The 72089-nt window shown below is 35.5% G+C and overlaps 1 protein-coding gene across 3 annotated transcripts; it reads right to left on the bottom strand.

Moving 5' to 3' along the window:
- Nucleotides 1–19070: 19070 nt before the first annotated feature.
- On the bottom strand, nucleotides 19071–67374 carry Vgll3 (vestigial like family member 3). Of its 3 annotated transcripts, none has more exons than XM_005334175.5 (4): nucleotides 67232–67374; nucleotides 55706–55991; nucleotides 45938–46474; nucleotides 19071–24841 (listed from the first exon to the last, which is right to left on the bottom strand). In XM_005334175.5, exons 1-4 carry the CDS (start codon nucleotides 67355–67357, stop codon nucleotides 24798–24800), a joined length of 993 nt encoding a protein of 330 aa, XP_005334232.1. In that variant the 5' UTR covers nucleotides 67358–67374; the 3' UTR covers nucleotides 19071–24797. The 3 variants fall into 3 exon arrangements, with proteins under 3 accessions (XP_005334232.1, XP_040142872.1, XP_040142873.1); XM_040286938.2 differs by having other exon boundaries at nucleotides 55706–55988; XM_040286939.2 differs by having other exon boundaries at nucleotides 55706–55823.
- Between the last annotated feature and the right edge of the window lie 4715 nt (nucleotides 67375–72089).

Genomic DNA, 72089 nt, shown 5'->3' with positions numbered 1-72089 from the left:
GAACAAATATTTGTCTATCTTATCTGTTCTAATGGAGACCTAATGTTCCAAGAATCCATTTGATTTTATCAAGCTGAAAGATGTACCAAGCAAACACCAATGTTCATTTCTTCATACAAAACAAAGAAAAAAAAATACAAATAAATAAACCCGAAAATGATAGTCACCTGAAGAAGATAGACACCGAGAAGAGTCTGGGTGGTGTATCCAGCAGGAAATGGGTGCTGTCTCTCCAGAGGGCTTCTGCTTCCACCCAGATTTGTTGTGTATCATAAAACACTCAAGCCCTCTGGTGTGTTGGACTCAATTATTTTCTATTCCCTTTCAGAGGTTAAAACAAGCAGGAGAATCAGCACGTGATGAACACAACAGGAAGAATGTGGGTGTAGAGGGTGTGGGAAATCAGTGTCTGAAGCCTGACTTGGCTCTTTTATGAAATGACTGAAAATCACAAAGTGGCTTAATGACCAGGAAAAACCACAAAGATGGTGAGTAGAACCTGTGGTCCAGGTCCATGGGAACATTGTTCTGTAGTGAGGAACCCAGCCATCATTTAACCACAATTGCCAAAATGACCAGCCACAAGAAGGACACCCATCTCCTGCCAAGCCCCCACCCTGTCCCTGTTTCTTTCTCACAGGATGTAGTATTGCCTGTTGCTAATGAACCATTAGGACTGCCTCAAACACACCCTGACAGCTGCAGAGTTTTTGGTAACCGTCCTAATTCCACTTTCCCTTCCATCTGTCTACAGATGGTTTGAATTTGACCCTTCCAAAAACGAAAAGTATTCTACCAAGTTAATTATTGTGCTTAGAGATTTCTCAAGAATTGACAGGACTGTGATTTTACAGGAGAGTCTGGTCATTGTGGACTCTGTTGAGAGTTTTACACTTACTCTGGACATGGATGTTCTTACACTGTTTAAGGCTGGATTGCTAATATTCTATTTAGATTTATTCAAACTGTCAATTATAATGACATAGATAATGGAAATATCAACCTTAAATACTGAAGGGAGTCAGTTCTTTTAAAACTATTAGGTCTGCTTTTATTTTTATTTTTCAAAATATCTTTCAACTACAACAGGATGATACAACACCAGAATGTTTCTGTTTATTATGTGCCATCTGGGTTTCCTTTATTAATTAAATAATTTTTTTTCTGAAAGACCTTTCTTTGCAGAATTGCAAATCTTTTAAAGATATTACTTCAATGTTCATTGTACTTTGAAGAGATTATCTCAGTATAAATAACAGGATCAAGCTAATTTAGGAGAAATGAAGTGTGAAAAGGGTCCTAGAATATTTCAAAGAATTACAAATTTTAGTTCTTTGCAGTCTTAAAGTTCACTAGTTCTAATCTTCTCCTTGCTAGGTGCAGAGTGTTGGCATGCCCTGAGTCATTCATTTTGTTTGCCACAGAGGCAGAAGGAAATACCTGTTCTCCTGATACCAAAATCAAGAGTATGCACTTTTGACACCTAAGGCACACATAAATCACTCGTCTTACATAAATCATTTTTTGTAATGACTTCATTTCTAGTAAAAGTCTCTGAAGTATAAGAAATTCCATTTTCAATATATCAAGGTAATTCTGTAGAGCACTTGCTTTGTCCACTATTCTGTAGAGCCTACAAAGTCAAGACAATGCTCCTTATCTCAACATCATGCTCAGGGAAGCTTAACTTGAAGAATCAATTCCTTCACATGTAAAAAGGTAATTAATGTTGTAAGGCTGTGCATGAAGCAAAAGGAATGGCACAGCAGACTTGGGAGTGAGCAGGGCTTCTCCCAGGCTCTCAACAAGTGCTCAGCAAATGCTTATGGAGTTGCTCTGAGCTGCCTTCCCTTCAGAACTCATGTTGAAAACGCATGTTCATTTGGAGAACAGCAGGTTAAATAAACAACGTCAGCTATTGGTTTTCTGTATGAATTCTGTAGCTTTGGCTAAATAGTGGGTATTTGCTTAGACATATTTAATTGTAGAATGAGACTGGAAAGATATTTGGGTTTTTTTGTTTATTCTAAAAGACTTTTTATTAAAAATAAAGAACATATCAATATGCAGAAAAATCTTCCTTCAAATAATTTTCTAAGTATTTTACCAATAGCTTTCTGATCAGACTTTATCCTAAGTTCATAGGTACAAAACACACATGTATTTTATATGTCATCTTGACTAGGTTACTGTACCCAGATAGTTTCTCAAACTTCAGTCTGTGTGTTCTTTTAAGGTATTTTTTAGATGCAATGAACATTTAAATCAGTAGACTTTGAGGAAAGCAAATTGCTCTCATGATGCAGGAGTAGGAGATAAGACTGACATCTCCTAAGGAAAAGGGAATCCTGCCAGCTGTCTGCGTTTAGACTTGAATTGCAGTGTAACTCTTCCTGGGACTCCAGGTTTCCAATGGACTCTGTAGATATTGGACATAGCAGCTTCCACAATTATGTGAGCCAGTTGCATAAAATAAATCTCTTTTTTGTGTATATGTGTGTGTGTATATATACAATCTCTACTTATATATAGATGCTCTCTCTCTCTCTCTCTCTCTATATATATATATATATATATATAAATATATATATATACATTTACATATATAAACTCTATGTATGTATGTGTGTATATATATGTATATATATATATATATATATATATAATTTGTTTTTGTGTGTGTGTGTTTGTGTGTGTGTGGTTGTATATGTGTGTGCACCTGCACCATATACCTCTCTATATACACAAACATCCTCTCTGTTTATGGTTTGAATATTTCTTCCCTTCAAAACTCATGTTGAGGGCTGGGGATGTGGCTCAAGCGGTAGGCGCTCGCCTGGTATGTGGGCGGCCAGGGTTCGATCCTCAGCACCACATACAAATAAAAGATGTTGTGTCCGCCAAAAACTAAAACGAAAACTAAAAATAAATAAATAAATATTAAAATTCTCTCTCTCTCTCTCTCTCTCTCTCTCTCTCTCTCTCTCAAAAAAAAAAAAAAAAACTCATGTTGAAAATCAACTGCAATTATAACAGTATTAGAAATTGGTACTTTTAAGAAGTGATTTGGTCATTAGGATTCCAGCTTCATGACTGTAATTTGTGCCATTATAAAAGCATTAGTTTGACCACCTCTTCCTGGTCTCTTCCCCTCCCACCTTCTGCCATGCTATGGTGTAGCATGAGGCCAGCACCCTGATATTGGACTTTCCAGCCTACAGAACTGTGGACCAATACATTTCTATTCATTAGAAGTTATCCATTCTCAGGTAATCTGTTACGTAATCACAAAATAAAATAAAATATTTTTTATATATCATTATCTACCTCTTTATCACTATATACACACATATATGTGGAAAGTAATTGAATAGAGGGCTATATACTTTACATATAGTATACATATAATATATATCTATATGTTATTTATTACATATCATATATTACATATATGTGTAGTACATAAATATATGCTTATATATCATATATTACATGTATATGAAATTTTACATATTATATATGTAATGTTAGATATTATATAAAATTATACACATATATAAATAGAGTATGTTCTTGTCTTTTGTGCTGCTTTAATGGAATGTCTGAGACTGGGAGATATAATATAAATATTATATACGTTTCTTAATATATATATATATATATACACATATATCTACTATATAAAATGCCATTAAGATATTATATGTCATTTGTGTATGATATTTGGTGTTATAGTATGATATATATAAATATATATGACATTGTATAAAATGTAGGTGTATATGGTATCTAGTATATATGTATATTAAATATACATATTTAGAGAGGAGTGGGAAGTATATGTATAGAATATGTCATAATACCATATATATATATGAACATATAATATATACCATTTTATATACTCCCACACTCTACCTCATTATTTCCCTGGTGAAACCTGTCTAATGAACCATGTATTTACATATCTGATAAATTACCATCAAAATGGATTATTCTAAAGAAAATTTTCTCCATGCTTTATCAGGAAGCATGAGAGTGACATAGGTATCATAAGAGACTACCATTGTAGCACCTGAATTTTGCCTTGGCTCATAGTAATTGTCCAACCCCTTGGCAGAGCTGGAATAGAGTCTGAGGTTGAGGACTGCCAAGTACTGCTATAAGAGGTTAAAAAGTCTGGGTGCTAGACTCAGACCATTTTTCCATTCTCCACTATTCTGTGGCTGCATGATTTGAGTAAGTCTTTTAGACTGTCCAAATCATTGGCTTATCATTTTAAAACTATAACTGATTTAAATAATATATAATAACAATACTGTATATGTAAATACAGATATTCTGAGTATTTTTAAAAAGAAAAACCTGTAACTGTGTCTTTTATCAATAAGAAGAATATTCTAAAATAGTTTTAGTATTTTGGGTTTTTTTTCCAAATGTGAATAAATATTTGTGTTTTGGAATCCTTTGGAGTAATTGTACCATGCCATTAGATGATTGTAATATGCTTAAAGACCTCCTTCCTGGGAGCAAATGAGAATTAAATCTCACTTTGTGTATAGCCTTTTGCTCAGTGATATACACATGTAAAGGTACTCAAAAAATTTGTTATTGTTAGTGACTTTGGCAGCAAAACATTTCTTACTTCTTGCTCACATTTCCCCATCTTCTTGCAGCTGACTAAGGCCACGTGAATAGTTTGAGCTGATTAAATGTGAGCAGAAGGAACATTCACAATTGCCAAATGGAATCTTTTTTTTTTTTAAGTAGAAACTAAAGAAAAAGTATTCTAGATGTTGCAACTTCAAGAAGCAGAGTCTTTCTTATTCTGGATTCTGGAGGGTCTAAAAGGAAAAGGAGTCTCCTGTTGAGCTCTGTAGTATGAGTATGAAATAAAGGTGTATGTGTTGAACTCTGAGATGTGTTCATTGTTATCTCCGCCTAACTTTTTTTATCTGGTCTAAAACTGTGAAGAACCATGAATACCCTTCAATAAGAGTAATTAGTGATGTTTCCAAATAACTACATATAGCCTCCAACCACTATTATATCCTATTGTCCACTGAAATACACTGCATTGTCCAATGTTGGATTTACTGCCAAGAGAATGAGGAACTTGCTTTGAAATAGTGATTGACAATGTAGTTCCATTTTTTTCCTCATAGTCACAACACTGGTCTGGGAATTATGTCTGGAAAATGCTCTGGTTTGATATCCCCATCAAAAATCATTTTCAAATTTAATTCCTATTAAGAGGAATTAATAAGTGAGACCAGGTAGGAATTTAAAAGGTGATTGTATCATGAGAGCCCTACTACCCTCATAAATGGATTTATCCATAAATGGCTTAATGGGTATAGAAGGAGTGGCTTTGTCATATAAATAAGCTCTTTATGGCTTGTTTGCCCTGCCCAACTAAGTGAAGCCTTCCACCATGTTGTGATACAATAAAGAGATGCTTACCAGACGCTGAGCAGATGTTGTCCCTGTACTCTTCTTTTCCCCTGACTTCAGAATTCAAGAGTAAAATAAATCTGTTTTAGTCAGTTTTTTCATCTTTATGACTTAAGATCAACATAGAAGAGGAAAACTTTATTTTGGCTCACAGTTTCAGAAGTTTCAATCCATGAATGGCCAACTCCATTGCCCTGAACCCAAGGTGAGGCAGGGCAGCATGGCAGAAAGGCATGGTGGAGGAAAGCAGCTCAGAACATGGTCAGGGAAAAAAAGAGAGACCTCCATTCACTAGAAATGAATATATAAGCTACAAAGGCACACTCCCAGTGACCTACCTCATCTAGCCATACCCTACCTGCCCAGAGTTACCACATTGGTGGATTACTCCATTGATTAGGTAACAATTCTAAATTCTCATAATGTAATCACAATCATTACACTTGGGGCATTCTTGCATTGTCTCATGCAAGAGTTTTGGTGGGACACAATCTTTCTTCCTTATAAATTAGCCTGTCTATAGCAACAGAAAAAAAAGACTGACAGAAGTGACCCCTCTTGGTCTTGTACCTAGGAACTAAGGAGAAAGTCTGCATGGTGCTATAGGCTCATCTTCTTCTCCCTTTTAGAAGCTTCTTCCAAGAGGACAAAGCACCTACAGAGGGAAAGAAGACCTTCTATTGACGTCTACATTCCTAGCATCCAAAGTTTTTCAGACAGAAGTGATGTGATTTCTAAGCATTCTGTATAAATCACTCCTGGGCACAGCAATCTTTACATATTTTTTATTTCATCATGAAAATAGGTGTTTGATAACTCCCCTTAGGCTAATTTATAGATAACGTAATGTGTGTAGGCATGAGGCTCATTCACAGTCATAGTAGCTTCCCAGTCTCTCTTCCAGCATTCTGGTCCTGGTAGGTCCCTCTGGTAGATTTGCAACCAGGGTATATCAGGCCATATATATTCTGCCTGGGCTGTGGAATAATGAGTTTGGGGGACAGAATTTGCCTGTTCTGCTTTTCTAGTTGGAGTTTTAGCCAATAAATACTACATATTTTTTTCTTGGATACACTCTATGTATGCATACATGTTGATCTTAGTGCATGCATACTTAATGCTTTTGAATAAAAATTGCCATTTTGCTACAGGCCCTTAATTAGGAAGGAAGGAATGGTTTCACTAGGGAACATGAGAATTGTTTCATTGAATTGGGAGTGAAAACTAACATCTTTTCTTTTGAGCTCCCTAACCTGAACATCAGGGATGGAGAGAGATTACAAAAGCAAAAGGAAAAGAGATTGCTGCTAATGAGAACAAGAATAAATATGAATGGACTCCAAGGCATGCATTTTATTACATCCATATTTCACAGTAAAAATCAGTGGAAATCAATATAAAACCAATAAATGACCCATTTGCAAACATAATTTTGATTGATCCAGCAGATAATATACCTGGCCACCCAAGGTCCTATTGAAGGTTAAAGAAAATAATTTGAACACCAAAGTCATGGTAGCACTGGCTTATAATATGTATTCAGGCATGGTGTTACAGGTATTCCTGCTTTGTGTGGATCCTTGAGATTAGTTCTCGGGACAGAGAAATGATTTAGACCCAGTTCATCTCACAAGATCTGAGTACTTATAAAATAGGAAAGTATATTCAACTTTCTGCTCTTATCTTTCAGTCTTGCAGTAAGGATCATTCCAACATTCCTGAAGCAGCTGCTTTTATTCTACTCCATATAAAAGAAAGGCTCATGATCTTAGTACATTCATTAAGACCATCCATAATGAACTGTTCCCTCACCCAAAACTTATTATCATAGTGGCTTCTCAGTTGCTCCTCTAACATTCTGGTCCTGGAATTATAACAATTACAATTGTTTGAATAATTGGTGTCCCCAAAAACTCATGCATGAGACAATGCAAGAATGCCCATGTGTAATGATTGATTACATTATGAGAATTGAGAGTTGTTACCTAATCAATGGAGTAATCCACCAATGTGGTAACTCTGGGCAAGTAGGGTATGGCTAGATGAGGTAGGTCACTGGGAGTGTGCCTTTTTTTTTTCCTGACATTATTCTGAGCTGCTTTCCTCCACCATGCCCTTCTGCCATGATGCCCTGCCTCACCTTGGGCCCAGGGCAGTGGAGTTGACCATCCACGGACTGAAACCTCTAATAATGCTGGAAGCAATAATGTACCAGAGAAGGTAAATGCACTTCTAAAATATGTATTTCAGTAAAAACTAAACTTTGCTTCACAAAAGTTGTTTCTTCTTCTGGGAGGCACATCATTCAAGTTGTAGTAACTTGTGTTTCGCCTAAAAGAGAATATTCCTACATATTCTTAGAAATTTCACTGACATAATGAAATGACTTACAAAGCATTATAAGTAATTATTGGTACTCCCTGCTAAGGAGATTCAATTAGCATTAATGTCATGGACCAATGGGATATTCTATGGAATGTTGTAATCAAGATCTTGAGGACTGTAGTATGACCGAGAAGAAAGTTGAAATACCTCTAAAGTATGGCAGTACCCATACAATATATGATATATACATAATGCTCTGATGCTCCTACCAAGAGCAAATTAACTGTACTAAGCTCCAAAGACTGCTTTGATTTATCTTATTCAGGGTACATATCTGGAACTGGAACTACAATTGCAGTGAACTGTGAAATGAAGTTTAAGACAATTTGCCATCCATCTCCACAATCCTGTCTGCTTTTCTACAAGTTAATTCTGGGGGACCTTGAAATTGTTATTTCTACATCTTTGAATATTTTTGGAGGAAGATCCCTAGGGATTTGTGTTCAGCTGAGAGATATGGTCTGGTATTTCCCTGTGTTCAGTTCATAGTCACAAGCAAACTGGTCATCAACTCCTTCAGGCTACTGTTGGAGTAAGATTTCTTGTCTGGACACATGACAGTGTTGCAGGACCTTCCTCAAGAGGCTTGGTCTCTTCAAACCAGGAGTTCAGGTTTATGTACTAGCTTGGTGAGAGATATGGGGGAGAAGCCGTGATGTCTTATGCTAGTGATGCAAATAAAATTACCACTCTATAGTTTAAATGCATTTCTCATAATATAAATCAATTAGTCTTTTATGCCTATTTGTTTTATTCATAAGACCTAGTAATCAATTATCCATGGCCCAGAACTCTAAAAAGCAAAACATGAGGTATAACAAGACTCTGTCTACCTTCAGTTATGGTAATTGAGCCATCCTTGTCTCTGATGCTTCAGTAACATTGTCACCTAGGTTCTGTCATTCTAGGGTTCCAACAATTCCTGTTAGAGTACTGCAGATCACTTTAAGGGTGGCAATTGTCACCATCAACTCCAATCTACTAGAATCAAGGTTTTGAGGTTACTGTTATCTTCCTTAAAGCATTTCTCAATGCCCCAGGCATGAGATTATTTTCTGTAACTTACAGAAAACACTATCAGAGAGAGAAAACAAGATGTATGTAATTTTGTTCAAACATTCCCACCTTTGTAAATGTGCTAGTTTCCTTCCTCAGAACTACTTCAGGAAGTTCTATCATCTTGATGTCATTACACATAGCCTGCTATGGAATCCATGGTTTGGTCAGTCAACCAAGCAAGATATTAGGGCCATTTCTAGCTACTTGAAATTTCTATTTAAAATATAATATTTAGATACAGTATTTAGTACATTAAATACTGTATCTAAATATACCAACTGATTTATATATTCCATCTCCTTTTTTTTAGACCAACAAGCTTAGCATCCACTCCTGTATGTGATCCTCAGATTTCAAATGACAAACATAGGCAAGTTATTGTAATCCTATGTTATATGCTGTCTCCTTCCAAAATAACTTCAGACTCTCCCCTGGTGTTATTGAATTTTGACTCTAGTTTTGGGTGTAGTGACAATGAAAGATGGTATGCCTGAATCATGCAAAGACATGGTTCTCCCAGCTTTATCTGAGAACACCCCCATGTTTATCCCTGAGAATCACTGTTTTCTCAATAATCCTCTAATATCAACATAAGAACTTTAGTTATCTGACCAATTTGCTTCCAAAGTTTCCAAAGTTTAAGACTTAAGTCCTGATCTTCAGTCATGTTTTACCACTGTCTACAATGTATTTGTTTAAAAAAATTACTCAAAACTGTCAAGAAGTTCTCTGATTTTCTGTGTGATTTGAGCTGAGGGTTGAAATCCTTGAATTGATTTTTAAAATTTTTTTTCCTGAAGTCTTTTTGTGCTATCTCAAATACTTTCTCAACCTCAGTGAAACTTTTAATCACAGTGGTTCCTATAGTGGCAGAGTACAGCCATTCTTACCTTTCTGGAGCCTTAATGGTCCAGTTGTTTGTGATGCTACAGCATTACACAGATGACTAAAATCCCCCCTTCTATCTACAAATGGATCATTCTTATTGTCGTGCTCTAACATGTAAACAACTTTATGCCATAATTATTTCTTCAGGCTTTGCTTTTTGGGGAACACTCAATTTAGGCAAAATTCTATCTGCCATATTGGAACCAGGTAAACAAAAACTACCCTGAGTATTTAAAAGAGCCAAGTCAATGTGGAAAATGAGTTACACAGTAGCAGAAGAACTAAGGCGAACTAAGGCTATGGTGAAGTAAACTAGAGATTAGCAACACAAGGAGCCACTACCACCCTCAGGGGGAAAGGAGAGACAATATTAAGGGAACCCAAAATCCAGGGTACCTAGAGGTAGTTGAGAATGTGGCAGGAGCCGAAACCACAGAGAAATCATAGTCTGTGCAGGACACAGCTTCTGCCAGAGGTACTGTCCAAAGCAAAGCAGGAGGAGAAGAGAAACCCTTGCTTCCCCTCTGCCTTCTGCTCTCACCCCATGTTTTCATGTCAATGCCAGACGTCACTATTCCTTTGATTTAACCTGGAACACTTAGAAAGTCTAAAAAGGGATCAATCCTGATCATATAGGTCAAATAGTTCCTGGGCCTGAAAAGAAACAAATGTGTTTTGCAGAAGAGTAATTTATTCAAGAGGCAGAACAATTCCTTCCACCTCAGGGTAGATAGAGTGCTGTGGCCACACTGAGAAATCAATCACCCCTGTGTCCAGTGAGCAGGACGTTGGGCTATATGTGTTAGCTCTATAAAATAAAGTTATCAGAAGAATGAAGTTGGATTAAATATGCCTTAGGAGAATTTATGAGGAAGAAGTACTTAAGAAGAAATAGACATTTACTTATGAATAATGAAGGAAGTCAAATATGATTAACACAACCAGGTTATTGATAGAACCCAATAGAGATCCAAACACAATACAATCTGCATGGACGGCCAGACCATGCAGATTAAGGTTGTTTTTTAGAGCACAAGAGCCAGATGCATTTAACTTGTTTTGTTTAGCACTCCAGATAGCATCATAAGTAGGTGGTGAATAGTTTGGATTTTTTAATGATAAATTGTTCTTCCTGATGAAAGTGTGAATGACTGTGAATAACTACATGACATCTGGGCACAAGGGAGTTAAATAGTTAGTAAATGCAGAAAAACAATATTGAAATTTATCCAATTGTTAGTTTCCTAGTGGAAGCTATAGAAGCCAGAGTGCACTGTTAACATTAAGCTGGACACACCACAAGGATTCTGTAGTTTAAAACAAGGCAGAGCTAAGTGAGTAGGTGGCAGGGCTGGATAAAGTGTTGTGTCTTCAGTGATGTATCTGTAACTTTGTCTACTGTGCTGCACATAATTAGTAATAGGAATGCTGTGAATGGCTTTTCCCCCCCCTATGTTTCTATTTTCCATCATTGAGTAATTTGAACCAGCATGTGGGACACATGGGATGAGCAAAATCTAAATTACACACAGGTTTGAATATTGGCTCCTTGAAGGATAAACTGTGTTAAAAATACAAATTCCAGGATGTCAATTCCTTAAGGGAATTATGTCTTCCTTGCTTATTATTTTCTTCTTCTTCTTTGTATTACATAAATACCAATGGCATTTGTTGCAAAGAGATTCTTTGGAATTTTTCTTTGTTCCACTTTGCACAACATTGTCATTATTGAATTTTTATAACTTGGACTTCCATTAACATCTAAAGAAGTCATCAAATAATCTTTTCCAATTAGATTATTCTTTCCAAACTATTCTAGCTCCAGGAAAATATTAATTCTGATGTCTAAACAGTGTATGGTATTATAATTATAGACAATAGATATACAATGACATAAATTTTAGAATCATAAAAAAGCCCTAGAAATGATCTAGTTTTATTGTCCCTATTTTATTGATGAGGAAACACAACAAGGAAATTCAGTAATTTTTTTCCCCAGAACACACGTGTTGTTAATGACACAAGTAGGTCAGGAATACATTTTTTTAAGTGATCCGGTGTGCATTCCTTCAGTAATTCTTCATCACTCAGTAAGATTTCATTGCCTTAAGTATATGATAATAGTTCCAGGGCTGGGTTTTGGCTCAGTGGTAGAGTACTTGCCTAGCATGTGTGAGGCACTGGGTTTGATTCTCATACAAACACATACAAACAAATAAATAAAGATCCATCAATAGCTAGTAAAAATTTAAAAAAAAATAGTTCCAATTCACGGTCACATATAGTTGCGAATACCATATTATTTTATTCTTAAGTAAAACAAGATTGTTTTACCCGAGAGGCAACTCATTCCTCCCTGTACTTAGCTTCAGGTTATTTGCACATAAATTCTTCAGTTCAGAATCATCTTACTGTTTTTTCCTTGTTTGTCTGTGCAAAATTCCTTCCAAAACATTTTAGCTTTCCCTTCTGAGTCCTTCTTTTAACCCAAATTCTTTTTAAATCTTAGCTATTCAGTTTATAATTTTCTTATCATCTGTGAATTTGCAGTTTGATATACTCCAACAAATTGAAACCAGAAATTAAAAATGCAAAGCCACAATCCAAAGCTGTTGCTTGTAGAACTTCCTTTACAAACATGAGGAACATGTTTGTAGTAGCATGTGCATAAGCAGATTTTCTTTAAACCTAGTGAGACCAAAGCTTCAGGGGCCCTTGCCTTCACTGGACCTTCCCAGACAGGCCTTGGGAACAGATCTTAGAGATCATTTGGAAATTTACATATCTTTTTTGTACTGGGGATTGAACCCAGGGATGCTTAATCACTGAGCCACATTCCTAGCTCTTTTTTATAGTTTCATTTTGAGACAGAGTCTCACTAATTTGCTTAGGGTCTGGCTAAATTTCTGAGACTGGCTTTGAACTTGCAATCCTCCTGCCTCAGAATCCTGAAGTGCTGGAATTATATGTGTGTGCCACTGTGCCTGGTGAATTTTTTAACAAGCTTTTTAAATCCCTGTGGTTTATGAATACTGTTTCACTCAGTCGTCTCTTTTATCATGTATTCCTCTTGTGAGACAATAGGCTTAAACCTAAGGGAAAGCTGATTTTGGATTTATGCGTATACTCACGATGCTCAGGGAGGCACCCTTGTGTAATAAAGCAATCACTCTTCAGTGTTTGAATGGCTGCTAAGGATTCTTTAACACTTTTTAACACCTTCCTGCTGCTACAAGTGGGCCTGAGACTATATCACTCTATGAACATGTTCTATGAATATCCTATTAGCAAACATAAGAGGGCAGCAAAAAAGAAATGAGTTTGAAAGGTGCAGAAGATTAAACTAGATTTTGGAGAAGTACTATGCTCTATCATCCATGTGTCTTTAACAGCAAATTAATACAATCAAAAAATTTTATTATTTTTCTGAAAATTTGGTATTAGCTTTTCAAAATGTATCAGTTGTGGTTTCTAAGTATTCACTTTCATACAAAACTCAGGACTCACTCACCTTGCTCTCAAATTTCTCAATTCCAACCCCCACCAATCCTGGATCTGCCCCTAGGTGATGAAATTTCCATAAGTAAGTTCTGTAAGTTTTTGAGGGATAGAAGGCCTAACTGGAGTGTGCTTCGTTCACTCCAGAAGCCAAAACTTACCAGGACTGAGACCGAAAAGACCTATTCAAACAAAATTAAAAGCAGGTAAAAAATGTTAAAAGAAGTGCAATTATAAATAAATCAACAACAGAGATACTGAATTCTGTTGACAAGTCAAAGAGAATAGGTAATGAAGTGAGGAAATCTGGAAGAGTTCAGAGGACTCAGGCCTACAGTACAGCAGAAAGCAAGGAGCTGCCATACCATCTAAGAATATTTCCGTTACAAAGCTGGCATTTCTAAGTATTGTTTTAATAAATGTGCATTGACTAAATAGGAGGTGGTCTAACATAATTCAAGTAGTCAGTACAGATTCTATACCTACCATCTAAATTGTCAAAGGAAAATGATTAAATATACATAACTCTAAACCATTACCCCCTAGGGATTGAAATCACTACCTGTCTTTACTTGCATTAGTATTGCTTCCATGTACAGTTGACCCTGTAGAAAGTTTAAACATGGAGGAAAGAAAAGGTTACACACACATACACACACATATTCCAGAGATATAGAGATTACTTCTGCTCTATTATCATGGGATTTGGAGGAAGAAGAAAGCCTGATTATTTCCCTCTCATAAATTTGTAGCAATCAGATTTCTGATGCAGAAGTCGAAATATATTTTCAAAGTACTTATTATGTTCTTAGTTTTTTATTTAGATCACCAGCAATTCAATTCAGGGATACAGCAAGTTGTTGTATAAGCAGTTTTAAAGCCAGTCTTCCAAATACCTAAAGTAGAATATTTATGTTTTTGCTTTACATAATTTAATCTGTGAATGTGAGCAAATGGAAGACACTCAAAATTAACTGTTAAGAAGATGGAGACATGAGCACAGAAATTATGCAGACTGAGAATTCAATGTTGACTCTACTTTAGAAAAGTTATTTAAAATCTCTGCAATTCAGTTTTCTGCTTCATAATATGAAGGAAGGAAAACTCACCTTGGAAAGGTTTGTTGAGGGTTCAGGAACTTGACTTGTAAAGTTCCAGGCTATAGATACCTAATAAATTGAGGTCAATATCAACCAATTAACAAATGGATTTGTGAAATTCTAAGCTCCTAGGATGTCTAGTATTCAACAACCATTTACACATTATCCCATTAATATATCCCATTAATATTGACCCTGAGATATATGTCTGTCTATGTGTTTTAATTAATTTTCCCATGTCAAACTACTGGTAAGTAGAGGGTAAGATTTAAACAATTTTCCTTCAACCTCAGCTTTGCAACAGAGAAACTGGAAGTTGAAATAATAAATTTTTAAATGATTTATTCTATCACTTCCAATCTTGCCCCAACTCATATTTAAGATGTGATAAATGAAGATGCTTAAAAATATTTTCTTTATTATAAAAAATAAAATTAGGATTAAAATAAAGTTTGATTTTTTAGAAGATTAAACAAGAGCTCATCACTTAAACAAATCAGTACTTGACAATTTAGATGAAAAATAACATGTAAAACAAAGAGGTTGTAACTCTTTCAACCCATTATTCACTATTTTAATGAGATTTGAAGTTAACCTTGGTAGAAAAAGAGCCACAGTCCTTCAGACTAGAAGAATATGTTGAAGGAATTGATTCTGCATCCCCAAATTGAAAATAGTATTCTACAATTCCAAAGCTTGTCATAGGTTTATTTGGTTAATAAAAGTCACATTATTCTTTCTAACTCTCTCAAACTATCCTATTCTTTCTGGCCATTTTTAATAGTTCCTGCTATTTATTTTAGTTTGCTGAGATTATTAAAATTTGCCCACAGAAAATACATTTAGGTGTAACAATAACAAAAACCATTGGGATGGTGTGATGCTCTTGAGATTCTTAGATTGAACTTGGTTTTAAACTCTGGGGCTCAATCACTTGCAGTTGGGTGCCCTTAGGGAGTCCTTAACTAGTGACTTTCTCAATTACTGAAAAACAAGATTAAAACAGAAGCACTAGCTTTTGCTTAGTAATAACCAGGTTACACGCTCTGATTAGTCCCTCCAACAACTTTATATGAAGTATTACCTTTAATGCCTTTATTTTACAAATGACCACTCTAAGATTTAAAGAAATTAAGAAAATTATCCAAGAATGTATGTGTTCTAAGTAGCGTTGTTAAAACTTGAGTCTCTATCATTTATATTGCTAATAATTTTTCAAATAATGCTATCTACATACTGCTACTCATGAGATTTAAGATAAATTCATGTAACACTCATGATAAATATTGGTTCTCATTTCTTTGAATCTGCACAGTACTTTCAGTCTTTCAAAAGCAGTTAAGACTTCCTATTTTTTTTTTTTTTGGTTTGCATTGACAGATAAAGAAACTGAGGCACCATGGGACTAAATGATATCAATAAATTACCATGGTGTCTTTTCCTAGGATCTGGGCTTTTTCTCTTCACATTTGTCACCTGTTCTTCTCTAAACCTTCATTCAGCCTGTTTAAATCTTGTAAGAAGACACTTTCCATTTTAACATCTTTTGAATGCTCCCTTACTTTCATTGCTCTGAGGAGAAAGGCTCATATTTATTTTCACAAGTTAATCTGTGCCTTAATGTTACAGAATCTGATAACACACTGAAAATGATTATTCCATGATCTCTAGGATCATCATCGCTGGAAGGCCACTCACAACAGGACTTTCCTGCCCCTTGCAATAACAAGCATTAATGGAATCTGGCCTTCTAACCGTCTGGACTGTGTATGGGGCTGGTGTCAAAAGCGAGTCCAAGCAAGTTCCCCTGATGCACAGTCTTTACAACATCTTATAACTCATAAGTGTTCCTTCAAGCCACCACCCACCTTTCCCAGTGGGAATCTAGTGAAACCACTCTCTTGGAAATAGCATAGATGTATTGGGTGGGAGGAAAATCCCTGCCTTTGGAGGAGATTGTGGAGGAGTGAGTGGGTGGAGATGAGGGGGGCAGCGGGGGATTTGAACAGCAAAGATGGAAAAAATAACCACCAGTGCCACCAAAATATTCTGCTCAGGGATGAGGGAGTACACCCTACAGCTGTTAGCACTGTGCAACATATTTTGCATATTTGCATATACCAAGTATTTCCAAACAGCCTTGTGTTTGTTTAAACTCCCCCCAAGGAGATGTCTGGTAAAGATGTTATTGTAGAAAGCTATTTTCTTGGTGAAGTTTGCAAAACTGTTTTCAAATTGCTTAGACATATACATATATCTGAAGCTGAGAACAGCCATTGTCATTAGCTACATTATAGAGAAATGTGGGCTAGTCCATCTACTCATCAACTCTTAAAACAAAGCACCCATGTTGTACAAGGAACGAAGGCACCTTGTTAGTTGAAGCTAATTTAAAAAAAAAATGGAACTGTGGTTCAATTTAAAATGAAACACAGAATATTATCCAGTGATCCTTGATTCCTCCTGAAGCTGCCAAAAATGGGATTTTCTTAGTTGCTCTTAACTCTCCTCTTTGAGCTACAAATATTTTTCCCTAGCTTTAATGAGGTATATTTAGCAAATAAACTGTATATTCAAGGTATACATGATAATTTAATATATATTCATTGTACAATGATTACCACAAATGAAGTAATATTTCCACCATTAGAGATATTTCATTTGGTAAGAAAAATTATAATACTGAGTAGATTTCTCATGTAGCTGTTTACTTTTGGAAACGTAAACCACTACAAAACCACACATAGCTCATTTGAAAAAGACTAGTGAACTTTCAACACAAGGAATGGGGTACTTTAAAACTATATTTTCCTTTTAGTAAGATCCACAAGAAAAGGATAGAGTATCACGCTTAAAGGGAAACAGATTTTGTATTTTTTGGCAAGATCTTAAATCCTCTGTTGCTATATTTGGCTCTCTACAAATAGTCTCTGTACAAGTGCAAAGCAAAGATCAATGCTGGTGTTCTTCATTCAGCTATAGCCAAACTTGGTATGGAAAGTAAAACAATTGTGTTTGAATGTTGTTTCTAACAAAAATTTGCTTCTTGTCTATTGATTAGTAACATTGCATAGTGTGGATACTTAATTTGCACATTACATGTTCACTTTGCTGTCACAGTTTTTCCACTGTTTAACTGATAACAGATGGAATGATTCAATCTGAACAGAAGTGTTAAAGCTTTACCACGTCAATGTGGTCATCTGTTGCTATTGAGTCAAATGTGTATGGGCAGGTCAAATGAGATGCTTGGAGACTTAGGACATCACAGGATGGGCATATGTTCCCAAAAAAGGAAGCAAAACAATTGAGTTATAGTTGGTTGTCCCCAGAGAAAACACACTTCAGCTAGGAAGAATCTGCAGTAGATGACCAGCTTTTCAACCCCAAGTGCCTGTCTTACATAAATACCACATAACCCCTTGGATTCCAAATCACCATAATAACTACTTGAAACTTTTGAAAATGCAACAGGAGTTTCTTTATATACAGTTTTTCAAGTGAATGAAGATGAACACAAATGCCCCTGCAAACATTGTGCCTTGCTAGTTGCAGTGAAACATTCAATCCTCCTATTTATAGAGCTGATAAAAAACAAAATTCTTTCAGTTCAATAACTGTAATAGTGACCCCAATGATATTGACATCCCAATCTTCAGAACTTGTGAATATGTTGTCTTACAAGGAAAAGGGGCTGGGAGATGGGATGATTGCTCTGAATGGTACAGGAGAAGCCAACATAGTCTCACAGATCCTTAAATACCTAAGCAGGAGGCAGAAGGGAGGGTGAGAATGAGGCTTTGAAGCAGGAGAAGAGGGCCTTGTGCTAAGGATTCTAGAATCTGGAAACTCTCCAGGAGAATCAAGACAGAAAACTGACTACTCTCTGTAGCCCACCAAAACAACACTTTGGCCAATGTTCGACTCACCAAATTGTAAAATAATAAACTTGTTTTAAGACAACTTAAATATTTTTAGTAAATTTATAAAAAAGCTATAAGAACCCCATATGCTAGTCAAGCCTTATATGACAGACAGTAAAGATGGCCATGCAAATTATTTCACTGGGATACTGGAGGGTATACTTATTTAAATACTGATTTCCAGACTTTTGCATTTTCACTTTAAAGATTCACTTAATAAGAAAATAGAGGAGCCCCATCTAGGGCCCACATCCACATCTTTTTTCATTAAAAATACAAGGTCTTAGAATTCTTCTGTGGCACTTGTTCAATGTTAATGAGTCATAGAAAAATTTTTGTCAGTTTGTCTTTTCATACTACTTATATCATGTCTGTGTCAACAACTGAAAAACAAACAACAACTATATATATATATATATATATATATACACACACACACATATATATCCCTCCAAGGATCAAATGAATACCTCAGAAGCACTGTTTAAAAACAAATCTTGATTCCTGCTGTTAATTAAATAATTTGCATAAGCCATCCCACTTCCCCTTTCATTATAAACATTTGTTTTCTACACCACTCTACACTGCAACATATGTGTCTTGGCTGTAAATAATAACCTCATAATTTGAAAGCCTATGACACAATTTTGAAAGATATTTATAAGTTGTTTAAAAATGAAGAAAACAAAAAAAGAATTTAGCCAATTCTTAAGAAATTCAGATCAAATCAACATTAAAACTACATTAAAATATAAACTTTAAATTCACATTAAATTATTTATTGAACAAATTGAAGATAATGACATCTTTTTCATTACAAAAATTTCCATCATTTTATATCATTGACACATAGGTATGAGTCCTGCATTTAAAGAGCAAATAGAAATGAAAAAGTCTCTTCCCCAACCTCCCACAAAGAAACAAAACATATGATTTCATAATTATTTTATAAAGCCTAAAGTTTTATGAATTACATATTTTTGTTAATTAAGAATGACAGCATAACTAATATTAGTTAATTTTCCTCTCTGAAATCAGATATAATTAAGGTAGGATAATTTCTGACAAAACTAACAAATCTGGATTTGAATGTATTTCAATGCCATAAGATAATATTTTTGTTATGAGTTTTCAGATTACCTAATCAAGTGAATAAAATAAAGTGTAGCATACTGTGTATTTTTTTCCTCTATGAAAAATTTGACTTTACCTATGTTTATGCAATACCAAATTTACTCCATATTTCCCCTTTAAATATATGCACTTTAAAATTATACAAATAATTCACATGAAAACATTTCCCTATATTGTATATCCTGAAAAAAAACTGAATGGAATATTTTAAAATCAGATAGAATATTCAAGATTGTACATAGCCTAAGAAATTAAATCAAGTGTGTAAATAACCATTAACTTTTGCTCTAGCTGCAACATAGAAAATGTACAACTCTATTAGTATAAAGAGATCAATAGAAAACTTCACATCTTATGCATATACCAAACAACTAACTAAAGAGTCTTGTATTCTAAAAAAATTATTCTTAGACCTAAATTTAGTAGTCCAGAAATTGTTAAAAAGGAAGATAATTGATGATGACCTGCCTTTTTCTAGAAGGTTTCCTTAGACAAAGGAATTGGTGAATGATACTTAAATGTATTAGAATTTCATGGAATTTTAAGAGATTTACATAAATTTATTTAATCAAATTAATCTGAGATTTCAAGTGAATATTAGTTTGATTATTTGAAATCATAAAAATAGTTTTCAAGCAAACAAAAAAGCACAATGGAAATAAGAAAATTAAGACATTTAGCAATAATGGCTACTCTAAAAGTTTAAAATCCCCAGAACCACTAAAAGAAAACTCTTAATGCAAACTTCTAAAAAAAATCTGTTCTTTGACCGCTCTCTACGACCACATAACCAAGACATTAACCTTTTGAAGCTGTTGAGATTGAGGTTTCCTTGCAGATGCCACTTATATCCCCATCACCAGAGTCATCCAACTCTTTTATAGCTTATATATTCATTTTCAACATAAATTTTGGATCAAAACATGATCCTAATTTTTCTAAAAACATTTTAACCACATTTTTAATGCCTTGATAATGGATTGAAAGAGCTCTCAAGCCTTTCAATGTTTCTAGAGAGTAAACTATAATTTCTCTCTCAAACAAGTCTTATATTTTCTGAAAGATATATATGTATATATATCTTTTATCTTGCTGGGAGGAAAAAAAATCTGAGTCTTTATGGTCCTGTCCATTAAAATTGGCAGGGTGATTTCATTTTGGTCCCATAGTTTCTACTATCCTGTCAGCTGCGAAGGAGATTCATCACAGGGATTCTAACTGCCATCAATACCCTTTGTAACTGCAATGGTTCGAGTGAACTCTTTCCATCTTCAATAACTGACACAGTGTCAACATCTGCTTCCAATAAAGTTGTTTCTTTTTTTCTCGAGTAGAGTAAATTTGCTGACTGAGATTGTAAAGGGTTGTTTTCCCCCTCCTTTTCATGAGTTCATGGGGGGATATATTTTCCACCATATTTTGCAACTTTTTCTCCAAGGCAAATTAAAAAAAAAAAAAAAAGAAAAACTTGGATAACTTCAGATGACACGTTCTTATTCCAGGTGCCAAGTAAACTCAAAATATAACTGAAAAACATAAACTTTGATGATTTAATGTCACTATCCTCTTAATTTTGGAGATAGCAATACATAGGGACCCTAGATGAATTACATTGTGAAATATGTGAGAAAACTCCAAGTTGGGCCTTCAGAAAAGCAGTCATGTATCTATTTGGTTGCTACAGAAATGCATATGGAAAGTAAAGATAAGGGACATTTGGCAGGTCAATTTAATGACTTAATTACTCATCTCATGGACATTTTTTGATAGCTGTCATTTGTTGAGCACATAATGTGAGCCAGCTTTTATTTTTATATATGTATGATTTACCACTTCTGCAGCCTATTAGGAATTAGTATCCCATTTTACTTAAGAGGTAAATAAGTGAAGTCCCAAATCACACATTACATTGTGGCTAAGCCAGAATTCAAAGAACGGCCTAATATCCAAACTTTCTTCCATTAACTTATTCTGTTCCCTACTCATCTCCCACTCAAAACTCAAACATGTGTACTTTCCTTTTCCACCACAAAATGCCACTGCTCCCAGTGGCTTAATTCAGCAAATACTATTTAATAAAAGGACACTGAGGAATAGAATGTAGCTTCTTAAAATGTCAAGCCAGACAGAAACTCAAAGACTAGACTCTGTCACATATTCTGCAAATCTCAGAATAAAAATGGGCAAACATTATTGGCATAATAAATAATGACCACCTTAAGGGTATCATTTATAATAGTTTCTAGAGTTCTTTTCAAATGTTATAAAATCAAAGAAATCAATTCCTTAATTATTTGCAATTCACTAATTCTCATTTTGTACATTTTTTGAACAATCTTGGCCATTTTTGTTTAGCATAATGTAAATGAACTTATGATCAAAGAGTAGGAGAAAAATTAGAGCAGACAGTGAAGAGAGGGTGGCTGATCTAAGAAAACATACTAGTTTTTAAAAAGTTTACACAGTCTCTTTTCAAATTAACAACGAAGCATCACATCTCTTGTTAGGATCCTAACTTGCCAACATTATGTTGTTTCTTAGCTCCTGGCAATGTAGAGGTGGAAGCACAGATTAGATTGAGAATAAATGAGAAGATTTTCCAGTATTTACTTCTTAGGAGTTTTAGATAGTTGCAGTGGAGCATCCTTTGTAAAAGATTCAAGGGTCTAAGTCAAGTTAGGAAGACCACTGATAGCCTTCAGTAAAGTAATTTAGAAACCTATAAGTTCAGCTGTAGCATTTTGATGGGAGGAAAAACAGACCTAGAAAATGATAGTATTTTAAATGTAAAGGAAATTCAGATTATTGTGCTAAATTACAAACCATCCCATTTTATAACTTCTGGTAGTAATGGTGACATGGCAGGACTAAGGGATGCCAAACAATTAAGAGAATTTGTAAGTAGGCTCTTGCCTCTTTCTACTCAAATTTGATCCACTCCTTTGGTGGCGGTGTGCTAACAATACCTGAGCCTGTTCTCAATGAGATAGCTTATTGATGGAAATTTTCCTATGTAAAAAATAATTGGGGTTCTTCATTTTCTCAGGTTGCCACAGCCAAGAAATGTTTTGTCCATAGTTAACAGAGAGAGATAGAACAAAGTCTAAAATCAGGATGAAGCCAGTTGTTACTCTTTCAATTCAATTCAATGGAGACAAAGGAAAGAAGCAAAGAGTTAATGCTTTTTTTCCCCCTTCTTAATTGAGAAAATCCAATTGAATGATCTGAATGAGTTCAAGTATGACACTGTTCTAAGAAAATTGCAAAGGAAGTTAATAGATGCCTAGGGAAGAGGAGGTAAATAAATAATCCCCAGTGAGTCATCCCATGGGAACTACTGAATGCTTGTTTTTGAAAACTCAAGAGAACTCAAGACAAAAATTGTATAGATTCATCAAACTGTGTGCTCCACATATTTGGCAGATTACAAAAAAAATTGCATCAAATCAAATTATAGGTCAAAATGTACATAGTTTAATCAAGCCACTTCCCTGCAAAGTGAAGTTTATATTATGAGTGGAAGCTTCCTCAAGTTTGGACTTCACATTGGAAAAATGTGTATATTGTTGAGGAGAAGCAAAATATGGAGTGATGAGAATACAAAAGAGTGTACAGATTTACAAGTCAAAGAATGCATCAGGAAAGAAGACTAATGCACAAAACATAGCCAAGATAATATTTGAAAATTACATATGAGAACTCTGTCTACCTAAGCATGTTGTCTTGTCAATGTTTATTCACATATATTATATATGCAACTAAAGATGTTAGTATCACTTCACTGAAAATCTGATTTCTTATTGGTAGAGAGAGATATGAGAAACTTGAGAAACTTTTTATCAAATGAAAACACCTATATTACATTGACTTTTTATATGAAGCCCTGAAAGCAGTTGAAAAGAGGAGAGAATTTTGTCTTTAAATTCCTTACATTATCAATAGCTGCCAACTTCTTAATCCTAATCTTTCCCTAATAGTGTCATAATGATAATTTTTACTTTAAAATCTTAGTTAGATCCTGAGGGCCACATCAAATTGTATCCTCAAATTTAAAATTTTTAGCCCAATTTCAGTAACTGTGGTATAAACATAAATAATCCCAATATAAATTATATTTTGCCCTAAATTTTTAAAAGGATTGAAGCAAGTAAAACTAAATTTGAACAATAACAAAAAATGGCTTGCACAATGCTATTGAAAATATTACTTATAGATTTTTTTTTCAATTTGCAATGATGAGTGGCATGATCAGAAATAGACAGGGCTTTGTGATATGTCTAGTATCTTTCTAGATATTATTCCTTCAAAATCACTTAAAAATAACTTTTGAAATTGCCACTAATGAGTAATAAGAAACACAGAAAATAAGTCATTGGCACGTACAGATCTCATGGTTAAATATATATTTATCCCAGTATAAGTAGTTGTATTAAAACTCTGGTTTGATTTATCAAAGTTGGATGGACTAAAAAGAGGAGTGTACTATAAGTAAATTTTCCATCTAACTGAAAGTTTGTGCAAACTTTCTTCTTAGTCAACTTCTAAGGACTCTTTGGGAGAAATCAAAGTAATGAAATACTTTCTTTAGTGTGTTCCACCCCCTGACCAAAAAAAAAAAAAAATCTCCCTTTCAAAGTTATATATATCACCCAAAACTAAGTGAGCTAGCATGGAATTAAATCTTCACTGACATTTAATGTAAAAACAATACTGCATTGGTTTGGCTGTGATATAGCTACTTTTGTTGAAAGGAGAAAATACTGAACACTTGAGGTAACCTAGAAAGCACAGACAGGAACATATCACACACATTTGAAAGATAAGCATTTAAACATTTTTGCCAGTGCTTCTCTGAGATCAAGTTCTTTAAACAGAACTCAACAATTGTTACAATATTAAAAAAAAAAATACATCCCCCCAAAATAGCCCATCAATGCTAAACCAAACTTTCTGTATTTCTACAAAAATAGATGCACACAGAACTACAAAATTGTATTCCTGAAAGAATGAACATTTTCATTTGTGGTTCATCTTTTCCTGACAAGGTGGCCAGTTGGAAAAAAAAAAAAATGACACAAAAACTATCCCAAGTACTGGTAAAAGCAAGAAAGTAAGGAAGAGTTGCACAGTTGACAAAGGCTCAGATGAGGGAAAAATTAAAACTGCTTTTCTTCAATGACTAGGACCCACTCTGCTTTCTCCAGAAAAGGTTCAAAACCAAAGTAAACTGCCTGCCACTTCCGCTTCTCCTTCCACGTTTCTTTTGTCCCATTGCGGAATGGAAAATCCCAATGGCATCTTTCTCCAGTGGGCCTTTGGATTCAGGCTGCAGCCTGACTTGCTAACACTGGATGCTTCAGTACCAGGGTGATTCCTTGCTCTTGTCTTGATGCTGCAGACCTAGAAAAGAAGAATGTAGATATGAATACACACTGTACTCAAAAATGTGCACAACCTGCAATGCATTGGATATAAAAGCCAAAAAGAATACAGGCAGCTGTGAGAAATGACCTCAAGACAACCTAGTCTCTAAGAAAATCCTGGGCTTCTATTCACAATTTTCAAAAGGCGTACCAACACAATATGTGACAAAAATTCTATATAAGTGTCATTTGTGCAGTAATATATATTATATATTATAAAATATATAGACAGATATATTAGCTATGAGTTTTCTCCTGGTATTGAGTGAATAATATATCCAAAAACATAAACAATAATTTTATTCGTAATTTCAAAAGGAACTGATATTTTGAAGAAAAAAATGATAGCCAAACTTTGGGGTATATTAGCAATATTTTAATAGTTTAGTCACTATCAAAAAAAATGATACTTCAGGACTAAAATGATAAACAAATTATATTGTTTTGAAATATGTTCCACAATGAAATTAGTATAAATTATAGCTAAAAGCCAGATTTATATGAATTTATACTAAAAGCAATGGCACAGATTTTGTAATCCCAGCAACTTGGGAGGCTGAGGTAGGAGGATCTCAAGTTCAAAGTCAACCTCAGCAACTTAATAAGGCTCTTAGCAATTCAGCCAGATCCTCTCTCTAAATTAAAATAATAATAAAAAAAAAGGACTGGGGATGTAGCTCAGTGTTTAAGTACCTTCAATTCAATTCCTAGTCTCAAAATAAATAAATTATGGCTAAAATGGAGTTTAGAATTGTCAGTGGAAAAACAAAAAACAGTATCTAAAGGAAGATATGAGAACATAGTTTCATTTCAACTTATAGCTCAAATTGGAAAGTTTATCAAAGAATAAAACCAGAAAATATGACTCTGATGTAAGTTTAATGCAGTTGACTGATATCTGATAGGAGTAATTAGCATAGCATCCCTAGCTTATATCCACTTGAAGTCATTTAGATTTTGTTTTGCATTTTTCTTTCCAGCTTTATTGAAGTATAATTGACAAGTATAGATGTATATATTTAAGGCATGCATGTAGCACAAGGCTTTGATGTACCTATATACTGTGAAATAACTACCACAGTCAAATTAGTTAACATATCCATCACCTTTTCAATTCCCCTTATTTTTCTATCTAAAGCATATTGTTTGGAAGAGTGAAGACCCCAAACATACTCTTAAATCCTTTAGAATCAAACATCAAAATATAAATGGAAGCCTTAGAAACAAGTGGGGAGGAATGGAATTTGACTGCAGATATGTGGGTGTGAGGGTCTCAGGATATTCTCCTGACTCTTAACACAAAACTGTTATAAATCTGGGTGGACATCAAAAATTAAAGAGTTAAATGACCCAGTATGGTTTTAAGGGTTTATTATTACTAAACTATTTATTCTTTAATTTTTTATATTTGTTTTAATTAGTTATACATGACAGTATGCACTTTGATATATCATACATAGATGGGATATAATTTCTCATTTTTTGGAGTATACATGTTGCAGAATCATATTGATCATGTAGTCACATATATACACACAGTATTAATGTCTGTTTCATTTTACTATTTTTCCTAGCCCTACATCTCCTCCCCTTCCCTCTCATCACTTCCCTCTGCCTAATCTAAAATAACACTATTCTTCCCTAGTGCCCCTACCTTATTGTGAATTAGCATACGCATATTAGAGAAAACATTTGGCCTTTAGTTTTGTGGGATTGGCTTATTTTGCTTCGCATGATATTCTCCAACTTACTCTGGTTTCTCTTCAGATCGTATAAATCTTTTGCCTTTTACTAAAATATTCCTTGTATCTCAATTTATAGAAGAATTTTATCAAATAAGTCAAAACCAGACACAATTAGTCATTGAATGCAAGCCGTCAGATGTCAGACAAATGGAACAGTAAAGATGAGATCAAGAGACAACACAGAGAATTTCAAGTCTGTCTACATTCTATTTCGAATTAGTGCACTGGGAAAGGAAAAAGCAACACATCCCAAATGCAAAAAAAGAAAAAAAGAAAAAAGATACGGTCTTTATTTTTTTTTCCCTTAGGCATACTGGCATTATGTTTAGACGCATAATCAATACTTTTCTTTTCCAATTTCAAAAGGGGAGAGAGAGGGGGATGAAAGAAAAAGGGAGGAGAAGAAGAAATAAAAGGATCTGGGTTGTATCAAGTCACTCGAAGTTTGCTTTACTCATTTTCAAATGATTCTGTGGTTAGAATAATTTGCAACCTGACATAGTCTCTGTTGGGTGACTCTTATAATCTAAACCACCTTTACTGACAATCTGCTGACTACATAAATATTTTTTTCATTATTAAAACGTCTCATCTTCTGTATGACTCAGTGTTTCCACACTTGAAGACTGCATCAATCTATAGGATGTCAGCACTGCAAGTCATGAATATTATTGCAATCATCAAGTGGTTTGACTATCTTTTTTTCTTTTTAAATAAAGGCTATCCCTGGTTTGCTTTGCAAAGACATATGACTCCTTCAAAATTGCATTAGTTTTTTGCCATACACAAGTATTGGATTACTTAAGATAGCCCCGAATTTTCCAAACAGAATAACAGAAGGCATCCTCTCATTATAAATTCATCTCTTTGGTTTTTATTTCCACATCTCTGCAATACTGCAATGTAAACCCCTTTAATAATCAATTCATCTGTGGCCCCAAAAATACTACATATCTAATAGATACTTGGAGTTCTGTTTCTTTTGTGATGAGATATAAATCAAACTTTGCTTTAATTACCAGGAATTCATATCTTAATTTCAAAACAGGCATGAGTGATGCACAAGAAAATGAGCAACCTCCAACAAAAGACCCTTCTAAGTTCAACAGATAAGCAGGGATAATAATTTTTCTAGTTAAAAGACAATCACGAAGGGTAGATCAAGATATTTAATGGTTAGCCAGTACATTTAGCATTCCTGAGAAAGGAGGGGACAAAACTGTTAAACCATGATCTTTGTGTGGTCCATATATATTTGGGATTTCCCAAATGTTCTTGCCACAACAGAATCCAGTCTTCCACCAGTTTTGCTCCTATTTAGGATTTTGCTGCCTCTTTACTTCTTAACTCAAGCCTCCATGGAATGAGTTCACACCACTTCCTGAGACTACTAGCTACTTGAAATCAACTATGCTTACTTTCTTTTATGGAAATTCGGTTTTAATTTTATTGTTTTAGCCTGTGAGATATCTAGAAGAGAAAATAAACAACATAAAAATGATGTTAGCGGACACTTTCTTAGGGCCTGAATATGCCTGGTGCTGTACTAATCGCTTTACATGAAATGTCTCTTTCAATGTTCCCAACCATGCTGGGATAATATTCACTTTATCTATGAGAATTTTGAAACTAAGAGAAGTTATGCAACTATTAGGTGGGAAGGGAGAATTTTAAAAGAGGTGTTTGATGTCAGTGTCAGCAGCCCTAATCACAACATATATGCTCACCTATATGTATATGTTGGCTGTGGGCTGTGGCATTGCCCTAATCCTCTCCACTCTTCAAGTAAGAAACTTCTTCAGAATCAATTCAAGGAAAAGTCAGTCTGGTTTTTTTTGTTGTTGTTGCTGTTTTCTTTTTTAATTTCTTTTGCACTGTTTAGAAACACCCTCATTTAGTAGAATTGATATAGGAATTAACAAAATAGGTCTCAGTGATTTTGCAACAGCTAAACATGTGACTTTTTTCCCAAGATGCAATAAACGATACACGGTAATGCATTATGCTTCAGATAAAGGTCTCTTCAGTGATATAATGTGTATGCCATTATCAACGGATGTGTTTTTCTATGTGTTTTTCTATGTTTTTTTCTTTAATGTGACCACTCTTCCCACTACCACCACCAGACTTCACCATTGTGAATTTTTAAAACATAGAGTGGTCATTTATTTGACTCCTGAGGTATTTGTCAGAAAAAAACTAGGGAACAAAGACATCAAATTGTTGGCTTCAGAGCCTGAGTCTGAAGTTCAGTTTACAGAAAAGCCTGAGAGAAAATGAAAACTCATAGATGCATGTCCTCACTTCTACTCTAATACCACCAGCACTACCACCGGACCAACAGAGAAGGAAAGGAAGAAAAAGGTAGACACAAGAATAGATACTTGGGAAAATTAGGGACAAGAGAGAAATCTTGGTCAACTTGAAGAGGTTCAAAATTTGATTTCCTTTCAAAATTTAAAAAATCTGAGTCTTAGTCTGTTCATGCTGCTAAAACAAATCACTAGACATAAACTGAGTAGCTTATAAACAACAGATATTTATTCATCATAATTCTGGAGTCTGGGAAATCTAAGATCTGAGGCAACTAGAGACACAACATCTGGTAGAGGACTCTCTGATTCAAAGAAGGCATTTTCTCAGTGTGTCCTCAACAAGGTAGAAAGGGTTTGGAGTTTCTCAGAGGCCTCATTATAAGGACACTGATTCCATTTCTGAGGGCTGTTTCCCGGGAGCCCACTCACCTTCCAAAGGTCTAATACCATAGCCATAGGGGACAGAATATTAACATGTGAATTTAGGAGGAGAAACAAACGTCCAGATTATAAAACTGATGACAAATAACAAGTTACCATTATTGGGAACAGGAAAAATCATAAGCTCTTTATGATTTGAGGAGGGTGCATCTTCACAGATTTGCAAAAGGCTATAGGAATAAGGATAGAGAATAGCAACAGGTTGTGTCTAAGTATGAAAAGCTTGGAAACTTCCTGCTCTTCAATTTCCAATTCCTAGAGTTTTGTGAATACATCCTAAAGTTTTCACGTACCCCAAATCAAGAAGGGTACAGAAACTGGCACAGAGGGAATGATGATGGGCTTTGCTGATGGTTTCCATAAGTACCCTAAAGCATAAGAAAGGGCTCAGACCACATCAGAGGAGCATTTTGAATGATCACAAACACAAGGAAACTGAACTCACCACCAAGTTTAATAGGGGGAGACACAGCACAGAGAGTGCACAGAGAATCAGACCATACTTCAGGAGGTAGATCAAGAAACAGGATCAGAATAGAAATGAAATGACCACACCCAGAAGTAAACAGCAACCTATTAGTTGACAAGTTTTTCAATCTAATAACTTCCTAGAAATACAGGGGCAACCACAGGGAAAGCGCAAAGAAATAATTTGAGAAGAGGTGTCAGCTGTAAATGGGAGCTGTTTTTGAATGGAGAGCAATGGAGATATCACCAGATTGGACCAATAATAATCAGAATAAATGAAGCAAAATTTTCTGCAATTACATAGAAACAATCAATTAGGTAACTGAAAAAGTTGCACCTCTGCACAGCTTGGTTGTGGGGACTATCTTGATTGTCAGAGTCACATTCCACTAGAGAAACATGTTCTACTTCTAAGGAAGCATAATCACTTGACAACACACTTGACCACAGCTCTTTACATTGAATGTGCTTCCAATTATTTTTATTGCTGGAGATAAAAGAAGTAACCATAAAATGGGAAACACACTGTTGATAAAAATAGAAGAGAAATAGGAACATAAACTCTGGGAGTGTGTGTAGAACATCCCATGACCTAAAAGTGAAGAAAGCATTTAAATGAATAAATATCAACTTTCAGGTTGTAGATATTACAAGTTTATATGTCACTTAGAAAAGAATGCTTGCCATTAGAATGATAAGATGGTAATTCTTTTTCTGTATTTTAGCAAAATGAATCCTCTACTTTACCCATGCTTTAGTAAAGGTAAGTCATACTTAGTGCAAACTTAAATAAATACAACACTGTGTTGGATACTGCATTAAGACAGCCAACCTTCACCAGCAACCTGATAGCTCATATTGACACAGTGACAAATGAACACAAAGACATGCAAGAAACAGTCATGCTATTTTCTATCACTTTATTAAAATATCTTTGTAAATGATCCTACAAATGCATTTGTGTCTGAGCCTGAGGACAATCAGTTTAAGTTCAAACTAAGAATTTCTAATTAAGTCCTATGTGAACATAGCACCCTACTATCAACTTAAAGGCATAAAATATAGGAAAAAAAAAAAGTTGTCCACTTTGGCAACTATGATTTTATTGTAGGTGACTGTCAAAACAGATCAGGTTTACCCACCATGGAAATATCCTTTAAATGTTTTCAAAACATCTTTGTTTTTTGAATCTTAAAACATCATAAAATTCTAGTTTAAAAGTTCAATATAAATAGTATTTATAAAAGAAAAACTCTACATAATATCATCTTGTCATCAGACAACATGCTGAGTATATACTGGATCTATGTACACAGGCCACCACCATTTATACTGTGCTGCAGCTTATTTCACCAGCAATATTATCTTGGAAAACCATCACATTTCAGTATGCACAGCTCACCCTATCCTTCTGAAAGCGTCACAGTATTTACTCCACAGTATGTCATTACTCAATTTTCCATAGCAATACATCATTTGAATACACCCATATACACATATACAGGTGTATATGTGTATATGGGTGTATTCACACACACACACACACACACACACACACACACATTTATCACTTATGTGAATATTTTAGTAGTTATAAATTCTGTAGAATATATTTGTATCATTGCTGAATCCAAGCATACATACTTGTTTATTGGTTCTTCTTAGTTATACATAACATTAGTATTCTTACTTATACATAACATTGGTATTCATTTTAACACAATTATAAAGGCATGGAATATAATTTGCTCTAATTCAGTCCCCATTACTTCCTCTTCCTCTCTCCTCCTTCCCTTCTGTTCCCCTTCCTAAAATCTACTGATCTGTTATTAATTTATAGTTCTTTTTATTAGTGTCCTGTGAATGTATATGATGGAGATATTCACTGTGGTATATTCATAAATGTACATAGGAAAGTTAGGTCATATTCATTCCATTGTGTCTCTATCCCATCCTTCCTCCCTTCCCTTCAGTACCCTGATCTACTCCACTGATCTTTCTTCTATATACCCCATCCACCATTTTAGATTATGCTCTGCATTTTAGAGAAAACATTCGACCTTTTAATCTATATATTTGTAAATGATCCTACAACTGCATTTGCGTCTGAGCCTCAGGGCAATCAGTTTAAATACAAGCTCAATGTGTGTTTGTACCTATATTTCTACATTTTTGCTACTACTTATGATTTATATAAAATATCTAATTGTTTCCACTTGGATTTCGTTCACAATTAGTGAAGATAAGACATTATGTTTCTTTCCTGTACTTTATCTTTGGCCAATTTTGGGGGGCTTTTTAAAAAGCAATTTGTTCACTGGTTCTAAGTGTGTTTTTTTTTTTGTATATTAGGTATGTGAAAAATTTTTTCTAATGTATTACAAATATTTTTGCCTTTTTAATAATCTATATTCATATTTAATATGTAAATGATGGATAATAATTCCTTTTAAAATCATCAAAAATAAGATGTATTCCTCTTGGACCAGATCAAAGATAAAATTTATTTATTAGACATTTTAATGATAATGACTTTCTTTTGATTATAACTCTTGCACACCAAAATATTAATAAAAGACTCCCAGTTGTGATTGCATAACTTTCCAGCAGAAAGACATTTTTCTATCTATAGAGAGATTTTCTCGAGGCACATTTAAAATCCACTAAATATCTCCACGTAGTAGCACTGTCAGAAACAATCAGGTGAGAACTGTCTGAACTTGTCAAAATGTCTTTAAACTCAAATTCAAAAAAGAAGTAGAAATGTAAACTCCAGCAAACTTGATGTTACCAGTAGGCCATAATTTACAGTGTCATTGGAAGTGGGGCACCTGCATACCTAAGGCAAGCATTACAGGTGACAAGCTCTTCACTGCCCAGGTGTTTTCCACTAGCTCTTGTTTTCCTAGATCTAGACAGCAATCCTCTGCCATCTGTCTCTCCTCTCAGAACCTTCCTTCCTTCAAACCATGAGCCCTTCTCAGCACAAAATCTCTAGCCTTCACCTTTAAGTATCAGCAGCTTTCTCAGACTGGCCCATGTTAAAATGTGCAGCTGGAACGTAAACTGGCGAGTATTTAAGGCACCATGATACAGAGTTACCAATCTGAAGAAGTCACTTGAAAACTGAACTTGTGGACAAACATAAAATATAAATCACAGAGTGAGGTGGTTTTTGATCATTGTGGCAATTTACCAGGCTCAAATTTGATTCATAACCTCTTAGGTGATAGAGTCTGAGGATCACGAGACACAATATGGAATGCAACTATTTACCAATTCAGTGACCTCAACTTCAAAAGCAGATACAAAGAAACTTTGAAGACAAAGAATGAAGAAAGAAGGGAATGGGAAAGAGTGAAATAGAATACTCTTTGTAATTTCTTCTACAGACTTTCTCCCAGAACAGAGAGGAGCAAGACAAAAAAAAAAAAAAAAGTTTGGATCACTTATTGTAACTGAAACCACAAGTTATAATACTCTCAAGAGATTCTAACTATTCAGACATCTGTTGGATAACAAATGCAGCCAAACATGCATCTTTAAAGAGGTTTCTAGGTTATGCAGTGACAGCTTTACGATTCAGAAAATAGATAATCCAACCAGAGGAAAAGCTAATCAGGATCCACAAAAATATCATTAGGGATACAATAACCACACAGGAAACACAGTATCTAGGAGTATCAAATATTTAAAACTTCACAATTTTAAAAATTACTTAAGAACTGCTGGAATACAAACATCTTTTAAATGTGCATTTGGTTTAAATAATCACTTTCTCTAATCCCAGTGACTCAGGAAGCTAAGGCAGGAGAATCACAAGTTCGAGACTAGCCTTGGCAATCTAGAAAGACCATGACTTAAAATTTAAAAAATGCAAAGGACTGGAGATGTAGCTCAGGGAAGAGTGGCCCTGAGTTCAATCCCCATTATCAATAAAAGGAAAAAACCAATCTCTTTATTAAAGTTTATTGTAAAAAAATTCAGTAAGAATGAGATATGTTTTATATCTCAATTCCTGCTCTGACATGGTTAAATTTTTTTTCTCATTTCTGTGTGACATGAACACAAGATTACTCTCTGACAATTTCCAGAAGAGTTTGTTCAATCCTAGCAAACATGAATTGGACTTCAATGATTATGAATAAGCTAAGCATCACCTGATATACCACGAGCAAAGCCAGCATGAAAATAAGCATTAGAACACATGCCTGTGGTCAAACAAAATTTATGAATTTAATTCTCCAGTATATCAAGCTGGATCTAATGGCATATTTTGCCTCTCATCAGTCTTTGCAAGACCTTTTTTTTTTGGTCATCTTTTTGCCAAGGAATTTGGAACATGTTGGCTACAGACAACTGTTTGTGAAACCCTATATTGTTGATAACTAGAATAATAAGAGAAATGTTAGGTGGCCTGAAAGAGAATAAAGAATATCTGTAAGTTTTTCAGGCCATGTGGAATTCTTGTATATAATCTTTGCAGCCTATTTGAAAACTGATGCAAAATTGGGAACAAATTCTGAAACAGAGCTCTTCATTCAAGCTGTTCTTTTGGAAGATTCTCTATATAGCAGAGCACTAGTGAAAAGATGATTGGCTGGTACAGAAAGACCCTGACTCCTGAATACAGACATTCCAATGGTTTGTGTGGTTTTCCACCTTTAAGGGTCATACCAAAACTATCTAAGAGCATTTTAAACCTCTACAGCTGCCCCTCGCCACACACAAAGAATCAGTTTCTTTTAGGAAGCCGTGGTATCATTTTAAAAGGCCCCAACTTCCAATATAGCTAGCAAATGACAACTCCTTTAAGAAATCTGTCAAGAAGGCTCTAGACATAATTAAATGATAAGATGAAAATGCTAATTACCCTATTCACCAATAAATATTTTATATACATTTTTATATATTTTACTGTGTCCCATAAGTTTATATAATTACTTAATAAAAATAAATTTTAAAGAAAACAGTTAAAAGATAATAGTATTGCTTAATTTCACTGTTTTTGAGAAAGCAATTAAGAAAGCAAGAGTTTCTATCCAATTTACACAGCAACTGCTACAGTAAACATGTTTTGAATCTCATTCACATTAGCATTAATCAAAATTAATGCAAAAATAGAAGATGCACTAAATCTTTCACAATTTTGAAAAATTAACAGGTATTAATGGAGTCTTGTGGAGTCTCATTTCTAGTCTGACTTTCTTTTCTGCACCTAAAATTTCTTTCTGATCCATCTGAGTGAAAGGATGAATGCCTTGACAATACATAGGCACAATGGGATGGTGTCTTTTTTTGATTCTCCTCTCATTCCATGTGACAGAGTGCTCTAAAAAGAGAGAAATATGTTCAAAAATGTCTTGGAGATATAAAAAATGGTAATTGTTGTCATATATATGTATTATGTATGTAAACATGTTTTATTTTTCATTTGTTACCACACTTTACCACTATGTGCCTAACCAGTAACAAAAAAAAAAAAAAAAAAAAAAAAAAAAGCACCCAGTATTCACTGTATAGCCAACCAGTGAATACCACTACTTCAAAATTTGGCTTCAACAAATATCACAACTTATAGTCAAGAACAAAAACTAAGTTAGATGCAATCAAAACACAAAAAAAAGTGTTAAAGCTTGCATATAAATTATTTCTGATGCTTCACACCTCCAGTGTAATTTTCTTTTTTCTGTTTAAAATTCACAACATTTAATCAAAAATCACAAGAACTTTCATTTGTTTTTACTTGTCAACATCTGGAAAACACAACCATGTGTATGGGTTTATTGCAATCTTTTAGCTGGGTCATGTCAGAAAGTATAATTTCTGTTTTGAATTCAGGGAAAAGGAGGAGCTAAGAGGTTATGAGACTTGCTCAACATGATACAGCTATGAAGTGGTGGTATGGGTCCCAGAATCTTTTTGCTTTTTTTTTTCCTGTGCATATATCTGGACACACACTGCTACATCTCTGTAAAAACTAAAAATCCTTGCATTGACCATTATTTTTTTAAGATTCACTTAGTGACTGGGGAGAAATTAATCTCTTTCTCTTTTCTATTCCTCCTTGTTCACCTCTTTCTTGGAGATGAAGGAGGGTATAGAGCTCAGTGGTAGATTGCTTGTCAGTCATGCATGAGGCCCTGCTCAGATAAAAAAAAAAAATATATATATATATATATATATATATATATATATATCACAGATGTACTTATATAATTTTTTTCCTTCTTTCTGGACTCCCCTTCTTTCATTATCCTCAAACTCTTATTAGTGAGCCCAATATTGCAGCCCCAAAAGTAAACATGATTTGACAAACTACTTTTCTCTGCTTTCATTAAATTACATGTACATGAACACATCACACAGACCAACACATTCTGGATTTTAAAGAAAAAAAAGAAAGGAGATATATATGTATGTATGTATGTATGTATGTGTATGTATTTTTATATGTAAATATATGTGTATACATATATATTTACACATATATGTATATATGTATATAAAAGCAGGAAAGCATATATATATGTTTAAAGAAAGCATATATATACACAAATATATGTATATGTATATATATAAAATATATGTATATATGTTCTTATACATACATATATACATAAACATATGCATATACATACATATATACATATATATGTATATATATATATAAATATATATATATATATATATATATATATACACACATATATATATGTTTTCCTACAATTTTTTCCAGTCAGCAATTCTACATGGAACATAATTCACTTATAGATTCTCCTCTTGGTGACAGTCACTGAATTCTAGTCTTATCTAGTCTTATTATGAACATTATTACTAAACATTTTTTTATTCAAACATCCTTAAATGCTCACATTTATGTGTAGAAGACTCAGGGATTAAAATGTGGAGCCAAAGCTTATGAGTACTTTTGATGTTAATTCCATTTTCCAGGCTGCTTTTTAAAGGTTACAACTCTTTAATTTCCTACCAACAATATATATGGAAAATAGAATTTTCCCTTAACCAAGATATCTTATACAAGGATTCAAATTCATACACTCACAATTATTTCCATTACTATACAAATTCATCCTAAAACATTCATAATGCTCTCAGAAGGCTTCTGAACTTGTCCTATCAAGCAAGATAAGGATCTTAGGCAAATTCCCATGGATTGGGCATCATGACATTATCACACTATTTTATGGCGAGAGGCCCAGGGAAGAGCACAGGCATGATGTCTACATGGCTCTGGGAGAACAGGGGAATTTCATTAAAGTCCAGCAAAATCCAGCCATGGATACTTGAAACTGACAGCAGGGCTCTGGAATGCATTTCTCCCCTCTGATTCACCACCCAGTTGCTTTTCTTGCACATCTCACTATCTGGCTGGGATCTCCTGGCATTTTGCATGCTTCTCAAACATGGTTTCCATTACTCTTCTGGTCATGAAATTGTCATTCTGGACATGTGCCCTAGTCAACTAACACCATTCAAGAGTGTGTAAATATTTTATCATATGTGTGATAGTTTTTTTTTTCCCTCAATGAAAATAGGTTTATGATATATAGGCAGGGGTAGCTTTGTAGAAAGGGTGAAGCAATCAGTTGTTGATTACCATGCAACCCTTACCAAAACACACACACAAGAAAAACTTAACAATTACAAAGGTCCAAAGAAAGTATTTCCATTAGTTCACAAATGTCTGCCTAATATATATATATATATATATTTTTATTTGCGACTATTGCTTTGTGACACTTTAACTTTCCTTACTGAAATAACACATTCAATGTAAGTATTCAAAATTCTGTAAATATTTACTGAACAGCATTACTGCCATTGAGAAATACTGTCTAACACTGGATTCTGTATGGATACGCTGTTTAATTTTTCTATCTGCTGAAATCAAATATTCAGAAATAACTTCTGAATATACAATAAATAAGATTTCATAATTTCCTAATCACTGATAAAAATTAATAATATTGTCAAGAGTAAGAATAGATGTTTGTTTACAATTCAGCCACCTTTTACAAATGTATTAGCCACGGGGGTCTAATATATGTTCCATAGGAAGAGGTGAAGTGAAAAGGAGAAATTATTTTAATGAAGCATCTACATAATATTTGTTACTTTGATGCCTTCTCTTCCCTAGAGTTAAAAGTATCATAGGGCCATGATATTTTAATATTACCTAGAGTACCCTCTAAATTATTATTGTGGATCTCTGATAATTCCTCTCCAAACTTACTACATCTCTCTTTTATGATAAAGCTTGGAATTGGAGCATAGTGATACTAATGAATATTCTAGCATCTTAAGTAACTCATGATTTTCTTTAGTCCTTCCTTATAAATGAAAATGTTTAAAAAGAGAAACTATCTCCCAGCAGTGATTGGATATGAAGCTCCATAATTTTAAATCTTTTAATAGTCCAATTAAATTACAAAATTAGTAATATTTTTAAAGCTTTTGGAAGAGTTTAGCAAGGTTATTTTGAGAACTTTCAATGACAGTCTTTTTGATCCAGGTTTGTTAGCATCAGACCAGCTACAAAAAAAGCATGGCTCTCAGAATATTATCTAGAGATAACAATTCACAGGTGGATGAAAAAGCAATGTCAAACTAGACATCTACTGGTCTTTTATGCAGAGAAACCATTCTCCATTTACTGCTGTTGTATATCAGCTGTTTCTTGTCCTGCTTTACTGTTTCCTGTTTTTAATAAATCAAATATATTTATGTTTCTACTAATGGATTTCATTGCAAAGCATTCTTATAGCACTGACTACCATGATCTTAACCAGTGAAGGAGTTTAACCTATTACAAATGAAACACTATATGTTCTATAGTAAATTTAAAAAAAACTTTTCTTGAATTTTGCTTTAATACTGAGTATTGAACCCAGAGGCTCACACATGGTAAGCACATGCTGTATCACTGAGCTACACCCGAGTCCTACTATGTATCTATTTTGAGCAATAATAATTCCCACTTAAATTCCATTATAATTTTGTCATTTGTAAACATGGTCCTTCTGATAGATGTTCACATTGCAAGATTCAGAGTAAACCAGAGTTTGTTTTTAAATGTATTTTACTCCATAAGTTTTCAGAAATCTACTTAATGTGATTTCACTTTAATGATTTTATCAGACACAAAGTGTCCATCAAAAGAAATGAATAGATAAAGACATTCTTCTATTTCTAACTCCCCTAGTGATGCCCAGTATTCCCTATCTAATATCAAAATGTAGGTTCTCCTCATACAATTTTTAGCAGATTTCCTAACAGAGAAAGTCCATTCATAGGCCAAAGAATTAGGCCCATTGACATTCATTTCTCTTCAGAAATAATCTAGTTCATTCTTCAACATCTGACACAGTACTAGAAATACTTTTCTGAACTTAAGAAAAATTTCATTATCTGAATTTCACAAGTAATTTGTAGATCTGATAACTGTTGTAGTTCTGTTTTTCTCTGCCTGACCAAAACCAATTTCCTGTGATACATAATCTTGATTTTACTTGATATTTGAATAGATCTTGTCAGTGAGAAATCAACCAGATAATACTTATTATCTAGCTAACACCATAGTTTGGAACAGTCTCATATAATGATTCCCTCACTGAAAGTACTACTCGGGGCTAATTATACACATCTATGACTAATACTCTTAAGGTAGGTTTTTGGAAAAGTCAGAATAACATTAGCGTGTTCTATTCCTTTTTAGCTCCACATTTCATGATCTATGTTATAATAAAAAAATGTTGTTTTGTGTTTTAATTTTAGTTTACCTAAATGTATCTCAAAAAATATGTGGACGTAAACTGTAATATATATATATATATATATATATATATATAGAGAGAGAGAGAGAGAGAGAGAGAGAGAAATATATATATATATATAATGTTGCATTATTGTGCTATTTATCAAAGTAAAAGAGAATAAATTCATAACAAAATTTTAGCTAAAATAACAGGAGGTCTACAAAGAAAAATAAATCTGTGAATCTACAGATGAATACCATTCTCAAGCCACAAGCAGCTTGTGTTTACAGAGAAGAAGTCACATCACAAAACATGACTCCTTCTACTTTGGGTAAGTTTAAATACAGAGAATGAAGTGGAAGTTATAAATATAGTCAACTTTGTATTTTAGTAAAAAAAAACTCATTGACAAAATTCTACTTGAAAAATTAATTCAAACTGGCTGGGAAATGCAAGATTGTATGTCTTACATAAGGTAAATTATGGACAATAACAGGAAATAGGAATGACAGCATTTCAATGAAATGAAGTAAATGGTTATGACCAGTGAAAGAGGATTACTAGATCAGAATTTAATTAATGTCATCACCCAAAAAATCTGTGAATAAGAAGATGCATTTTCTTGCATTCATATGCATGTCTGATAATATATTATACACAACCACAAACCCTCCCACACTTAACTCTCTTCTTTCTGATGCACGCAGGCTCATGTAATATCCAGAGGTTGCTTGAAATTAGTCTTCCCTTCACTTTACCATTCTAGATATTATCTCCAGTCCCACCTACCCTGAAACTAAACCACTTCATAGCTGCTTAATGGGAGAGGAAACTTATGAAAGTTGAAAGCAATGGCTTTTACTATGAAGAAAAATTAAGCTAAGTGAGTCCAACAGCTTTTTTTCAACTAAGCCCACATGCTAGAATCAGTGCTTCTATGGAGGTCACAGAACCTGGTTTTGAGATTGCTAAAGGAAAGGGGAGAAAGAATAATAGAAGATTTGTGATAACAGCATTTTGGCAAAGATCTATTTTCCCAAGAAGGGCAGATATCATATCAACACACTGATTATCTCAAGGTAACTGTAATACCTGTTCAACAAGAGAGTAATAAGTGAGATAGTGCCAGTACAAGGTGAAGGGGAGAAGGCTCCCTGGATACAAATTCTAAGGAGGTGTGCATACACACAACCCTGACAGTAAGGAGGCCTTTACATTTCGTGTGCCAGAGAACTTGACTGAACTCATTGTAGTTCAGTTCTTCAGAAATGATACAACATTTCACTTAATTCTTATGGAAGAATTTTACTTACCAAACTACAGAGCTCTGTTATTATGAAATGCTGTAATTAATTTTAAAAAATAAAACTTCTAAATTTATAAAGGAAATTTAAATTAATTATAGATATGATAAATGATTTTTTAAAAAATAAACTTCCAGAAATACAGAAACATAAAATGAAAAGTGAGAGCCTCTCAATCCCACAAGATATACATTTAAGAGATTTGAGAACATGTACATATACTCATCATGAGTGTTCATAGCAGCATTATTCATATTAGTCAAAAATTAGAAACAAAGCAAATGTTCACCAACTAATTCATGGATAAACAAAATATGGTATATTCATACAATAAATCCACCCATTAAAATATGATATGTACTACAATATGGATGAAATTGGAAAAGATTGCATTAAGCAAATGGAGACACCTAAGGTTAGATACTATATGAGCCTATTTATATACAATGACCAGAATAGAAAAATCCATAGAGGCAGCAAATTGACTAGTGGTTGATAGGATAGGATAGTAGGTTGATAGGATAGGAAAGAATAAGGAGTGATTCCTAATGAGTACACCAGATCTTGCTGAGGTTATTGAATGTTCTGGAATTATATTGAAAAGGGTTACACAATATGGTGAATAGACTTAAAGCTACTGAATTGTATTCATTAATTGTGAGGTACATCAACATAATAATTGTTTAAATTTAAAAACAGTGAGTCTGTTTACCTTTTCTTATGTAACTAGAATTTAGAGACTATCTCTTATATGCTAGAGCATTTGTAAATGTTTCACTGAAATAATACATTTAACACTCAAAATGATGGTATATTAGGCATCTTTAATGCATAAGAAACCTGAGGCACTGGGAGGGGGTTAAACAATTTGCTCAGAGTCTGCTTATTTTGTTTTTTAAATGACTAAGCTGAGTTTATGAAATCGGGCTGTCTGACTTTAAAACTCAGGTCACGTGCTAACCTACCAGGAGTAACTACCATTAGCAGTTGGGAGAATATAATTCTAAATAATTTTCACTGAGGAAGTATGCTATAGTTTGGTGTCACCAAGAGATTATGTGTGGGACAATGCAAGAAGGTTCAGAGAGAAATGATTAGATTATGAGAGCTTTGAACTAATGGAGAGATTAATCCATTGATGTGCATTAACTGGCTGTTAAGTGTAGGTAGGTAGTGTGTGGCTGGCTAGAAGAGGTACGTCACTGGGCATGTGCCTTTGGGGTTTATATTTTATCCATGAAGAGATCCCCCCCACCTTCCATGTGTGTGTGTGTGTGTGTGTGTGTGTGTGTGTGTGTGTGTGTATGTATGTGTATGTGTTTCTGTGTCTTCATCCTGCTTTCAAGATCCTGAGTTACTTTTATCCAGAGTCATTCTGCCTTGATGTTTTGCCTCACTTTGGGCCCAGAGATATGAAGGGGGCTGTCTATGGACCAAGGCCACTGAAACCATGAGCCTCAAATAAACTTTCCCTCCTCTATGTTGTTCTTGTCAGGTCTTTTGGCCACAGTGACAACAAAGCTGACTAAAACAGAGTACATATCATTTAAATTTGGGCTGGGACAGTTTGAGCAGAGCTGAGTAGTGGTGACAGAGACTACATGATCCAGCAAAACAAACTATTATCTGGTCCTGTACAGAAAAATTTCACATTTGCACCAAACTGTACATGTTACTACAAAACTTTCTTTTATCATTCCATGCTATATTATGTTGAACCTTTCAGATTTCCTTATTTTCTTTAAATGTCTGCAAAATAAAAATATACCCACAGTTATTAAATCATTTGCAATGAATGGAAAATTTAGGTTCCTCCGACAAATTCTTACATTGAAATCCTAACCTGCCAAGGTAGTGGTATTAGAATGTGGGACTTTAACGTGGTGATCAGGTCATAAGAATGGAGCCCTCATGAATGGGAATAGTGCCTTTTAAAAGAGGTCCTAGGGTGCTCATTTGCCCCTACCACCAACCATATGAAGTCATAGCAAAACAATGGTCATCTATGAACTAGGAAACAGGTCCTCACTGGACACAGGCTCAGCCACTGTGCTTTGATCTGGGACTCAGTAGTCTCCAAAACTGGGGGAAAAATCTCTTGTTTTTAATGCTATATAATGATATCATATAGTAATAGTCACCAAGATTATGTCATTTTTTTTGTAGCAGCCTAAAATGAGTAAGACCACTTCTCTATGGAAACACCATGGCTAAGAAAAACACCATGTCATTTAACAAACTACCCTAAAAAAGTTGAATTAATTTATTTACTCTCTAACACGACCTATATTTGGGTGGTCTAGATATCTAGACTTTAAGAAGCGTTATGACTTTCTCACCTGAATAAAGCTTTCTTCTTTGGCTGTTCAGTAGCCCTCCAACATTGATGCTGAGTCCTGAGCTGCAGAGTCAGGTCAGTGTGATGCAATCACATAGAGGAAACTGTCCCTCACTCTTCTCAGCTACCTTATCCTTTCCAAGCTTGTATCTTTTACATGGAAACGTATGATCCCTTACAAGTAGTTGTAAGAGTGAAAGAAAAGCTACTATCCCAGTTGTTGTCCTTCTATGGTGAATACTGTGGTGTGCCTTTTGTGACTGAGGCATTCATTCTCCTCCTGTTGGTAGTTCATGACTTAAGAGTTGATTCTTTGGGAACTGCCTTCAGCTCAATGAAGACAACTTTATCATGGCCTTCTACCAGAGGCAGATCACAAGCAATAACTGGTGAGTGCAGAAATAGGAAAGGCAGATGTCCTAGGCTCAACGACAATGATGGAGGGCCATCCAGCTGCCGAGTTCTCTGTGAAGTAAGGTCTGTACTGACCTTAATTCAACAAGCAAGACTTTCTCGGTCCAAGTCTTATCTCAGGTCACAAAGGTGATGCACAAATAACACTACCCCATAAAATTTCCTGTGGAAAATGGTCCCTTTCTAATTCATGTGATAGTTGAATTTATGTTTGAATTTAGGTGAAGAAAATGACTACATGTGGCTTAGAGCCTTCTCATTTGGGGCCAACCCCACACAGAGAGCCCCATGAAGTTCCTCCTGCTAGTGCCCTTTGTAGGGTAAACACACAAGATTCATGCCTCAAATTATTCTTTTTTAGAGAAAAGTCTGAGCATTCATCAGTCTCTTTTCCCAGTAATGGGGTTCTGAACTGTGATAAAGATGTTTATGGGAATCTTCTCTGAGGTTCAGATTTTCCCTGGGACTGCATCTCCCAAAATGTAAATTTAGCTGAAGGTAGTAAAAAGTCCAGTTGTAGCAGTTAACCTAATCTAGGATACAAGTCTACCTCCTTAATGACTATACCAATAATGCCATTTTCAACTGCTTGATACCTTTGTTTTCTCAGTTGACTCAAAAATCATGGGATAGGGATAGATCATGATCATGACCCCAAGTCCACACTGACAAAGCGCAACAATACATGCATCGAGTTAGGGAAGTCTTCAATCCTCGCTATGAACTATTATGAGTCTTAGTTACCTAATTTTATCTATGCACACAGGGAGCTGCTTTTCCAGCACTCCATTAGAGAAGGACACGTCCAGATTCAAACTTCAGCTTGGACACAGGACAATTTTATTTAGGCAAATGGGTTTCCCAAGCCTGGATATACACAGATCCTCTCAAGACTTTTCAGAGAACAAAAAAATCCATTCTTGTCCATTTCCAGAAGGTAAGAACAGGGCATTTCATCCTGACAAGACTATTTCAAGTTTGAATTCTGAACAATTAGTGAATCAGACTCACATCAAAATACACCAGTACAAAAGTTAAGCAAAAGACGGCAGAATTGGAACACAGAGCAAATTATCAGGGCCACTGTCCATGACAGTGACTGCTAACCTGGGACTCCAACAATATCTGGCTCCAGGCATCAACAACTCAAGAGTCATCCTCATTCTGTTAGTGTGTGGCAATAGAAGAAGAGCAGCCTATGACAGCCAGCCCCACAACCCACTCTTGTCTAAGAAGGAGAACCCAGCTCCTTGAAAGATTTTTTAGAGAATAAGCATGATCCCTGAGAGTGGATGAGAAGCTGAAATGGGTGAGGCAGGGCACTGACCAACATCGAAAAGCTCAGAGACAGGCCTCTGACCAAAATAAGAAAGTTCTACTCATGCCAGAGTGAATGCAGCCTGAGGCTGGGTATTTCCCATTCTGGAGAGTTTTCTGTCATGAGACAGCACAGGATTAAAGATCCCTCCCACTGCTGAAAAGCTAAAGAAGGGGAAAAAAAAATCTCTTTGAGCTGGTGGAAAGAAAGTTCTAGTACATCACAAAGTGTTCCAGGGAAGGAAGTTGTGATTGGAGGTGGAGATGGGTGACTTTGGAATGTTGACTCTGGGGATAGAATTGATAACTTGATTTTTGTTCAATTCTTAAATTTTTAATATTTTTAGTCTGGCGCCTGTGATTTCATGAACTCAGAACTAGTAATACTATTAATATCACGCATCTAGTCCAAAAAAACCAAGCTCAAACATTTAACACCATGACCTTCAAAGCCAGAGAGGAGATGAATGCTAGAGGAAGAAATCCTTTCCTTGCCATATTTTTCTGAATCTGTTGAATTTGTAGATTTTTATAGTAGTCAAATTAAGTCTGTGTTACTGAAATGAGAGTGGGGAAGGGCCTGACAAATTAATCATGAATTCTACTGGGCATTACACAGAATAGAGCACAGATAAGATTTAAAGAATATGTTCCAGTCCCTATAAACCTAAGGTACCAGAGATTCCAGTGCAAAGGAACCAATCACTAGCAGAAGAGACGGGAGAAAATTTATGAGATCTTTCTCAGGCTGGATTTCATAAGCTCGTCATACCAGTTTCTGCAGGAATGTAGGAATTATTGCAAAATGGTTAGGTTCTACAAACATATCATCAAAGCTTCACTGTACATAGGAAAAAAATGTTTCAAAGAAAATTTTTTTTAAATAATCCATCTTTTTAAATGCCTTAACTTATTCTTCTTTGTATGAAAATGAGGAAATCTACCAGCTCACCTGTGTCAAACCCCACACTTGGCACTATGTCCACTGTTCCATGAAAGGCTCCGGCCCACGCTGAGGTAGCAGTGGTGACTGTAGTCGGATCTGTCTTTGTGATGTCACACTGGGGAGCAGGAATCCTGGCCGCTCGCACTGACGGCATCAGCAGGGGCCCATATGAGGGATCCAGGGCAGAGCCAGCAGCAGGGTGGTGGTGGTGGTGGTGATGGTGGTGGTGACGGTGGTGCATGTGGGCATGGGGGTGGTGGTGCCGCATGTACACGTCATGCATGTGGCTGTAGGATGGGCTCACCTGAGATGCCAAGGGATAATGCCAGGACTCAGACACGGGCGGGGGAGGGGCTGGGCCAGTCTGATGCAGGCCATGTCCTGGCCAGGGGCTGGGCTCTGCAGCAGTAAAGGTGCCAGGGGGTGCAGTGACCTGAAAGTCAGGATGAACTCCCCCCAAACAGGGTGCAGGTGGGGGCTGGTAGGAGCTGGTCCAAAAGGAAGTTGGAAAACTACTCCGCGGGCTTGAGAGAGCTGAGCTGTCTGAGAAGACAGAAAACACATTATTTACATAAGATTCAATTCTGGGATAGACTTGCCTTTACTTGTCCCATAATGTTTCACAAGCAGGTGAATCAGCATGCACTCTTCCTCTCCCCACACAGGGGTGAACTGATATAAAATGTTAGCCTGTGGGCTCCCATGCCAAGACAATGGGCAGGATTCAAAGTGCTGAATACCCCCTTCACCCCCAGCATTTGCTTTCTTAGTTTGTGCTGTGGCAGTCTGTGCTGAGGCTTGCAGTTTGGGGATTGAAAAGCTTCATTTCCTCTTGGGAGGTTTGGTGCCTTTAGGCCTGAGCACAGGTCAAAGCTATACTCTTCCTGTAAAGAAAACTTGTGCCATAGATGAGTCGTGTATGGATTGGAAATAATCATTTTGACCAACTTCTTTTAAACACAAATATATTTTTCACTCAAACCAAACATTCCAACTCAAAAAGTAACACATGTAAGTATGACTACATTTTACTGTGCTCTCTAATTTTCCTTTAAGAAAAGTATATTCCTGGGGCTAGGGTTTTGGCTCAGTGGTAGCATGTGTGAATCAATTTTCCCTTCAGTGTTGGGATCAATTCTCAGCACCTCAGGTAAATAAATGAATAAAATAAAGGTCCATCAACATCTAAAGTAATATTTCAAAAAAAAAGTGTGTGGGGGCGGGGGAGTGTCTTCCAACCTCTTTTTACCTCCTGTGCAGAACTGGGAGTCTTTCAATTGTGATAATAATGGTTAACATTTAATGAGAGTAACCAAATACCCAACACTAGGTCAAGTGCTTTGCATGGATGATCCCATAAGATGCTCACTATAATCCCATGAGACTGTTATTTTATTATGGACATTTTAGAGATGAAGGAATGGAGGCAGAGAAACCAAAGATTTACAATGGCAAGCACAAAGCTGGGCTTTGAAGGTAAGATATCTGTCTTTATTTTATTACTTTATTTGTAGTGCTAGGGTTTGAACCCAGGGTCTTGTGCATGTGAGACAAGCACTCTACCAACTGAGCTATATCCCTAGCCCAAGACATTTGTCTTAAGAATCAACGGCCGGCAAGCTTCATAATATGCTGCAAAAAGAGATAATTATAACTGCAACCTGAACATCTGGAATTTGTTGAAAACTCTAAGTAGAGTTCATGGGTGTAAGAAGGTGTTTGAAAGAGAAGATAATATCAAAGAACACCACACAGAAATGGAAGAGGGGGACTCTTCCTCTAACTCTGCATCAATCCAGTGGCTCAACTGTCATGACCTATTTCTGAATGACCTAACCTAGTGTATGCCAAACATAAAGGGGTCAGGAATGACTAGACAAATGTCATTTTCAATCACCATTTGGAGGAGGACAATAAGTCAAAATGCATAAGCAAAAAGACATGGCAGGCATTCTCACAAGAGGAAGCCAAGAGAAAGAACACCAAACCAATCTAATAAAGTGGAAACCAAGTCTATGTTGAAAGATTGAGAGGAAGCTAGTTTTGTGAAGAGGTAGGACAAAGCATTTTAAGACAATGAAAAAGCACATGAACAAAAACCACTTATCACATACACATGCACACAGCAGCAGTTGTAATAGCAATACTGAAGGGAAAATGAAATCAATAGGAAGAATTTGAAAAAAATAAAGATACTACAGAAATATGAAGAACCCAGATGAGTGTTCTATGAATTATTCCTAACTACTGATACAGATTGCCAAAAATATTAGTTATGCATGTATAATAAGATAGTATTTTCATACTGGGTTCCACATAAGAGAATCTTCTAGATCATTCCACTGAAGAAAGGATATCAAAGTAACTCTGAAAATTAAAAGTATCCAAAGTATAATGTGTTCATGGTCTCACTTCATTAATTTACAGAACTTTTTTTTTCCTACATCAGGGAAATAACTTGAATTAACCACTCTGTATATCATGAGGTGAATATAATTAGGCTATCACCATCATGTTCAAGCATTTTCTCCAACTTCCCTGAAGACACTGGCACCAGCAGTGCAAGCACTTCTACTCTCTTCCCTGCAGCCATCATGTGCCTCCATTTATCCTGTGAATAAACAGCCATTTAGAGTCTCATTGTCAAGCATATCCATCACAGCACCATGACAGTTCTGAAAGCTTTGAGGAAACTTTTGTTCTTCAAAAGGCAAAGGATGTTATAGAAAACTACATAAAAGAGGTTGTGAGGGGAATTGGAAGAAAAAACAAGGAGAGAAATGAATTACAGTAGATGGGATAGAAAGAGAAGATGGGGGAGGGGAGGGGGGATAGTAGAGGATAGGAAAGGTAGCAGAATACAACAGTTACTAGTATGGCATTATGTAAAAATGTGAATGTGTAACCGATGTGATTCTGCAATCTGTATTTGGGGTAAAAATGGGAGTTCATAACTCACTTGAAACTAATGTTTGAAATATGATATGTCAAGAGCTTTGTAAGGTTTTGAACAACCAATAAAAAAAAAGAAAAAAAGAAAAAAAAAAGGCAAAGGATGGAGCTGCACAATTGTCAAGTCTTCCCACCTTTCCAAACCTAATGGAATGACTGTGTTTTGTCACAATCTATTCAAAAGATCCCACATAAAAATCAAACTCACTGGCATTGCGGCAAATATACTTCATTTAATAATTGTTTCCAATTATGAAAAATGCTGCTAATAAAGACAGGAGCAGTGTTGCATGCCTGTAATTCCAGTGGCTGGGGAGGCTGAGGCAGAAGGATCATGAGTTTGAAGTCAGCCTCAGCAAAAGGGAGGCATTAAGCAACTCAGTGAGAACTTGTTTCTCTAAAAAAAAAAAAAAAGACAAAATAGGGCTGGGGATTTGGCTCAGTGGTCAAGTGCCCCTGAATTCAATACCCAGTACCCCCCCAAAAAAAAATGTTGCTGATGAAACAAAGGACAGTTATATAAATTATGAGAAGAAAATAAAATTTGCCTTAAGGGATGGCCATTTGTAGAATATTTTTGTCACATCTACAATGAAAGCCACTAGTACTTAAAATCTACACAGGGAATTTATAGATATTCTCTAAATTACATAGTGCAGCTTTTGCCACCATCAGTCTGTCATTTTGCCGTAGCAATTCCCATCTTTAGGACCAAATCATTCTACTCTCAAGCTTTATCTTTTGGTGTACCAGAATCCACACTCCAGCTCACAAATATGTGCCACAGATAGAGTTCCCTTGAATAAAGTAGCCTATCAAAATTCAAAATTACAGAGTGTAGACTGTTTCTCTGGTTGCTTTCCTTTTGTTTATTCTCATTTATATGGACATGGAACAAATCTTATTTTATACATGCCTAAACATTTTGGATATACATACACAAATGTGAATAATGAACTAATTCCCTACCAAAATATTATTCTTATTTATGAAGTATCAGGTTGTGATTAGTGTACTCATTATTATTGAAAGAAGACATTTACAAATACACTCCTTAAAGATTAAACAAAGTACTAAAATGTCCAGCAAGGAAAAAAAATTAAAAGCAACTTAATATATTCCCAATCAGTATGTCTCCTGAGATCAATATAAAGTTTACAAAGATCTATGCAGCCTTTTTCAAAAACACTGTTGCATTTTACAAGTAAGTGAAACAATATTGAATGGAAAATATGTGTATGAAAAAAAATGCACTTCAGAATCACTATTTGCTATCTTTTTTAAAGAAAAAAATCTTGACACAAAGAAACAGATGATATGCTTTGTTTCATGCTGGAGAATCATTGTGCTTATTTCATATGTATGTAAATTTTTTTCATTACATGACTCTTTGCTTACGAGTACTTAATCACAGCCACATTTGTTGGATGAAAAAGCATATGAAAAACAGCACGAGCTATTTCTGTGCCATATTACTTTTCAGGTTAGTGGAGACAATTCAAAACTGCATGATATTAACACTCTCTGGTGACTTTGGATTCAATGTTATTCAATATTTGGGTGATATTAAACAATTTTTGAATGATGTTAACACTGATAGCCTAACACATATGAAAAGCCAAAAGATAATTTGGTTCACTTTGCATTTGAGATTAAAGAATCCCCACCCCCATTCCACACACATCTCTCTCTCTCTCTCTCTCTCTCTCTCTCTCTCTCTTTCTCTCTCTCTCTCTCTCTCACACACACACACACACACACACCACAGTTTATTTCTAAACAAAAAAAGAAAATGATGAAATTGATATATTTTTGTTCAGTGCAACCAACCCAAAGCATACTAAGTAAATCTATCTGATTCCAACCAGAAATGTATCTTACAAAATCTAAGGAGTTTCTTACAGTATTTCTTCCAATTTAATAGCTGTGATGCCCTTTACAGTAACCCAAATTGTTTCTTAAAAGAAAGCAAAATACTAATGATAAAAAATTGAAGAGAAAATTCAAATTATAATTTAAAGAATTTTAAAAATATTACTTAATTTTGAAAACAATATTAAAAGACAAAATGAGATAATGAAATGCTGTAGGACCTCTATCTTAAGTCATCTTAATAATCTCCAGAAAACACATTCTTAGAATAAATATTGATTAAACACATCAGTGTTAAATGATAATATTTATCAGCTTAATCTCAGTAAAGAAAAAAAATCAGCTCAATCAATCATTTTTAACCTAAAGGGATACTGATAAAATCCAAGTGCCACTCTCCTGTTCAGCTTCTCATGTACACAAACTGTCAGGTCAGAGGTGAAATGAAACATGTTTCAACATTTTCTGTCATTCAGGAATTATGCATTACCATCATGTTCAAAGATTGCCCTCTAGTTACTTTGTTGCACAGTTACTCAAAATGGGCCCCCGTGACTCTACAATGAGAGTTTTAAAGAGTGACATCAGATGCCCATATCCTTGGGGGCAGAAGAATGAGGTAAGTCAAGCCTTGCTTCCTTCTCACGTGTTCCTCCTCAACTTCCTGAAAGCAACCACCTCCAGAGCCTCCTGGACATTCTGCTCAACTCTGTCCTTTCCAGCCAGACTGTTCCTGAGATACGCCTTCCTCGTCCTTTTTTCCAAAACTGAGTTGCCCCAAGCACACCCTATGTAGCTCAACTAACCAAAAGATAGTTGCTTTGCAACTACAAGAAAAGGAGAACAAAACACCAATAAATTTTCCATTCAGCATAGTTTTAAATATGTGACCTATCTGCCACCATTTGATTTGTTACTCATTTCTACACACAATCTCTCTCTCTCTCTCTCTCTCTCTCTCTGTGTGTGTGTGTGTGTGTGTGTGTGTGTGAGTGCGTGTGTGTGAAAATTAATGCACAGACATATTCAAAGCCCATGTTTTTATTTGGATGGGGATAAGGTTACAATCAGATCATTATGTTTTCTTAACTGAAAATCTCTAATTAATTCCTGATAAAAAGTATAGTGAGATTGGAATTAATTGATGAGATGATTAGTGAAATAATGTACAAATATTTTCTCTAATTAGTTTAAGTACAAAACACATAAAGTACTCTCCTATCTTCATTAGAAGATATACATTCAAACTATGGCTGTTGTTTGATTGTCACCTGACTTTTTTCATCTAATATGGAAATATCTTTTGTAGTCAGACATAATTCAGTTGTAGCACTGTAGCATATCTGAAGCATTGCAATAACTCCATGATATAAACTAGACCCTTTAATAGAGCTGGTCAGCAGCTCCTTTGTAAAGTGTCATAGTCACTACTACTAACATGATCAATAGCCTTTAGCACCTATTATGTCCAAAACACTCTGCTTTGTGCCAGAAATATAAACTTTCAGAAAGCAATACTTCTGGATAAAAACTCAAGATTGGTTTTCTACTTACCAAATGAGTGGAAACTTACTTAAGGAAAAGAGAAATGTCATCTGACTTTCATTGAATACCTTGATTCAAGCTCTGTGCTGAATTACTCATATACATTATCACAAAATCTTTACAATAAACCTAGGACTTGAGTATCAATAAACACATATTACAATTGAGGAAGTTGATCTCAGAGAGATTTTAAGTTATTAATCCAAGATCACATTACAACCAGAAACTAATAAGGTTTGGACTTGACTCCAAAATAAATAGGCTCCAAAGACTGCATTTTTCAACTTTGTATAGTTTTCTCAATTAATATTAAATTCTTGCTGGCACACGCTACAATCCCCGCTACTCAGGAGGCTGAGGTACAAGGATCAGAAGCTTGAGGCCAGCCTGGGCAATTCAGAAAGAACCTGTCTCAAAATAAAAAAGGTCTGGGGATGTAGCTCACTAGCAGAGCACTCCTGGGTTCAGTCTCAACTATTGAAAAAAAAATGTCACCAACTATCTCCATCAGATATGTGAATCTCATTTTATTTTATCCTCTCTTTAATTTTCTGTATCTTCGATTACATTTTGGGGCTCTCCTATGAATCCTACCCAGCTTTTTTATGTTTATTTAAAATTGACTAATTCAGAACTAGAAACAACCAAGGTAAACTTCTGTTCACAAATGAAAAGTAAATCATGCATCTGAAATCAAAGAATTTTACAGAACAAAAGATTTTCACAATTACTTAATTCACTGCCTTATCTTATAAATAAGAAAAGTGTATCCAAAGGTTTCATACAACTTATTGCAAGATTTGTTTCTCTACTGAAGTCTTGTTTTCAAATCCTGAGAACATAAATTTGGTTCCTTTAATACAGTCATTCAGTTATTTAATTTATATTTATTTTGGAGTTTCCTCATAGAAATGCATTATCTTGAGCATCGGGAAAAATGATGTGAGATAACTAGGTGTGATATTCATAAACCTAGTGGGAAAGAGATTAAAAAGCTCTAAAATATATGCTCTACACTACCACTTTTCCCTTCTCTCCACATACACAAAGACTTTTGCTTCTCATTGCCCATGCTAGGGTCAATCTTCTGAGTCTTTGCACTAGCAGTTCCTTTTGTGTAGAATTATTTCCCCCTAAATAGTCACATGATGAATCCTTATTTTTTTCAGGTCTCTGTCCAAATGTAACTGTTTCAGACAGAGCTTCCATTATGGCCTGCAGTAAAGTAAGATGTTGCATGACATTTTTTCTTGATTACCTGTTGCTACCACTGAAACATAAGCTCCAGGAGTGTGTAGCTTCAGGCTGTCTCATATAGTCCCAGTACCAAGAACATCAACTAGATATGCTAGGAGCTTGATAAATATTTGTTGAATAAGTCAATGAATGAAACTGGAGATAGATTTGAAGACTGAATTAAAGATTATGCCAAGAAAATTCTAATTATGGTATTAAAATATTACCATTATTCACCCTTTGTATACTAAAATGTGCCATCTGATCAGAAGTTTTCTCTAAATGTTTCCAATGAGTCATAAAAATATTATAGAGTTTTTGCACATAATACAACAACCCCTTTAAAACGTTTCTGGCTATGATACTATAGACAATTGCTCTAGACAATTCGGTGCCCTTTTTGTTTTTGAGTTTAAATGATTACTAGGCTTTATATGCCAATAAACTTAAAGTAGAAGATATTGCAATAATTATTCTCCTGGAACTAATTAATCTGATAAGATTTCTTACTGATGCATCATATTGTTTACTAAATAATCTGATTCACAGAAACATTCTTATTTTCACCCTCTAAAAATTATTTACCATGTGCTATCAAATAAGACATTGATTGATATCATAAGTATTTTAGGTTTTCCAAGGACTGTTTTAGTTCCTGTAAGAAATCCGTAGTATTTACTAATCAAATAAGCAGGATGTTTCCCAATTCACTTCTACTGAATCTCGTTATCTGAGTGTAATCCACCTTCCCCTATGGTCATGACAGAATAGTTTATATTTGCTAGAAAAAAAAAAAAAGAAGGAGGAAAAAGGGGAAAAGAAGGAGGGAAAGAGGAAAAGGTAAGAGGAGAGGAAGGAAAGAAGAGAGGGATGGAAGGAAAGCAAAAAGAGTGAAAGAAGAAGGGTAGAAGAAAAGGGAGGAGGAAAGGAGGAAGAATGGGCAAGAATTAAAAAGGTGGAAGAAGGGAATGGAGAAAAGCCCTGTATTTACAAATCTACAGATCAGGTTCAGCAATTCCAGGCCAGTTTTCTGGCTGTAATAGAGCAAAACCATTCCTCTGACATTGAGAAGGCTATTAGTTACCTCTCACTTGACCTGCTCGCAGACGGCCAGCCTGTCCTTATTATGGGAATCACTCAAGACACTTGTTAAAATGTGATTCCCCATGTCTTCTTCCAGAAACTACTATGCTTCAATAGACTTGAGGCAAGTGGCCTTTGATTTGTCTTCAACAACACTAAATCAATGATTACCAAATTTGAGTTTCCCTCTCAATCACTGGGCATATTGGCTGAACACAAGTGGACATTATCCCAGAGTTTCTGATTTAGTAGATTAGGGGATGGGGTGGATAATTTACATTTCAAACAAGCTCCCTGTGATGTTCAGGGTTCTGATCAGGAACTTTGAGATCCATTTTATATGCACTTCTCATAACCAGGTGAATTTGTAAGAAACATCTGTACCACATTTCTCTGAAGCTATCATTGGAATGATGCATTATTTTTTTCTAACCTTGTAATTACCATGAAAATGTCACCCAGTGATTTTTTTTGTTAGAAATCAGATTCAAATAAGTCTCTGTGTCCTCCAGTATAGAAGAAAATAAGAAGATGCTCAATCTGCAGCGTTTTCTTTATTATGGTGAAAAATCACTTTATATCATAGAAATGCTGCCAACAATGCCTAGTTGTACACTTCAAAGAGTTAATCGGCTGAAAAGCAAGCTATGGAGAGAACACAGACTGTGTCCCTGGGTCAGACTCAAATCTCCACTATGTCACCACGAAACACCTACAGGAATGGGCAATAGCTAGCTTTTTTAGAAGAGATTCCGGCACGCCTATTATTTAGAGATCCAAAATTGGGCCATCTGGGCTTCAGGAATGGTGCTTTGCTTTTTGATTCGGCCACTATAAACTCAGGCCGGTTGCATTGCTACTTTCCATGAGGAATTTAAGGGGTGTGACTGCATCCTTTCCAACCCTGCATTCCACATGTGACAAAACTGATCCAGCTGTTTGTCTGAAAGAAATTCCTTGCTGTCCTTAAAAATTAAAAAGCAAGTGATATCCGTCCTCCAGAGGCAAGTCTCCAGCTGGAACCTGGTACAGGCAGTTGCGAAACAGAGACAGTGCCCTGGAGAGCATCTGCTTTTGAATTCTTACCTCGCCATAGGGGGGTTAGCCCCATCTTGCTTTTTGAAATGGCAGATTCTGGATGGAAGGTGCTGGCTTGGCCCAAAGCTCTTGAGAAGTGTTCATCCACTACTGACCCAATGTCTCCCTGGAAATAAGTGAAAAGGACACAGCGAGAGTTAAGGTACTCCATCTCGGCAGGCTGGTCTTTCTCCTCCTCCTCCTCCTCATCCTCCTCCTCCTCCTCCTCCTCTTGTTTGCTGGGAAGGGTGACTTCCAGAGAGTCCTGCATCTTGCTGTATACCGCTAACTTCTTCTGGGATGGAATAAACAAAACACAGTATCAAAGACCATTTGTAAAAAAGCATTAACCAGTAAACTTTTCACTTTAAAAAAAAAGAATCTAAATATTAACATATGTTTGCAAATTGATTCTTCTTCATCTGCTTTATTCCATCTTTTCCCTCCTCAAACCAATTGCCTCCTTCCCACACTAAAAAAAAAATCTACTATTCCAAATAAGTTAAAGGAAAAAAAAAGCCTTTTTCAAATTGTGTATTTTCAGTGTCAGAATTTCATTTTTTGTTTGTCTTTCTTTAATTTAGTTGTACTACAAAAGATAATAATTTTTTTAAAAAAGTGACAGATTCCTTCTATTTTTTCTTCCCACTTTTGATTGACTTTTAAAGATGTAATCTACAGTAGCATTATAGTTTAAAACAGGGAAGAACAGCGGATAGGAGATCTAACTTACTCAGGGCACGATGGAAAAGAAAAGAGCTTTTCATAAACGAAATAAACTAAAATAAAAACAGGAATGTAGCATCTTATAAAAGGATTTGGCAGATGTGCTGAACTCATTTCTCAAAAATCAAACTAAAATGACAAAATAAGTCTGTGTGAAGATCCATTTTGCATGGAACATATTTTTCAGATGTTCCACTTACCACCATTACATAGAGAGAAAAAAAGATTTTATTGTGGCTTACTGAAAATAATACAAAATGCTGGAAAGGACTAACTTTCCAAATAAAAATGAGAAAAGCCTTATAATTTAAAAAATATTTTGAAATATATGATCATAACACCAATAACAATTAATACATATTAAGCCAGATACTCTTCTAAAAACCTTGTGTTTAGTTCCTCATTTAATCTTGACAATTCTATTACGTGGTTATTATTAGTATCTGTATCTTAGAGAAAAGATATTAAGGCATAGAGAACTTAAGTGACTTCTCAAAAATCACAGAGCATGTTAGTGATGGAGGCAAAATGCATAATAAAACATCCATGGGGAGAGATGCGCATGCATATGCATTACAGGGAACAGTCACCAAGATGTTGTATTTGGTTTTGTTTCTTTGAACAGTAAGCTGTAGTTTATTTTTTTTATTTTTGCATTTTGATATTTCCACATATTTTTTCACTGAGCATGTATTATTTGTATTATCAACTACTTCAATATGAATTAAATATACACTGTATTGTTAAAGCTTATAAAATGCATTATTTTAGTGACCAAATAAACTTTCTATATCATCTGTTTATTTGTAAAACCCCATCCCTTCTCATATCATTTTTCTTATTTCAGGAAAACAAACAAACAAACAAACAAAAAAAACAACACATGCTAGAAAATGAGTGTGAATAGACAAAACTAAACTAAATCATTACAAAATACTACTCATTAGTTCTGCAAATGTTACCAAAACACGTAACCTAGATTCTATGTTTCTAATATAATTATTAGATTCAAAATCCATAGCACCAAACTATAAATGATGTTCTTTGGTGAGGTGGACATTGAATGTTTAAACACATTGTGAGGTGTGGTTATTAGGTTGGGGCTCTTATTTACACAATATATGTGTTGCTTTTTTATTTAAACTTTGTGTTATTGTGGTATCATTTATTAATGAATAGATAACGAATAGGTAATTGCAAAGACTGCCTAATATATTTCTTATAATCTATTTATGCACAGATTTAAGCCTGTTTAATTTTACTTGAATGGTAAAAACAACATAATAACAAAGATTATGTATAAAAGGATGGGATTAAACTAAATCAGCTCTAAAGTTAGTTTCAAATTCCATTAAAAAATTAAACAGATATTGTGATCAATTAGTCAAACCACAGTGCTGTTTCCTTGTGTGTATATATATATTTATTTAAAGCATGCTTTGTTGAAGGATATGAACACACATTTTCTTGAAGAGTCTGGCATACTAGAAAGAAGCACTACATTTTTATGGAAGGGATATTAAAACTAATCTACAGAGCAGCTTCACTCACTGTCCATAGTGTTCATTTTAATCTATGAAATTGATTCTCAGCACAATTTGTGAGAATCAGGCTATGCATATACAGTTTCACTTGTTTAATTCTAATATTTATTCTTCAAGTAAAATAGCCTTGGCTGTGTTAATTATCCAAATGAAGGCAAGAGTTTATTTTATCCTCACTTAGCAACAATTAATTCTTAAGTAAAATAAATTTAAAGTTATATATACTGAAAAAAAATTGAAAACTGCATATCCTGATACAAATGTAAAATATTGTGATCAATAACAGCAATCATAAAATATTTTAATTTGTAATTGATGGCTGTTGATTTCGAGATACAGATTTTTCAATCTATTTAAGATTACATAATTTTCCAAATGCTGCACTAGTTTTGTGGGGGTTTTTCTCTCAGTTATTGAATGACTGAGTAGAAATAAATTAATGCTTGAACGCATATACTTTTCAATACACATGGGCGAAAATTAAGCAAAATCTGCCCTTGTATCAAAACAGCTGTCAGTCTAGTTTTTAGAAATCATTCTTCTGCCCATTCATGCATTGATTCTCTATATCCTTTATATTTCACATACATGTAATATCTCTGTTTATATTCTTATAAATATGCATGTCAAAATACTTCATTTTGATATTGCAAACACCTGTGGTTCTAAAAAAAAATAGGAGCCTATGATGTTCCTATCAATAAGCAGTATTTAAGAATATTTATCATTCCCACCTGCACTTTTTTCAATAAAGTGGATTAAATTTTTATAAAATATACAGAACCAAATTAAATATTTATATCTCCAAAACTCACATACTTATAGCCTCACAGTTAACATCACTGTTTAAAAGAAAAATTTCAAAGTATCCAAATGACCTGATAACTACCTGAAATGCTAAATCTGAATTAGTATAAATTTTTCTTCAACATTAATTGTGAGCATAAAGAATACAAAAACAAAATTGAAATAGAAATGAACTCATATGCTGACATTCACACCACGCTAATTTCTTCTTTATAGACTCTTGAGCTTAACTACTTTCTTATATCTGTGCTTTGGTGATTATAAATCAATTATTTTCTTTTTTTTTTTAAATCCAGCATACTACTTGTGTGTGCTTTTGCCATACTCTGTATTCACCAATGTTTATTTTTTGGAATGAAATTTCCCTAGAGTTACATTCTTTCTTGAGAATCATATGAAATTTAAAATATTGATATGGAATCTAATAATCACAGAACCTAAACTTCCAAAATCAAATTAGAAATGTAATCCATTATATTATTTCCCAAATACACAATCACTTCCTAATAACAACTCAATTTCATAAGTATTCATAATTCCCTTATAAGCCTCTGAAGAATTGTTAACAGAAATCAAGAAGCTGTTAAAGGTGGCCTTAAAGACTACAATCACTTACCTAATGCACATATATGTCTCACTGTCACTGCCTAGTAATGACAATATTTCCCCAGGTAATATTACTTTGGAGTTAGGTGAGGCAATGAATGGGTTAACTGACACACACTGAAAGCTAACTCACAAAGGTGTAAAGCAGGAGAGTGAAGGAGAGTTGGTCCAGGCAGTGCAAGCCTTAGCCACCACCTCAATGCCTGCCATTAGGCGCAACAGAAACAAACTGCAGCAGGAATGTGCAGGGGAAAGGATTTGTCTGACAAGAGAAAGACTTCCATGTCAGGAGCCAAATACCACTAACTCCCCAAGGCTTAAGCCTGCAAAATGCCAAATGATTACTGTGCATATGTGGAAACTTTTTTTCCTAAGGAAACAAAAGTATTTTAATGAATCACTGCAATCATTGGATATTTAGAAATAGCTTTTTCTTTTTCTTCCTTTCTTATTTTTTTTAAAATTTCTTCTACTAGCTATCTTCTTTAAATGCAAGGATTTGGGGGGGTTCAAAAACATGAGCAGTGCTTTTAGAAAGAACCATTGGCTTTTAGTAAATGTTTCAAAACTGTGAAGCTCATTGCTCTTTCATCATTCTTTTTAAATTTACTTTAATAACAGAGTTTTAAAAATATCTCAGAGAGACTTGAGCTTTGAGATCTTCACCTGTTTGGAGGTGAATGGATCAGGAAATGCAAGTTTGGGTTAGGTTAGTAGAAACATGCCATAGACCTTTTATACATTTTATTTCATTTACTCTTTCTCTCTCACATGCAGAAATACTTTGCCAGAATTCCCAATTTACATATGCAAAATCTGGCTAATTTAGCCAGGATCACCCAAGTAATAAGAGGCAGACATGGGATTAGAACCTATTTCTGTATTAATACAAATCCTGCGCTAGGAAAACAGACTGGAGAAGGTGAGTCTCAATAACATAACTTATTTTGATGGAATAAACAAACATAACTCCACGGTCAATATGACATTGCATGGCAATTAGGATAGTCTAATGTTATTTATAGCATTAAAAATTACATTATAAGCATATAAGGGATATAGTTATTAAGTAATGCAATGCTCTTAAATATATGTATGTCTGGATGAAATGTAGTGTCTAAAAGTGTACTGTCTCCTTGGTAATCAGACACATAATCCACTGGCCTACAATTTTTCTGGAAATCCTATTTTGGAAATGTGAGAAGAGTCAACTTATAAGAAACAATCACCTCAAGATCCTCTGTCCTCTGTTTTTTATTTATTTTTCTTAATCTGAAATGCTATTACTTAGCACAACAAACTACTTTTGAGCACTGTGCCTCTAAATGATTCTGGTTATTATCAAAACTCCAACCTACCCCCTCCAAAGATGAAAATTTTTCCATTTTTATGATGTTCAAAAAAATGTGCCACAGGCTTAGAAGCAATTTCAAAATTTGCATTCCCAAAATGTTTTAAGCAATGATCACATCATTAGGGTATGTGTTTTTTCTCAAACCAACTACTTTGAATGAAACAACAGTTTCCATGTATAAATTTCTGGTATGTTTTTTATAATCCTTTGTCTAGACTTAGTGTATGATTTTTAAACAAATTATCTATTATTCATTAATTCACCTAATCGTCCATTGATTCCTATTTTGTGTCAGTAATTTCGAAGAGGTCTGGAGATACAAAGATGAAAGGTGTAGCCGGTGCCTAAACTGAAATTGTTCATGGTGGTTGGAAGAGATAGTAAGGATGATAGTATATAAAGTGGGCCTCCTGGTTTAACTACATAGTGAATGAATTGTGTTATTTCTCAAAGGAGCTAATATTCAACAATAAAAAAAAAAAGTAGGGAAGTAAACTATGAATTTTTCTCTAGTTTCAAAGGAGGCTGAAATGACAAAGAGGATTTGACCAAAACTAGTTCCATGAGTCTGAGCAAGCCACTGAGCCTTCTGGCCCTTTAGAAACTAAGGAATTTTGACTTGATTTCATCTCAGCGGTCTCATCCAAAGCTATCATAATAAGCAACACACTGGAGCTCTAGACAGATTCACACTTGGATGTTTTTTACATTGGCTACCTCTTCTGATACTGCAGGACACTAGGGGAAAAAAAGGAAAAAAGAAAAAGAAAAGAAATCTACAGATCATTAAAAAAATAAAACTACTTCATTTCTAGACAAGGGTCATCTAACCCAACTCCTAGCAATTAGTTATGGTGCTTCCTATATTTATCTTCATATAAACAAGAAAGGTCTTCAGAATCCTCCTACTCCAGTCCCCAAGGACAAATGATTTGGCATACTAAAATGGTATCTCTTTAAGAAGAAAAGACACCTGTTGAGTTTAGGTCATTTTTTTTTCCTCTACAAATATTAAGAGACAAGTGAAAAATAGTTCAGTTACCCCAGTTCAGACCACACTTATAAATTACTGGCACAAATCTGGTATCCACTGAAATATCTATAAATATGGCATTTATGAGTTGTTCTAGCAACAGCTGTTTGGATCTAATGGTTCGAAGCACTCTCAGGGTCTTCCTAAATGAGTAGTTAAAGCAGAAAAACAGCTGTTTAAAGAGGTGCATTTTGAAAGGCTCAGGGCAGAGCTTTGCCCAAAATTATTGCCTTCACTATCTTTGCCCAAGCCTGAAATTCAACAATTAGAGAGCCTCTGTTACTTGAATTAAAATATTTTTCTGGAGATACTTTAAATTATTATCTATTAGCTGATGTATTCCTTTAGGTATTAAAAAAAAATAAGAGGTTAACTAGAAATAGGACCTGTGAGAATGAGATTCAAGTTAAGCACGCTGTTTTAAAATTATGCTCATCTCATTGATAAACTTGCTTAAGGATCTGCCCTAGGCATCATATGCATAATTGTTTTACTCTCATTGAAAATTCTCTTTTTATAGATGGATACGAGACAGAAATACACACACTACTCAGTGGGGTCAGCTTAGTGTCTCTTCTGCAGTAGCCTGAAGAGATGCTGAGCAGAAGAGCAAGGTTCTTGCTCTGAACACCCACATTTCCCTTGCCATGGCTTGCTTCCCTGCCATCTTAAACTTTTTGAGATTTTACCAAGTGCTAGGTGAAGCAGGACTCCCTTGCATTTAGTCAAAGTATCTTTCACTTAAATTTCTAGGATCACCATGTGGGTGTATCTGGCTTGTTAGCCAACATATCCTCACTCCGCATGACAGATTTCAATCCTCCTCTTTCCATAATTATTGTAATCTCCATTCTAGTTGACTGCCAGAGCCAATAATTCAGTTATTTGAAAGTTTAACTTTTCCTCTATCTTTGAATTTTTCTGGCTAGGAAGTTGCTGGGAACGCAAAGCCATGGGACAGATTAATCTAAGTCTTTGTAGTCAAGTTAATTTTTGTAGTGTGGAATGGTAGAGGCTGCTTTTTCTCAAAGGAGTCCTGTATGAATTCTTATAAATCCACTTAAGTCTTTGCTTACAGTTGCAAGAAAATTAAATCCTCTGCCTTAAATAAGTTGACTGTATATTGAAACTATTTAAGTTATAATTATATTCCTTCTTTTTAATGAATATAAACTTATGTTCAAATAGCAATGAAATACAAGGCACTTAAAACTGATTGTTAATGCCACTGCCTGTAATTTCTTTTCAATAAATAAATGTTCATTTGCTAAGTGAATATTCTGTCTCATAGATAAAAGATGCAACATGGATAGTAAAATGAGCATAATACAAATGTTTGCAAAAGGCCTTTGGAATGCCTAAACTTAAAAAAGTACACTACCAAGGACTTGGAAAGAATCTCAAACTTCAAGGCCAAAAATCCACTGCATATTAATCTTCTTTATCAAAAAAAGTTGATTGGGGCACTAAAGACAAAAATAAGCCTGTTGTGCAAGAGCGAGAGAGAGAGAGAGAGAGAGAGAGAGAGAGAGAGAGAGAGAGAGAGAGAGAGAGAATATATATATATATATATATATATATATAAAAGACTGAGAGACCACATGGTATGGTGGAAAGATGCTACACTGAGGCAAGGGGATCTGGTGGCCTTGATTTTTTCTCCAATCAGCTTTTAAATCTCTAGCCAGGCATTTCAACTCTGTGAAAATGCATTTTCCCATATGCAAAAGGAGAGGGTGAAGTACTTTTTCCAGGGTTTTTCCATGACAAACAATCTCAGAGCAGTTTTATGACTTAACCAAGGTGGCAGAGTCCAGAGAAAGAGTTTGAAAAAAAACTCTACAAACTTATAACTGGAGCTTTGCTTCCCAAGGGAATTCTTTTAAGTGAAAGCACTCATGCAGATTCACCCAGCTGTTACCCTTGAAAAGCACAGAGTAAATATGTTCTGACTTTCACAAAGCCGGAAATCTGATTGTTAAAAACTTCTGAGCGTAATTAGAAATTTGGTGATTGTTTTCTGCTTTTGTCATCTCATTTATAAACTACTTAATTCTGAAAACTTTCCTTTAAGAATCTTCCTAATGTGAACATTATGAACATGGTGTAGGGTGGGTAGACAACAGACTGTCTGCATTTAAATGAGAAGTCCACGGGGTATGAAGGGAATCTATGATTTCATATCATTGCCTTCAATTTTTCCTGACACATATTTCGAAATTTTCTGTTGATTCCTACTGTCACTGCTGGTATACAAGTGCATTCCTTTCCACACACGTTCTGCAGTGTCATCAGCCTCCAGAGCATGTGCTAAGAAACACAAGTCAAGAGTTCTCCTGAGGAGATGTTAGGATGGATGAGTGAAGGCAATGATGAGATGGTGGGCATGGGGAATAGGTGACTTAGCATCTCTCAGAAATACCTGGCACTGTACAACTCACTGTAAGATATATGCATAGCATGTAATTTATAGGATTTAATTTACTCTTCAGACACTTACAAATTACTTTGATTCATGTAGCCTACCATATGCCTCCATAACAGATTATAGGACAGCCTAGGTGTGTGCAGCTTTCTATATTTTAAGACACTCACCAACAATATATAATATGTTCTATAAAAACCTAAATTTAAAATATCAGCTGTTAGGGGAAAGGCTGAGAATACACTTGCTTGGAAAATAAAGTTCTGTTAGTTCACAAAGAATGTTCAGTATATGATCATGCATTGAGAAAAAAGCATACCTATGCTTAAGATTCATTATAATGATAATTAACCATGTTGATACATTAATTTACAAGGACTTCACAACTAGGGGTATAGCTCAGTGGTAGATTACTTGTCTAGCATGTGTGAGGCAAAAACATCTCAGAGCTATGCAGAAATCAGAGCAAAGATACATTAGGACAACTGAATAAAAAAATATAAAACTTTAATGTTCTCTCTCCTAGCATTTTATAAATGACCATTAAACCTTCTTAATTACACTGTCAGACTTTTTATTCCTTTCCTTTTTATTCCCTCAATAAATAAGTTTTTCAAGAGCACTAGGAGTTGAAGCCCCATTTTTTTGTCTCACAGGCAAGATGCTATTAGGGGTCACTTCCCATGTACGGTGAAAACAATCTTCTTGGACAATAATGATAAAACCTTATGGAATGCAAAAACAACCAAAATATGTATTCTCGGATGACTGCATTAGGGCCAAGTCAATATTAGTCCCACTTCACCCACGCACCGCATAGTCTAAAAATGCTGTCAGCCTGATAAGAATTTCCTGATTTACTCTTTTCTCCAATAGAAAATATAGGTCATCAAAATAAACTCTTGACAGTAAAAGAACAGTAGTTATACTTTCAAGTCTCTCTTTAGTTCCCTAGCCAGTCAAATGTCAAATGGGGGGGGGGGAAGAGAGAGAGAGAGAAAGAGAGAGAGAGATTTGAACAAGACATTTTAGTAAAAGCAACATGAAAATTCCAAGCACCCCTTTCAACTCAATTCTTATGATCAACTCAGCCAAACTTCTACTTAAGCAATGTCTACAGGAGCTCAAATACAGTAGAAGTTGATCACAGTACAACATAAATGTAGACAACTCAGGTTTACAAAGTTTTTTTTTAAGTTCATTCTTCAGCTTGTTGATAGCTTTTAGTAAAAGAATGAATTCATTCCTCATGGAAAACTAATTTTATGATTGGTAATTTGTAATTTTTCTAATAATGGATTGCATTTTCTAGCACAAATAAAGTATTACAATACTAATCCCTCTACAGAGGTTCACTGAATTAATTTCACAACTCTAGAAAAAGATCTTATTTGCAACTTCTAGCTCACCAGATTTTTTTAAGAGGGGGAACTATCTTTCTGAATATTTAATAAAGTTTGAGTCTGTTGCTTATCTACACTCCAACTGTTAACTGAAGTCCTCTAGAGTTTCAGAGATGGAGGAAAAGAGCTTCATTCTAGACTGGATGTTAAAAATACCCAGGGTCTCCTTGCCTCACTTATCCCACTTGAACTCCCATAGGTTTCTCTATTACTGATATTTTACATATACCAAAGAAAAACAAATAGCTAAACTAAATGTCTTAATCTGTTCATCCTCAGTACAAATTACAAAATGTTTCCCCATCCTCCTCTTCAAAAGTAATTTCACCTTGAAATGCTGAAGCTGTTGAATAGTACAAATAAACAAATAAATAAATAATAGCAAGAAAGTAGGGCTTCTTCCTTTTTCACCCTATCTGGTACAAGTTAAGTTGGTTCTGTGTTGCAGATGAATCTGGGGCATGTACCCTTACAGAATCAATTGAATTTTACAGCCCCTAAAATTTAAACAGAAAGTCATAGTTTCTTTCAAAAGAAACCTATCAATCCAGGAAAGGGACAGAAGAAGAATAAAAATTCGAGGTGCAAATTAACTAAAGGGTCAAGTATGTAGAGCCACAATAAAACATTTGTTTCCTAAGAAACAAAAGTCAAGGAAATCAGTAAATTCTGTCAATGATAAAGCTCTAACCCTAACCATATCTAGTTGCATTTAAGACCCTAAACCCTACAATCTGAGGAGGATCCTATTTTGGTACAGTCCCTTGACACACACATACATTTTTTAATGTAGTGCTAATTAAACCTTGTTGTGTTCAGTGAGTAATATCCAAGGACACCTAGTGTCTGATTCTACAGTCTCCCTTCTAAACTAGATCATCTTCTGGTTCTGAGTCCCCCTTTAAAGACGCATTCAGTCGCCTAGCATGGTGGAAACCCAGCTTCCAGGGACTCAAGATTACCTCTGGAAGAGGGAACACACGTTTCAACAGACAAAACACTGTTAACAGGCTCTGTGCTTTGATGGAATTAGAAAATGAATGAAGAACCTTGACATCCCTGCCATCTAAGTCACAGTCACAGAGAAAAGCTCTAAGTTATAGAAACATTCAATATAGGTTGCATTAGGCCAGTGTTCCACCCTAAAATTCCCCAAAAAGTTCATGTCATGAGCTCACTGTTCAGGTAGTCTCTTATACCTCAGTGGCACACTTCGTTCTCCTAATCCCGAAAAACCTAGCTGGCACACTCTACCTTTCCAAAGAAACAAAATATTTGATTTAAAGGAAGTTTACTCACATAGTCCTAAGTCAGATGCCCTTGATGAGCTTCAGAGAACTGAGTCCTAAGAGTTAGGGTGGCTTTGAGGATCAGCCTCTGAGCTCTGGTGACAACAGCTCAATAAAGCCCCCAGCCAGGTAATGCCTCTTATCCCACCCATCCACCTGGCTGTTCTTCCCTCCCCAAGCCTCTCCTCCTATCTTCTGTTAGCTTTCTGCTCAGGGACGCTTCCGCAGGTCCCAGAGCATCCTCTGCGCCACCCGTCCCAGCCGGACGGGATGTCGCAGGAGTCCCAGACCGATACTCTCGGTGCCCCTCGCCCCCGCCCCCGGCAGGTTGCCTGCTCGGTGACTCACCTGCTGGCCAGGTTGGGGCGCCGAATGATAGCAGGCTGTGGGGCAGGTTGCAGCTGCCACAGGGTTGGGCAGATACTGGGGCGCTCCATACGGCTGGGGGTGATACATCACCTCCGCACAACTCATGGCAGCAGGGGCAGCGGCGGACCCCGAGTTGCAGCCGCCGCTTTACGCGCTGGCGCGAGGGGCGCCGCTGCCACCGCCGAAGCTGCTGCCTCTGTGGCTGCTCCAGCTGCTACTGCGGCGAAGGCGGGTCTTCGGCGGCCTCCGGCTCCGCGCCGGGAGCGAGCTCGGGAGGGGTTGGCAATCAGCGGCGGCCCATGCGCGGGCACCTTCATCTTCAGCCCCTCCGGGTGCCCCCTTGCCCGCGCTTATATAGCGACTCCGGGACGCAGCCGCCCGCCCTGCAACGGGAGCATGACAGTGCTCGGTTCCGGAGAGGGCAGCGATGCCCAAGGCAGCAGCAGCCACAGACCTGGCCCGGGTTAGGTAGCCCTGGGGAGCCGGGACACTGGTTTGCATATACACAATGCACGCCCGGGGCTCGTCCTATCACCAGCGCTAGCTGCTGGGCGAGGACCGGGAGGCGGGGGCACCGAGGGAAGAAGGCTGGGGAGGAGGGGGAACGCTTCACCTCCCCAGGCTCTGACGCCGAGCTTTGCGAAGTTCCCTCAACTCTGTCTGCGGAGGGCGGGTCGCCCAGCAGGGGGACCCTGGGGAGGGCTGGCTGCGGATTGGAGCGAAGTTTGCAGCCCTCTCCGCCTCCCAGCATGGGATGGTGGTGGGAGGAGAATGGTATGCTAGAGGCTCCGAGCCCTCGGAGTTCCACGGGATCCCACCCTGTCTCTGACACCTGGACACCAGGGCCAGAGCTTCGCAATTCCAAGAAGCTTTTACAGGGCGCATCAACTCAGACACTAGAACCAAATGGAGGTCAAATGTACAAAGAGGTAAAACCTCGCAGGCGCAAAATACACTGAGATTAGTTCCAAACATTAAAAATACCCCGAAGTGAAAGTTAACATTATCCCAAGTGTTCACATGCCAAGAATGTAACACGGTTTTCTACAAGCAATTCCGCTTTAAATTTAATCTTCATGGTAAGACATTCCTGTGGGATGTGTACCTTTTCTGGCTCTTACCACCTGGTTTCCATAGAGCTCTAGGGGGAAAAAATTGATCAAACCCATTCAGCTACTATTTAAAGATGTATTGATTTGCAAGTGGCTTCTAAATCCTCTCCAAAAAGAAGGAGAAAAAAATGTTTGTAGGAATATAATTGTTTTCCGATATAATCAGTTTTAGAAAAGAATTATACATATGTTATAAATGAGCAGACTCTAGTTCTGACCTTCACCTCTTTTATGACACACAGTGATCTCTTGTTTTTGATCTGTCCTTTCTCAGAAGAAAGTCAATTTGGATGTCAAATGAGCTGATTTTGTCATGGACTAAATAGCGTCCCTCACCAAAAATTCACAAATTGAAACCCCAGCCCCCAATATGATTGTATTTGAACATAGGCCTTTAAGGAGGCAATTAAGAAGTCATGGCTTTGGGACTTATTGGACAGACTGGTGTGCTTACAAGAGGAAGACACCTCAGATTGATATCTCTCTCTCTTCCCCCACCCTTCCACTGACAGAGAAGAAAGTCCATATGAAGAGTCAGTGCCAAGGCAGCTGTCTCTACCAGCCAGGAAGAAAAGCCTAACTTAAAATCAACACTGCAGGAGGATCTTGAATTTGTAACTTCCAGAACTGAGAGAAAATAAATTTTGTTGTTTAAATCACCCAGTCTGTGTGTGGTATTTTTGTTATGCCAGATCCAGCATATCAATGTACATGTATAGTTCTAATATATTGTTAATCTTTATATCCTCTCGCACAAATGCACACACACAAAGACATAAACTATACATAAACTATAAAATTGAATAGGAACATTTTGCTATCCCATAACATCTCCTATTAATTCATTCATTTTATCATCCCTTGATTATTAAAGATATATTTATCAGAGACTTACACTGTTAGACTTTTAAATTATTCTTTTTGTAGCATTTTTATCAATAAAATAAATACAGATTTACTTCAACTGTTCATTACTGTATTTTCCCAAATTTACTCTCCTTGGTTATACCCCAGACTCATCTATTTGGATTCTTTCTAGACCACTCTACACAGGTGCTCCATAAGGACTTTGGTCGTGATAGCACTGCTCTCTCCACACCCCAAATTGATCCTGCTTTCATGTCTATCCCAGATATTGAAACATCAGTGATCAACTATACCAGTAGACAACTTAGAATCTTCACACACTCCTTTCTTCTCCTCAGAGTCCCTACCTCCAGTCTTGGAATCCAGTTGATCCCAAATCTTACATTGACGCTGACAAGCTGACAATCTCCTCTCCTTTCCTGATTCTTGTTGCTATGATCTTGAGTTTCTCAGTATCTCTTCCCCAGAATTCTGCAAGAGGCTCCTTGCTGATTTTCAGGCCTCATGCACAGATCCATTCTGAGCAATTTTTATTTATTCTTTTATGATCCAAACACAGCAAATCAAACTGAGCAATGAGCTTTCATCCCTTTAAAAAAAATCATAGTAGCTCCATAAAATCTGTCATTACTTTTTTTTTTTTTTTAATCTTCCAATCATGGACTCTGCCTTTGTGACTACCATGTAGTCTGCTGAATCAAGAGCTCCCATTCTAGGTAGGATCCATAGAATCTTCTACCACTATGTCTTTCTATAGGTGTGCAGAACATCTGATCCAACAGCCTACCTCCTGTCTTCTTCACTTGCTAATTCTTTCTTGCTCTTCAAGGAACTATTTTTTAGAAGATCCAATGAAGGCTAGCCTTAATGCCTCTATTCTCAATAGACACTGCTCTTATTTTACTAATAATCAATTACTTGGCTTGAAACTGCTTATGTGCTTGTCCTGACAATAACTGTTTGAGAGCTGAGATTGTGACTTCTCCCTCTGAATCTCAACCCTATAAAGTGTGGCTTAATAAATATTCATTGAATAAATTATTAAAAGGAAGGAATAAAAAACATTATAGAAGAATCTAAAAAATCCAAGCATATATGAAATCAATGAATGTTAAAACGGTGAGCATGTTTCTGCTTTTCTCTCAAATAAGAGAATGAAAAGCTCCTGGTGGTAGAAAAAATTCAAGACCTAGAGGATAAAGTGACTGAATTCAACCACAAAGCTAGGACAGCCTCTCAAAACACTTAATAGCTCCAACTTTTTCTTCAGATAATATAATTATAATTAATTACATTTTTCCAATGATGTATTTAATGTCTATCTCTTCTAGAATCTTGCAGAGATAATTTCTATCTTATTTACTACTATAATTAACATTTAGGAGTTTTCAAGTATATATTTGTTAATTGAGAAACCAGAACTAGATTAAAGATATGATATCCCCACTTGTGGTACTTTCCAAGTGCCCAAAGGTCTTGTAAATCTTCATTTTTGTGACAAAGATATTGTTCTTAGGTCCTAAAGTCATGGATACAAATGTCTGGAAGTAATTGATAAAATCTTCCTACAATGTAATATCTTTTTTGATAGCTTCCCTTTTTATTGTTGAAAGAAGAAAATGAGAAAGTAAAGATAAATTTTGTCTAGAATTAGAATCTAGAGAATAATACATAGAAAAGAGAGAGAAAATATCTTGTCCAAGGCTGTAGTATTTGTTGTCTCCTTGGTAAAAATTAAGATAATTCCTGTTAGAACTAAGTTAGAATTCTGGTACAAAAGGAGATATGTCTGACTTATCCAAGGATGTTAAGGGTTTTAGAATGGAAAAGAATCATAAGAGTCATTTAGTTTAAAACATCTTGTTTCATAGATATGTGAACATATGGCCTGAGTAAGGTCTCATAATGGACTTGTGGTAGAACCAAAGCCCCAAATCTCTTGAATCTTGATTCAATTTTCTTTCCATCATCACATGATAAGGATATATGAATAAACACCACATAATAAGGATATATGACTAAACACTTCTATTCACATTTATATTCACATTATAGATGTGTATGCATATTCATTTATGCAAATGCAAGCATGCATACATGAAAACAAAAGAGGTTTCCTATTACATTATCCTTTGGTCACCTTGGAATGTGTGGGCAAGAGTGCAGACCACTTGCATTTAGCTGTGTATAATGAGTCACTCAGATCAGATAATACTATCTGACCACTGCATTCATTGTCATCGCTATTATGTACAAGAGTCACAATTGCGTGGAAAGAACAATGAAAGGTAATGTGATTTTATGAACTTCTCAGCCAATGTTCCTCAAAGTTTGCCCTCTGGTATTTTCTTCTCTTTCTTTAGCACTACTTACGTTCTCTTCTGATTGAATCTATATATGGAACCGAATCTTACCTGGTCTGATATTTATCCCTCTACTTTTTTCTATCCCAGTCACTGTAATACTAATAAAATACCCAAATGACCTGAAATGTTCCCAATTCTTCAGATTCAGTAATTTACAGCCACTACATTTTAAGACCCCACCTGCAAATTTTCCTAGAATCGTCCCAAATTTTATAGCTGGCATTTAGTGAGGTGAACTTCCCATTTACTTATTCATTTATTCATTTTAATTTGGAGAGGTAACTTGAACTGGATTTTCTTTTTTTAATTTTATTTTTTAATATCTATTTTTTAGTTTTAGGTGGACACAATATCTTTTTAAAATTTTTATGTGGTACTGAGAATCAAACCCAGTGCCTCACGCATGCTAGGCGAGCACGATACCGTTGAGCCACATTCCCAGCCCTTGAACTGGATTTTCAATTATCTCTTGGGATAAGTTAGGGTCAAAAG

This window comes from Ictidomys tridecemlineatus, chromosome 3, assembly GCF_052094955.1.
Source record: "Ictidomys tridecemlineatus isolate mIctTri1 chromosome 3, mIctTri1.hap1, whole genome shotgun sequence".
NCBI lineage: Eukaryota > Metazoa > Chordata > Mammalia > Rodentia > Sciuridae > Ictidomys > Ictidomys tridecemlineatus.
This window is presented reverse-complemented; position numbering and strand designations above follow the sequence as displayed.

What these genes read in the sequence shown, in the direction of transcription:
- Vgll3 (XM_005334175.5), bottom strand. Translation starts at nt 67,357, where the DNA reads ATGAGTTGTGCGGAGGTGATGTATCACCCCCAGCCGTATGGAGCGCCC. An exon ending in CGCCCCAACCTGGCCAGCAG is followed by an intron (nt 55,992 to 67,231) that starts GTGAGTCACCGA and finishes ATTCCATCCCAG; the next exon opens with AAGAAGTTAGCGGTATACAG. An exon ending in AAGTGTGGGGTTTGACACAG is followed by an intron (nt 24,842 to 45,937) that starts GTGAGCTGGTAG and finishes CTTCTTTTCTAG; the next exon opens with GTCTGCAGCATCAAGACAAG.